The sequence below is a fragment of the Mustela nivalis genome (genome assembly GCF_964662115.1).
Source record: "Mustela nivalis genome assembly, chromosome: X".
In the NCBI taxonomy this organism is placed as follows: domain Eukaryota; kingdom Metazoa; phylum Chordata; class Mammalia; order Carnivora; family Mustelidae; genus Mustela; species Mustela nivalis.
The window spans coordinates 92,815,610-92,879,485 of NC_139040.1; the positions used below are offsets into that span (position 1 = coordinate 92,815,610).

A 63,876-nucleotide genomic window follows, 5' to 3' on the forward strand; every position below is an offset into this window, starting at 1 on the left:
AGACGCTTAACCATCTGAGCCACCCAGGCGCCCCTCATCCATTGGTTTCTTAAATTTTGTTATTACCTATCTCGGCCTATCTTTTCTACTTGGCTCTTTTTCAACTCATTTTCATCTTTTTAAGTTTTATACTTCTTTTTCACTTCCTGTCACCTTTAGTTCCAGCACTAGAGTCAGCACAGCTGTTTTACATTGTTGTCTAAGAATTCTGTGAGGCACCTCTGTGAGTCTGATTCTTATGATTCTGATTCTTATGCATGTTGTCATTTTTTAAAAAAAGACTTGGAGAGAGAGACACGGAGAATGGGTGGTGGGGAGGGGCAGAGGGAGAGAGACAGAGAATGAGAGGGAGAAGCAGACTTCTCACTGAGCAGGGAGCCCGATGCGGGGCTCGATCCCAGGACCCAGAGATCATGACCTGAGCCACAAGCAGACGCTTAACCCACTGAGCCACCCAGGCACCCCGCATGTTGTCATTTCCAGACATTTTTGGTTAAATCAAGTTATCTTAAATGGGTTCACTTCAGGAGGTCTTTGTTCAGGACTGACTGATGCACAGGTAATGAAATGAGGTCTTTCTGCACTTAAAGCCCATTCTGAGCCAGTTCTTTGGGCGGGCCTCATCTGCAGAATGGGGTAACAGTGTTCAAATCATATGGTCCTTGTGAGGATTAAATGACTGCTTTTTTGAGTTCCTGGATCTAGCCCTACCTACGTCAGTTTGAGCTGGGCTCCTCGCGTCAACTACCTCCCTTCTTGCCGGGGTCAGCCGTGTGACTGGGGCCGTTTGCAGGTGGTAACACTGGGCCGAGTGACCCTAAGAGGGGCTTGCCAGGGGGACGTGGAGGCCCTCCCTGTGGGAATGTCCATTAACCCCCACGGCGCAAGATTCCCTTCCTCAGAGTGAGGGGCTGGGGGCTTGTTTACACCCACGTACTGTACATCTGTCCACATCGCTCCATCCCACAGTGGGTCCCATGGGAGCCGGTTCTTAAACGAAGCGGTTGATGCCTATAGGAGGGGTCAGGTGTGAGATGCTCTGTGTTTAAATGGTGTCCTATACCCATACATGCTATGCTGTTCCTGTTCCGTGGTAGGTGTTCCAGCTCCCTCTTCTCTGGTATGAGGTTGGAGGGACCCTATCTGGTGGGGGAGCACCAGGGGCTAAGTACAGGAATGACAAAGACACAGCACCCTTGTCCTATAGGGCTGGCTGGTTTGGGTCAGGTACCACCTCCACAGTTCTCCTGGGAGGACACTGCTAGGAGTCTGCAAGGTGGTCTGGCTAGTATCTTTGCATGTGTCCAGAAACCACACATTTGTCCACAGGGATGCCTGTCTGTTCCAGGGGTCCGATATCTGTTTCCCATATCTGCTATACGGGGCTGGCCATGTCCCCAGAAAGATTGCTGTCTTGGGTCCAGGGAGGTCAAACACACCCCCTCCGGAAACCAACACCAGGGTAACGAACGAGATGAGATCTCCTGACAGAATCTGAGCAATTAATTCATCTCTGTACCTCAGTTTACCCATCTTGAACTGGAGATGACAACTCCCACATGAGACCATGGTGAGGATTTTAAGTCGGCATGTAAAATTCTCTGGAAAACCTTGGGCACGTGGTTAGTGCTGAGAACCGTGTCTGGCGTCCAGGGATGCAGAAACCACGCCCCCCACCCCACACACGGCACTCAGCAAGCCCTTGGCAAGCACCCGGCGCAGCACCCCTCACACACAGGGATGGCGTGGGGAAGAAACCACACCGCCAAGGAACACACTGGCACTTTATATATACACAGCAGGTACAGGGTCTCGATAAGAAAATACACTCTGTGTTCAGGTGCACCCCACCACCACCCCCACAGAACACCCCAGGATGAGGACAGAGGGAAGGGGACAACCATAAATAGAGAAGAGAAGGGGAGGGTAATGCTCTAAGGGGCAAACACAGGCGGGGAACACACTGCCGGGAGGAGACACGACCTCTTCTTCTCCGGGAGAGAGCAATAGAGCGGCACGAGAGAACAGTAGCCACGACTAAGCCTGTGATGCCTGGCACGGGGAGCCTAACACGGGTAAGGGGGCGGGGAGGGGGGAAGGGGGCCGGTACAGGAAGGAAGAGAGCAGAGATGGCTTCCTTCCCTGAGGCAGGGCCGAGTCGGGGGGAGCTCCTCAGTTTACATCCATGAACTCAGAGTTGGGCGGGGAACCGCAGGCAGGGGACGCTGGGGGGTCAGATGAGCCGGGCTGGGGTTGCAGACGACGCGCCACATCCTGGCGTTGGTAGAAGAGGACGTAGGCCGCCTTGGACTGCAGGGAGGGGACAGGAGTCAGCATGGAGCTGCGCGCTGCCGGGTGGGGGGTCGGGAGAAGGGGAGGATGGAGGGAGATCCCACCTCGATCTGGTTCTCAGTTACAGGGGAGACGCTGTTGTCATCGAAGTAGTGCCACTGGCCACTGTCCTTGTTGCAGGCAAATGTCGTGTCTACAAGAGAAGGGGGCTGTCCACACCGGCTCCCTTGACCCCCGAGAGCTTCCCATGTTCCCTCCCCACTCTGCGCGCCAGGACAACCTCGCCACCCGCTCACTTATCTTAGTCACACATGGGATATCCTAACCCCCTGAGCCAGGCCAGCCCTGCCACAGCCCGGTACATACAGTGTCCGTCACGCAGGCCCCCGTAATGGTTGGAAACCGCAATGAGATCGTATTTGTACAGCTCTGGCGCCGACTCGTTCTGCGGCTTGATGACAAACTCGGAGAAGTCCAGGTCCCTGTGGGGGAGGTCAGGGTCACTCCCAGCGCACCCCTTCCCCGCTCCCTGCCCCTCCCCCAACCACCCTGCTCTGGGCCCTGCCCAGACCGGATAGGAAACTCCACAAGGGTGTCCAGCTTCTCCCGGGAGAATTTGGTGTAGGAAAAGCGCTTCAGGTGGATGATGAGTGTCTCAGGGAGCATCCACAGGTCCAGCTTCTTGGTGGCCAGCTGGTGCTGCTTGCAAGTAGGGCAGTACCTGCGAACACGAGGCCGCGTCAGCACAGGCACTCACTGAGCACCTACTGCCCCTCTCTGTGTTGGGGGGGGGGGCACAGGCCCCGTCTGGGGTCACAGAGATGCGGCTCTTCCTTCCAGACCGCCTGTTACTCCAGTTGGGCTCTCCTCCCGTGTTAAAACCCTGTCCTTCATCAGGTGCTGTCACGTACTAGCACGTGGTTTGCTTTGGGTTCAGGTCCATGAGACACTCATCTTGTTTAGTGCCTGCCTCTGTCCCTCTACTTCTCCATTTTATCCACTCACTCACTTGCCAAGTACTTACTGACCACTTACTGCCCAGTCCTGTGGCCACCCCTGCTCCATGGAGAAGCCACTCCAATTTTCGTGACTGGTTTCAACTTTTTGGTTGTCCCTTTATATCTTGTTTATCCTGCAAGGAGCTACTGAGCGCCTCCTGTCCCTGCCCTCCCCACCCCCCATTATCATCAGTGAGAAGAGATCACAGCAGAAACTTAGAAGTCTTCACCCTCAAGAGTTTCCTCTGATGGAAAAAGCAAAGAATGATGCAAAGGGGATCCAGGACATGCCAACAAGTGGTATTACTGAGCCAGGAGGAAAGTAATGCTGGGCTAGACAGAGTGAGCCTGGGGAGGGAACGGAAGGAGAGATGGTGTGGGGGGAGTGGCTTCTAACAGGGTAGAAAGAGAGAGCTCTGATAAGCTGACGTTGGGTCAGAGACCTGAGCAAAATGGCGCGTCCAGTCCTGCAGGTAACTGGACTGGAAGGAGGAAGAGAAAGGCCAAGGCTCTCAAGTGGGACCGAGCCTGAGTACTGGTGGTCAGAGTGGCAGGAAGGGTCCGAGTGAGGGGCAAAGGAGGGATATTTACAGGTAAGAGGGATCTGGCCAGGTCGTCCCGCCCAGTTATCCCCCCAAGAGACCCCATTCCAGTCCCTCACCAGGGATTTTCCTTCTCCAGAGTCTCCACAGTGGTGAAGAGCTCAATGCACTCCTGCAGCCGCACGGGAGCCTTCTTCAGCACATACCCGACACAGTCATGTTTCACGTAGCCCTAGGCCGGGGGCGGGGGGTGGGAAATGGCCAGGAGTGAGGATGGCACGTGAAAGGGAGTGGGGGCAGGAGACCTGTGCCCCGCAGTGAAGGTCATGGCCTCTGAAGCTGGGAATCTGAGTCCCTGGGAGCTCTGTGGTCACAGCTTGGAGGAGGTGGGGGGGCAGGGGTGTGAAGGGTGGCGGGTGGGGGGCTGGGGGCTCGTTTACCTCAGCCTCCACCTCGTCATAGTAACGCTTCTTCATCTCCGGCTCCCAGTCAATGGCAATATACGGCTGGGCTGGGGGCGAGGGAGGTGGTCATGGGCCCTGCTGCCAAGGAACCCCCCCACCCGCCTCCCAACCCTGGCTCACAGCTGAAGGAGACACCATGGGTATCCTCGTTGAAGGTCGAGCGATCGCTGGTCCCATTGGAGTTCACGGTCTGCAGGGTGAACAGGTGCTTGCGCCGCGCCCTTTGGGGCCAGTGAGATGGTCCAGGGGAGCTGTCCACAGGGGCCCGGCTCCCGCCTGCGACTCCGGAGCTGGGCCCGGCCTGCTCTGGCCCAGAATCCTGGGAGCTGCCCCCAGCCACGTGTCCAGGCTTGGGGATGTTGTCCTTATCCTCCATGTCTGCGAGGACAGGGGAGGGTGGCAGACGCGGGTCTGGATAAGCCCCCAGGTGGCTGAGCGGCCATGTGAATGTGGGCAGACCTCCCCCAGACCTCCACCCCTCCTTCGGGCCCTAGACTGGCTCGTACAGACCGTCATCCTTGTCAGTTCTCTCTCCTCACCCCTGCTCACCTTTCTCATCTCCGTCGTCTTCATCATCTGAGCTGGGTCTGGTCACATAGCGCCTGCCAAGAGAGCAGAGCAGACTCCTGAGGAGGGCCACGGGGGCCAGGAGGCCAGGGCCCCGGACGGACTCCACTTGGCTTCTGATGGGAAACCACTGACAAAGGCCCCCACAAGCAGCTGTTCATGCTGAGCCCGGAAGGTCTCCGGAGATGACACAGAAGTGCAGGTAGAGGTCGCTCGACCAGGTAGGGTCTCGTGAGCCACGGCTAAGGAGTATGGACCTTAAGCATGGTGAGCCACTTCAAATAAACACCCCATAAACTGTCAACTTTAATCAGGCCTCTGAGCAATGGACTTGTTAGTGCAGCACAAACGAGAAATTAAGCCAGAGAGCCCACCGCTGTTTGCCTCGCTAAAGCCTCCGGATTTTAGGGCACAGTGGAAATCTCTTCATAAAAATCCAAATAACCCTGCCTCACCAAGGAGAGGGTAATCGCGATGCACAGGACAAAGGTATGTGTTTTTTGTCCATTTTGTTGACCCCGGTTATCCCCAACACCCAGGAGAGGCAGCGGCAAAGCCGGAGGTGTAGACCGAGCAAAAAAACCCTCCAAGTTCCTCTCCGGCCACGTTAAGCTTTGCTTTGGAAGCGGAAGAGGGTTGGCAACAAGCAGCTCAACACCCAGGTCTGAATTCGGACTCCACCTTCCCCCCTTTGCACCCCAAAAGGCAGACTCACGACAGGCGGTAGAGCAGGATATGATAGAGGGCATCCCAGGAGAGCCGGTCGCGGGGCACCGACACCAGGAGAGGGTGCCCGAAGAGCATCAGCCCATAGTAGGAGTTGTTGTAGTCCCGGGCTGGAGTGCGCTCCCGCAGGTAGATGGGAAGCACGACATCCTCCCTGGTGTTCTCGCCAATAGCAGACCTGCCTGACACCTCGTATCTGTGCGGGGGTGGGGTGGGGTAGGGCGTGAATATCGTGTCACACCTGATCAGGACACGCCAGAGGGACTTGGGGACTCTGCCCCAGCTCTTCTACTCACTCACCCCTCATGGCCAGAAAATAGTTTTTTAAAGGGTCTGAAGAGCCACCCCATGGTTTGCGCTTTACAGACTGGTAGATGGCCCAACACTCTGCCTGATATTTCACAGAGCGCTCTGGTGGTAAAAAAGCATTGAGGAAAGTGACACAAATTTTTAGCGATGAAGGGATCTAAAACCATTTTGTTTTTGGAAAACCCTCCTTGGTTTAAAAAGATCTTCTCTACTCAAGATGTAGCACTTACTGTTTTATTTTTATTTTCTATTTTTTTAAAGATTTATTTGAGAGCGCGAGCGGGAGAAAAGAGAAAGCACATGCACTCAAGTGCAAGTGGGGTAAGCGGCAGTGCGAAGACTCTCCAGCAGACTCCCTGCTCAGAACAAAGCCCGATGCAGGGCTTGATCCCCTAACCCCGAGTTTGTGACCGGAGCCTGAATCACAGGCCGGATGCTTAACCAACTGAGCTACCCAGGCGTCCCTGCACTTTCTATTTTAACTTCAAATTTGTTCTGAATACTCCGATGTTTGGAAAATATCTTAGTGTTCCCTATTTCAAAAATCCCTTTTGGTTTTCTGAGGACTCCAACAGGAGTAAGGAAGGAGAATCAAGTACCCAGTACACAGGAGATACTCAGCGTGTGCTGACTAAAATGAAGAAACAAGAGCCTCCACCACGTACGAGGAAAAAACACCCAGGAACCCCCTGTGTAAGGATGTCTTGCCCACCTTCCTGACAGCCCCAAGGCTTCTGCCCTACTAAGGCCCATGATCCAAACCCTGCACAAGGCGGGTGGCCTGTGAGTCCAGCCAAAGGTGGGCAGGGAAGCTGACTAAGAGGAGGAGATTCCTGAGGTACCCTTAAATCCCCAGGGCCCTCACTCACATGAAAATATCATCTCGGTCCAAGATGCTGCTCAGAGACTCCTCCAGCTGGTAGATCTTATAGAAGCGGTGACTGAACACATCAGCCACCATCATCTGGGAATGGAATGCAGTGGGGGCTCGTCTGGGCCCTCTGCCTCCCTGCCCCTCAATCCCACCCTCCCTGTACCTGCAGAGCCTCACCCTCTCTGGCGACATGCCAGTGTGTTTGGCAAGAGCCACACACAGATCCGAGATTTTGCCCTTCTTGGGGACCACGAGCCGGTGCTGTAGGGGAAAACAGTATCCACACAAGAGCAGAAGGGCATGTGGTCAGTCGGTGTGGGCCACATCAAGGTACAGCAGAGCCCTCAAACTCAGACTACAGCCCTCATCACGTTCCCACATCTCCATGACCCCATACCTGCTCTGGCTTGCGGCGAGGATCCATGGAGACGAAGAAGACCTCCATGACCCTCTTGTGGCTGACAGGCAGCGGGACACTGAGGTAGCAGAAGGGGTCGAAGGTCACTGACACGTTGCCACAGTCAGGGCAGACCAGCGTGGACTTGAAGAGACCGTGGAAAGTGTCCACAATCACAGAATCATTCCGCCGTTTGTGGTTCTGCCAGGCCTCCTGAGCGACCTCCTGTTGACAATGTCATGGTGGGTGACAAGGTTTGCCCAGGGAAGGGGAAACTGCAGCTTGGGGTGGGTGTGCATGGAGCTGAAGTCAAGGTGAGGGTCATGGCAAAGTGCAGGGACGGAGTTATAGCCAGGGCTCTCTGGAGGTGGTGTTCAGTCAGGCTGGGGTGTATTTGGACAGGATACTGGGTGAGGGGTAACTCTGGGCTGGGAGGTCAGGTAGGGTGTGTGGGAGGCCCCAGGGAGCCCAGAGGATCCCTGAAGCTGAGGCCCTGGTGATTTTAATGGAGCTCTCAGCACAGGAGTCTCTGAGGAATGCCCACCTGATCTGGTCGCCCAGCAGCATCGCACAATTCCACATATTCCTTCTTCTTGACGCGATTGAGGTCCTCATGCAGCCCATCCAGGAGGAACGACAGCAGCTCCTGCGAGTCATGCTGCTGGTAGCCCAGAAACTGGGATGCAAAGTGGCCAACCTTGGTCTGAGAAGACAGGCAGGGTGGTCAGGGTGAGAGGGCAGGAGCAGGGGCGGGGGCAGTGTGTGTGTGGGGGGGGTGCATGGGCAGGGGCAGCCCAAGCCTGAGTCATACCTTGAACACATGAGGCACGATGGACCGGTGGTGGCCGGACCAGGCCTGCTTCACCAGGTCTGCATAGGCCTCGGCGATCTCACCCTTCATGCCCAGCGGGTTGCAGAAGTTGAGCTCCTCCAGGTAGCGGTTTTTGAGGAAGTACTCGGTGAGCTGTGGCACATTGCTGAGGCACTGCAGAAGGCAGGGCCCAGGAAAACGAGGCAGAGGAGAGGAGAGAGGGGTGACCAAGGTGGAGACAGAAAGGAAGAAGCAAAGAGGAAGGGGACAGAAGGGGGGGGGAATGAGGCAGGGGAGAGAAGGCAGCATCTCGAGAAAAGGAAGAACGTGGTGACAAAGGAGAAAAGAACCCAAAACAGAGGGGAGCAGAGCGAGAAGGTACTGATGTTTCAGGGAGGACCGCAGGCACATCAGGTCCGACCTGTGGAACCCCAGCTTCCCACCTAACCCCTTGCCCTACAGTCCCCCAACCCAATCCTCCTCACTTGAGGCCCACCCCCATTGCTGTGCCAGACACAACTCTACTCGCCCAACCTGCAGGGCCGAGTTCATGAAGCATGTGTTGCCCAGGTTGGTGAGACCACAGATGCCTGGCTGGCCCTGGAAGTTCTCATCCTCCTCCAATGCAGTGTTCCTAGGGCAGAGGGAAAATGCTTATCAGCTGAAGGCCAACGGTGTGCACAAGAAATAGGCTCATGAACTCAGTCATCCTGCCTACTAGGGGTACCCCACTCTGACCCAGACACTCTAGGGGCTTACACGGCCTGTGGCTGGGCACTAGGCCAAGTGCCATCCTTGTTTCGGGTCTCCATGATGACCACCTGGGTTGAGGAAGAGAAAGAAAAGCAGGCACTCATGGAGGGCCTATGGGCATCTCACTCTCCCTTCCTCCAACCTGAGAGCACTGGTGGTGAGCAGGAAGGCCCTCCCCACCCTCACCTGCCCAGTCTTGAGGGCAGCGTCGAGCACTGTGACTCGTGTGTTACACAATCTCTCAAAAGAGCCCTCGGCGTTCTTGATCCACAGCCGTGTTTCTTCCTGGGGGCTCACCAGAAACTGCTCTCGGGCGGTGCGCAGAACGAGGTCTGTGGAAGGTGGCAGAGGATCCTCCTGAGACCCTGAATGATCGACCCATCTCGGCATCAGCCCCTGACCCATCCTCAGACTTTGCACGCCTGGTCAATACCTTGTGTGCCCGAGTGACACATCTCCGAGTGACAGATGCTGGCTGGGGACCCGAGACCACCCCCAGCAAGGAGCCTCTGGCGTACCATCTTAGCCATGGGAGAGCAGCTCATACCCCCTCAGGACTCTAGGGCATGCCCTCAGGGCCTCTGCCCAACTAAATCAATACCTTCCTGGTCCTCCAAAGCCCAACTGCTGCTTTCCACAGACAAGGCCCCAGCTGTCTTGGGTCACCGAGCAGCAGGAAGGCCGACTCACTCTGTGGCCCTCCGACTTACCAACAGAATCCGTACGGCTGAATTGAGCAGTGTGGGTTGTGTCCATATCACTGTGCCGGGCCAGCAGCAGCTCTACTGGATACACTTCGACCTTTTGGACGCTGGGCAGCTCCACAACCTGGGAGGAGGAGGGGCGCGCAAACGGGTGTACCCACACAACAGACACACAGACACTCAGACACAGGCACAGGCACGACAACTTCTGAGGTCAGAGGAGCATGCACACAGACGTACACACACCAAGATACTTGAGGGGAGAGGAGTGCAGACAGGATGTGGCTACACAGCGTATGCGGGCACCCACGTACACGAGTCTAGACCCATCCCGGGCCTCCAAGGCCTTTCTCCTGCCCCAAGCACCCGCCTCATCCACTGTACCTTGCGCTCAATGGGTGGCTGGCCATGCTCTACACCGTACCAGTCGACCAGGTAATGCCAAGCCGCCGCTGGGAGCAGCACATAATCCTCACCTTCCACTAGACCCTTCCTGAGGTGCCAGTTTACCTGGTCTGCCGGGGGTAGAGGAAGAATCAGGGAGGGAAAGTGGTAAGTCACTCTGGCCTTCACCCCGACGACATAGGTCAGTGAAGACGCTTATGATCGTTGGCTCTAAGGACAGAGGGGACAAGAGCTCTAGGGCTTGACTGAGGTGGGGAGGGAGAGGTCTGGTACCTTCAAAGAGGTCAGCATTATTGATGCAGCCTGGGAAGGTGCCAGAGTCCTTGTCTCCTCCCTGCACATACGCTTCCCACTGTTTGTACCAGTGCCGCACCACGAGGAACCTGGACCAGACGGGGAACAAGGGCGGCACATGGTCACCTGGAATTAGTGGTACCACTTCCTATGGTTAGTAGACTAAAAAGATCAACACACTGCCATTCGACATGACAAATTTCACATACACCTAAAATAATACCAGGATATGTGTCAATTATAGCTCAATAAAAAAGGGAAATCTCTCCCAGAACTTAACATGAAAATTTTAAAAAAGCTTCACCATCATATAAAAATAATCAGAAGCAAAATGCATTCAACGAAACTCAGGTTTAAACAGATTACCTAATTTCTGAGGACACTAAAAGAGATTTGATTAAAAATAGAAAACGGGGGCTCCTGGGTGGCTCAGTGGTTTAAAGCCTCTGCCTTCGGCTCAGGTCATGACCCCAGTGTCCTGGGATCGAGCCCCGCATCGGGCTCTCTACATAGCAGGGAGGCTGCTTCCTCCTCTCTTTCTCGGCCTGCCTCTCTGCCTACTTGTGATCTCTGTGTCAAATAAGTAAATAAAATCTTTAAAAAAATAAAAATAAAAACAAATAAAAACAGAAAATGGCAAAACCCCAAACAAAACAAGACAAAACAAACCACAAACCCACATCCAGAATGCCAGGAAATATGAGGTTTTATTATAGAACAAAGAATTAGGCTGAAAATTACCCGTTATTTACAGCTAATGTTGTAGAGCTTTTAGCCACTCATTAAGTGTGCAATGTTTAGAAAGGATATATAAAGGGAGAGTAAGAAATCAATTATTAAATTCTGGAAACCTGTTCAGAAACTGAGAAGATTTTAAGATGCTAAAAGAACTCCTTCAAAGACTGTATCCCACCTTTTTTGGTCACTTTTGTGTTGAGGATTTATTTCGGCTTTATAATAGATCTCCAAGCTTATGGTGACTAGCTCGTTCTTTTTTTTTTTCTTAAGATTTTATTTATTTGAGAGAGAGACAGAGATAATAAGAGAGAGCAGGAGCGGGGAGCAGAGCGAGGAAGAGCAGGTTCTCCACTGAATGGGGTGTCTGACCCGGGGCTCGATCCCAGGACCCCAGGATCATGACCTGAGCAGAAGGCAGACACATAACCGACTGGGTCACCCAGGCGTCCCTCTCTCTCTCTCTTTTTTTAATTGTGGCAAAAAGCAGCACATACTGTAAAATTTACCATCTGAACCATTTTAAAGTGTACAGCTTGACCTGCCCTCTTTTAAAAGAGGAACTCTGATATGCACGACACCTAGGATGAACATTTAGGACGGCTGAACACTGCCTCTGTAAAATGTCAAGGGCAATTCTCAAGACCAGAGAGACCTGACATAGAGTAAAAAATGCTAAATGGGGGCACCGGGGTGGTTCAGTGGGTTAAACCTCTGCCTTCAGCTCTGGTCATGATCCCAGGGTCCTGGGATCGAGCCCCACATCAGGCTCTCTGCTCCGCAGGGAGCCTGCTTCCTCCTCTCTCCTCTGCCTGCCTCTCAGCCTACTTGTGATCTCTATCTGTCATATAAATAAATAAAATCTTTAAAAAAATGCTAAATGAATGTTAGCCGTTACTGATTCAGTCCCAGGGCTTGGACCTCAAAGCTCGCAGACACACAACCCCTGTCCACACTCAGTCACACACCTGCTCTGCTATGGGATTTGTGACATATAAGAGGCTGTCCCAAAGTTAACCGCCTCAAATAAACAATTTTTAAAAATATTACTCTCAAGCTGTAGTGATTAGTGTTCTAGCAATTTAACCCTTTCAGTGGGATTCTTTAAAATGGCAACTTTTCCTGTGTTCATAAAAGGATGAGGGAGGTGGAGGGATGGAGGGCTAGAAAACCTTGCAACAGTCATGCGTCACCCACACAGGCACACATTTTGTTGTTTGTTTTTGCTGCACTGAACCCCCTGCACATCACTCATACCAGGAACACACGCCCTCCCTGCCCCAGTGGCGCATGCCACAAACCTCCCATCACTCTTCTGGAACACCCCATCACTGACCCCCCACCCCTCCCTGCTGTGGCTTTCAATGCCTCCGCTGGCAGGTCTATGACCTTAACATCTTCCCTAAAGTTTTTCCTTGCAAGGGGAGGCACTGCTCATCCTTGAATGAAGAGCAGATTTTTAAGGAAAATTAACATTAAAACCACTCTGTAGCATACACCTGGAACTAATGTAACATTGTGTATCAACTATACAGCAATTAAAAAAAAATCACACTGCAGAGGTGAGCAAAATCCCTCGTACCTGAATTTCTAAAGTCTTCACAGGAGCCTGACGTTTATACCAATTTTCACAGAATAAGACTACCAGATTTCTTCGGGTTCAAGGACACTTTAAAAATGTTTAACATCTCTGAAATTGGGAGGTCTCATGATCCGTCAGCCCAGATGGCAGTCATGACAGAACTGCCATCGTCTGATAGGGAAGCACATACATTGTTAGATTTACCCCTAGGTATCTGATCGAGAGGAAGCAATCATAAATGGTATCTTTTAAATTTTCATTTTTCAATTTCTTCCTGCCAGTATATAGAAATAAAACAGATCATGCTAAAGTCCCTTATGTTTCTATTTCCTCAAATTCCCTGAAGTGCTTACGAAATATGTGCTTATGGGGGAAAAAAACCCACTCAACAAAGTTCTTTGTCCTCTGGTTTTCTCTCATGTCTGAAAAAATTGGTTATATTGCTTAAGGTAACAATATACATATCAGGTCAACTATACTAGATACAAAAATCAGAGAAAAACAGAAATACGGATTTTAAAGAAGAGGTAGGGTTTCCTATTTGTTTATTAAAAGCTTTGTCAGCCTATTCAGACAGTAAACATAGTACTATGCTGTTCTAAGTTTATCACTTATATATCCGTTTAGGCCTAAACAGATGTACACAGAGGCATGTAAATGAATCCTTTACTGTAAATTGCTACATCTATAACACACCAAAGGAGGAAAATTAGAATTTGGGCCTTTTCTGTAAAACGTCATTATTCTATGCCCAGATTATAAGGTCCTTTTTTAACACCAAATTATTAACTCTAGGTGTTTTCTGACATCAAAAAAGTTACGCTTCTAATCATCTTTGTTATTTATCACTGCATTTTTACAAAGTTGACTATAAGTATTTTTTGTCTTTACTTCAATGTATATCTTTTTTTCCCCCAACAACTATTTTTGATTTGTCTTTCCCCAATCCAGAGTAATACTATTAAAATGTTCTTTTATGGCGAAACCACCTCTGGGAGATAACACAAAGATTTGCTCTGTTCCCCTATAAAAGGAAAGAATGGCAATAGGCATAACTAGGTTTAATTAAAATTCTCCAAATTTCAAAGAACTTAAAATTTTTATAAAAGCTCGTCCATGTTCCAAACTTAACATTTTCTTTAAATTTTATTGGGTTTTTAATTTTAATTCCAGTAAAGTTAACACAGTTTCAGGTGTGTAATATAGTGACTCAACAATTCTATATATTACACCCAGTGCTCATGGCGGTAAGTGTACACTTGGTATTTTTGAAAAATGACAAATCAAAAAGCAAGTTTATCTTCCTACCTTAATTATATTAATCATAATTAGAATTTCAAGTATCTTTCAGTAATTGTGTATTTTCAAGCTAAAAAGCATACTCATGTTCAAGCAACAAAGACTGGTGCAATTATGATCTACCAAAAGATGCCCCAGTCCAGGACTCTAAACACCCAAAACCCCCCTCTTCATGAAAACTCTGAACAAGCACTAGGGGGACCAACTCAGTGACAACGGAATTGCCAGAGGCTTATTGTTTATTTCAGTATTTTCATTAGTTCCAGAAGTCAAGGCATATCCACCTTGTTTAAGAGCTACTACAGAAGTCACCAAGCAAATGGTGAAAATTGCTGGTTGAGTTCTAGGGTCTTCATTACACTCTATGGTCCCTGGTGCTGTGCAGACTTCTCCACTGACAGAAAACCCTCAGCCTTTCTAGGGTAGCCCTTAACCTCGAATGGAACACTGTCACTTTCCCTTCACACATCACTATCCACTCTGCCACACTACTTCCTTTACCTGAACAAAGAACTCCTTGCCTGCTTACCTGTTAGGAAACTACACACACCCTGCACAAACCTTCTAGAAACTCCCTCCACTCTCCCTGATTTAATTATGTTTGTAGATAGTTCATTCTTAAAAAGCAAAACTGGTATTTGCCAAGGAAGTTTTACTATCATAGATTTCAATTTACTCTTAAAATACAAGTTTTTCCTAGAAATTAAATCAGTTCAGATGGCCAGATTACTTGTCCTTGCCCAGATCTGCCAGCTGACAAAAGAAGGTGCAAAATATTAATACTGGTGACTTCGAAATGCTTTGTAAACACAAATTTCGTGACCACTGCAGCAAACTCCTATAAAATGAAAAGCAAATTAAAGAACCTTGAGATGCTTTGCTATCACCTAAGTAGATAAGCATTTTTAAAATAGAGTTAAGGAAAAAGGCTTCATGTTATCTATCAGCCACAACTGCAGAGATGAACTGGCTTCAATACTGAACCAACATTGGTGGGGTAATTTTTTTTTTTTTATTGACAAAACATACTTTTAAAAATTCACAAAAAATTAACCATTTTCAAATGAACAGTTCAGTGGCATTTAGTACATTCACAGTGTTGTGCAACCGCGACCTCTATCTAGTTCCAAAACATTTTCAACACCCCGAAAGGAAACCCATACCCATGAGGTAATTTTAAAGGGTATTGTCACCAGGCGGCTGTAAAGGCAGGATGCGGCAGGAACGGGAGCCCCCAACCCCATGAACACATCCAAATGAACTATTAAAAAACGTTCCAGCAATTGTTGTTTATTCTCAGGATGGAATGAGGCTTTTCCTTGCTGAACAGTTACAGTGCAACACTCAAAAAAAAAAAAAAAAGATTTCGTATTCCCTATTTGGACAACCTCAGCTTGGCCTAGTCCCCAATAACAGGGACACATATATCTCACTAGCACTGTGACTAGAGAACTCTAAAATGAGCAAACCTCACTCAGAAAAGCCCTCAGGTGAGTGCATGCCCACAGTGTTACAGGAACAGCAAGGGTCTAATATGGCGGGATGGAGAGAGCTTGCGGGGGGGGGGGGGGGGGGGGGAGGTGTGCTGGAAATCAGAGGCGAGATCAGAGAAGCAATCGGAGCCTGAGACCAGCCTTGCCAGTCATTGTAAGAATCATAGCATTTACACTACACGAGATGGGAAGCTGTTAAACGTTTTGAGGAATGGATGGAAAGAAATATGTTTTTAAAAGAATTACCGTGTAAGAAAAGAAAAAAAAGTACCTTTATAGTGGAGAAACAGGGCAGAGATACCACCTTCACCAAATGATCAAGGCTAACGTCACCAATGACGTCATGTGGATACCATGTACCGCCTGATATGATGCGGAGGGCACACGGTACGCACCTAGTATGATTTCACATGTATCCTCCATAAAATGAAAGCTTAGACCACAAATACTACTTATGGATGCATACAGAAATGGAAAAACGTTAACAAATTGAAAAATTCAGGCTAACAGTGGCGCACGGAGAGGGATTTTCACCCAAGAGGGGCACAGGATTTCTTAAGCTAACGGTCTGAATTTCAAGCTGAATGGTGAATTCACAAATTTGTTTTATTATTCTTTGATTTTTTTTACTTTGATATAGACTGAAAAATATTGCAAAAGTAATATAAAGAATTCCCGTATACCCTTCATCCAGATTCCCCAAATTTAACATTTATCCATTCGCCCCATCATTGTTTTTTTTACATACATTTTTATGTACGCTATTTTTTCCAACCATTTGCGAGTAAGCGGCTTACAAGACGGTTCTTTATCCGTAAAAATTTCGTTATGTATTCCCTTAAAAAAAAGATACTCTTTCATAATTGCAGTACAATTAACTAAATCAAGAAATTATCACTGCTGATATCTAATCTACAAGTCTCAGTCAAATTTCACCAATTTCCCCATTAACATCTTTAACAGTAAAAAAAAAAAAAAGAAAATTAATTTTATGAGAAAAAACCTGATTTTTAAAAATAATTTATTTTTCTCTGCTCCAGGATCCAATCCAGGACCACACATTGCATTTTAGTTATGACTCTTTAAATTCCATTAATTCCTTTAATCTGGAACAGTTCTTCATCCTTTGTCTTTCACGACCTTGAAATTTTTGAAGAGCACAGGCCGTGTATTTTTTACAGAATGTCCATCAACCTGGGCTATGTAAACGTTTTATGCGATCTTGTTAGGTCTTACGTATATCACAATTTTTAAAATGAGATGCAACTCGGCGAGAAATAAAATAAACCCAGAAACAGTACATTTCAAGCACTGGTTAGCCAAGAAATCAGTAAAACAAGCGGATTTATCAAGATACGCATTGACATTTTTTTTTAAATAGCTATTTCTCCTGATTACAAAAACAAAACAGTACTAAAACAGAAAACAGACGTAACATCGAAGGCCCCTCCCGTGCCAATCACCTGCACTTTCTCCCGTCCTGGGAAGAAGGCCTCGGCCAGAGGCAAAAACCTCGCCGCGTCACAAACTTTGCTCATTCGCAGGCGCCATTTTCTGCTTCACAGGCACCACCTCCCCTCTGCAGTCTTTCCTTGGCCTCAGGACACGCCCCTCGGCCCACGTCACAAGCCTCGTTCCCAGGCGCCAGCTCCCTCCACCACGCAGGCTCCGATTCCCTCTCGCCCGCCCACAGCCCTAAGGCTCGGATTCCGCTTTTCTGCCTGACGTCATCCGCTTTCCCCAGCTCTCAGGCGCCAGGCAACCGCAGGCGGCCCCTGCCGCCAGAAGCTACTTAAACGCCGCGCAGACCACGCCCCCCGGCCTCGGCCGCCGAGCCCGCCCTTTCCCAGGTTCCGAGTTCCACCACGCAGGCCCGGCCCCACCCCCGTGACCGTTTTCTCCCCGGCCCCGCCCCCGCCGCCTCTCCCAAACAAACCCTCTCCTGTTCTCAGGCCTCGGGCGCCACCATACAGTCCCCGCCCCTTTCCCAGACAAGGCGATCCACTAGCAGGCACTTCCCCGCCCTTCCCGCCCGCAGTCCCACAGGCCACTCCCCCACCCCCGCGGTAGTTCTGCGGACCTCGGCCGCCACGTCCCCCGCAGCTGCCTACGCCCCCGCTTGTCCCCCTCTGCCGAGGATCCGCTCGCAGCCCTGCCTCACCAGCTTTCGCCGGCCCGCAGTGGACGCCCTCGTCCACTCTCGCCGTTTTCGATCTGGAGCCGCTGGCTCTCGAGGCTCGGCACAGCTTCGCGCTGCGGCTCTTGGTCCTCGGCCGCAGCCGCCACATTCGCTGCGACCGCCGCCATCACCGTTCGCCCTCCTCTTGCAGCTACCGCATCTGGAGATGGGAAGAGGCCCCTCAACGGCCACTTCCGGATTCTGATCCCGGAAACGGAAACAGAGCCCCCCAAATGGCCAGGGGTCTACTGCCATCTTGGAAAGGGACCCCACGGTCGGACGCGTGGAGGGGCTAGGCAGGCATCGGACTGTGGGCGGTGATCTCTGCGGCTAATGGGCGGGGTAAAACCTCCAGTTGGGAACCAAGAAAGACAAAGGTGCCTTGTAGGATTTTAACGCCATGTTGAGTCTGGGTAAAAGGTTGTGTGGAAAGGTACAGGCGGAGGTCCCCGATATGGACGAAGACATTTTGGGGAATGCTCAGGACACAAAGGTTCCGGGCTTTCTCGGTCCAGTGCTTTGCTGGGGAACAGGGGCCCCTGCCCTGAGAGTTTTTGTTAAGCTGACCAGAACGCCCTGCCTTTATTGCACTGCTCTTCTCATCCATCAAAACCTGGTACAAGAAAGATCACCACCCAGGCCTGCGGGCTTTCCCTGCCTGAATTAGATTTATTTTCTTGACAAACGTGTTGAAGGCAAGTCGGCCTCGAGCCCAGTGTATTTGTTGGCATTATAGCAATGATAACTTGTAATAGTTGGCCCTGTTTAAGTGCTTTATTGCATGTAAATAGTAGCCTTAGGCAGCAGATAAATATCCCTGTCACCTTTGGACTTCAATGGGGCAAGGTGAAGACCAGAAACGTTAATTCATTTTGTCCCAGCTAGTAAATGGCTGAGCTGTGGTTCGAACTCAGAGCTGTGACCTTAAGCACCAGGCCATTGATCTCAAACTGTGGTTCTGGTCTTCTTACTGGTTCAGGAGACCTTCTCAGGAGGGTTCACAAAGTCAAAACTATCTTCACAATACTTTTTTTCATTGTCATTCTTTCTTGCATGTGTGGTGTAATATTCTGAGGCTACATAAGCAAAAGTTACTTAGATGTCCTCAATTTTTAACACTATAAGGGGATTGTGACCAAAAAGTTTTGAACCATTGCACCAGGCCAGGGGTTCTCAACCTAGGCGCCATTGACATTTCTCTGTTGTGGGAAGCACTGTAGGATATTTAGCGGCATCCCTGCCCTTTCCCCACTGAATAGCAAGTTATCATCCCCCGTTTGATTCCCCAAAGTGTCTCCAGACATTGCCATTGGGTATGGAGATCACTGGTTGAGAACCACTGCACTAGGCTCTGCCATCCTCATCTGCTGGGGCTTCCAGCCCTTCTTGTTGGTAATTTGAATATTTCATGCACTGGCTTCCAGTATCTACCTGCCTATTGGCTGCCCCCACCTGATTGTCCTATATACTCCCTAAGACAGGCTGATGATTGTGGCTCTGGTTCAGTGACTTCCTTATCACCACCCATCTCCACAAGCAAGACCACCGGTTGCCTTCCCACACCTGTGCACCTGGAATGTCCAGAACACCCTCTCTCCCTGCACAATTTCAAGCCCCACCCATCCACTGGATATCGTAGTTTACCTCAATTTTCAGTTAACCTCTATAGAGCAGGGGTTATGTCTCTACTACTGTGATTCCAGCCCCTAGCCCAGACGTGACACAGCTGAGGGGTTACAGCTCAGTTGTGTAAACTCTGAGGGAGATGAGACTAGCCCTTTCACCCTGGGGTCTCTATAAAGGCACAGAGTCTGGCACATGGCAAGTAGCTGGTCTGCATGCCCAGCTGAATCTTCTGATTCTCTGAATTGCCTCATTGCCCCTCTGCAGACTTCTCCTCCCAACTTACTGGGTAGCCTGTCCTTCCTACAGTTCAGCAAGGTCTCCCATCCCCAGGCCTAGACTGTTTGGTTTCCTCACCTTCCAAAGGCCCACCTCTGCACACACCAATTAGCCTACCACTTCCCAGAGCAGTTGTGTGAATTCTAGTCCTTTTAAGTCTGGCCTGGCAATCCTGCCTCCCTTTACAAGGTCCTCATCTTCCCAGCCTCCCTTGCTGCCAGAGGTGGCCATATCATCTTATTCTAGCCACAGAACGGCACCGGAAGTCTGTTGAGCTTGTGGACTGTTCAGCCCTGTTATAAGGTAATAAGACAGGACAGATGTCCTATTTTCCTCACTTGCTTTCCCATCTCTGGGAACATGGCAGCCATCATGGAACCAGAAGGCTGTAGGTGGAGATATCGCCAAAATGCTTACAGGGGCACAGTGGAACGGTTAGTGGTCCTCGGGCTCCACCACTGGACTACAGTAAGCAGCCTTAGCTTATTACCTGGAGTAGGCATCACGTCCTTCTCAGGGTTATCTCACCCATGCCCATGGTTTCTGTTACCTCCTGGACACCAATAATCGAAACTTCTAGTTCCATCCATTGGTAGCCCCATCTCTGAATTTAACCCATTTAAAGGATTCCCCTACCTACTCAGTGGTCCAAAATTTACCCTCCTCTCCCACCTCCCTCTCCAACTGGCCTGCCTCATGGTGTCCAGTTCCGACATGTGGTCATACTGGGCCTCTCCTCCCTACCTCCTGGTTTTATTGGGCCTTCCCAAGTGTCTTGCAAACAAACAGCCCCTCTACATACACCAGTCTCCACCATCTAGCTTCCTCATACACTTGGGTGAATCTCTTTTCTCTCTGCTTGATTTTTAGTAGTTCATCCTCTATTCAGCCTGCCCCACCTGCTTCAACACAATGTTCTACTGTTGTGTGGACATAGTCATGCCATGTCCCTGACCCACCTCACTGCTCTCCTAGATGATGGAGACCAGTTACAAATTCTCCAAGGTCCCAGAACTCACCATGGATTGAGCCCACCCCCACCCCTGCAGGGACTTGCAATCAGGTTTTTCACTTTAGACTTTTTAATATTTCATACAGCGATTATGGTGCATTCGGGAACCCAACCCCCCAAACCCCACTAGGAGGGCCCCCACCCCAGCCCTCCCACCCCATTTGAGGGACCCAGGTTTAGAGTGGAGGATGGGGAAGTAACCACCCATCTGGGACCGACCTGTCCCTGCCCTGCCTCACCCTCCCCAGGGGTTCAGGGATAACACCTGGGCCCGGACCCCATGCACCCCTCTGCCCCTGCTTGTGCACATATACACACTATGGCTCCTTGAAGAGTTGGTCAGTTCCTGGCAGGGCCCTACTCAACAGCACCGAGTGGGACAGGGGAGGGAGGGTTGGGTTAAGGAGACCCTGAGAAGGAAGGAGGCCCCAGCTATGGGACAGCAGGAGGGAAAGAGTGGGGGCCCCCCACCTCGTCCACCTCCCAGAGAGTCTCCGGTAGTCCACAGGTCCCCCTGTGGCCAAGGATGGCGGGCCGGGGGGGTAGGAAGGCGAATGGTCAAGGCATGCTTTCCCTTAGCCGACCCCAGGGTCTGGTGATGGTCAGGGTTCCAAATAGGGGCTGTGTCCCTGCCTTGGAAAGGCTGGGAGCGGGGCTTCATTGCACAAAATACTGTGGGAGGGCCACACGCAAGGGGTGGGGCCCAGCCAGTCTGTATACAGAGATATTGCATTTAAAAAATGAAAACCTCATTTAAAATAATTAAAAACAACAATGAATGAAACAAATAAAAAAAGGCCCACACAACATGAGGCAGGTGGGGCAGGCAAGAAAGCAGGCAGGGGAAGCCTCAGACCCAAGGCATTGCCACATCCTGAGTCGAGATCCCCCAGCCCAGGCTAGCTCCGGACCCCTGGCTGGCCATGGGGTAGTGGTCCTGGGGGAAGGTATGATGGGGAGGGGGGGAAAGGCCTGGCCTCAGCGTGGGAGGCTGGCAGGGCCATGCTGTCCGCCGGCAACTACCGAGACAGAGAGAGACAGACAGACAGACAAGACAGACAAACCAGGCGAAGGAGCGATGAGAGCTTTGTTAGCACCCAGCAGACAGGCCAATGGGTGGGCTGACAGGCCAATGGTCGGGTGTTCGGACAGGCAGCGGGAACATGTGGGCAGGCGAGCATGAGTCAGGCAGGTAGGCAGGCAGCAAGCGAGGAGGATGCGGCTGGGGGCTGCCCTGTGAGGGGAGTGGCATCCCTCCAGCTGCTGCCTGCTGGGGCCTCGGTCTGTGGCTTAGAACTCAGCTTAGAACTCGGTGTCCACCACGCGGAAAGCTGGCCTGCCTGGAGGGGGAAGCAGAGCGGATGGCTGTTGGTGGGTAATCAGGATGGTGGCTGGGGCAGGGAAGAGGGCGAGGGCCACACCTACCGGAGTCAGGCATTGATGAAGACCGAAGGCTGGCCTCCTTTTGTAGCTGGATCTCCTTTAGTGCAAATATGGAAGTAGCTGTGGATGAAGAGAGACACTGGGAAATGACCCACAGGGCCATCCAGGATCACCTCCCACATGGCCCCCTTGGGGGAATTAGAAAAAACTGCCTTTTCTTTGAGAGGCTTGACTTTCGCCTATCAAACAATCCTTACACAAAAACCAGCTACAGCTAGGGAATATGGAATATGGACTATTACATAATGCCAGAAAATCAGTAATTCTGTCAAGTGTGATAATAGTACTGCAATTACCACCTGCTGAGTCTAGATGATGGTGCTTGGGATTTTAGTTTAATCTAGTGGGGAGATGCAGGAAGTGGGCCAATTTTTAAGGTATATAATATTGTTATGAAAAATATTTTAGAGACACATGCTGAAATTTATAGATGAATGACATATCTGGGATCTGATTCAAAATAATCAGAGGGAATAGAGATAAAACCGTATTGGCCACAAGTTGATGACCTGTTGGGAATACTTGGGGACTCATATTATTTGGTCTAATAGATAAATATATATAATTCTACTTATTTTTTTTTTCTTAAAAAGATCTTATTGGGGCAGGCTCCTGGGATTGAGCCTCATGTCGGGCTCTCTGCTCAGCTGGGAGCCTGCTTCTCCCTCTCTCCTTCTGCCTGCCGCTCCCCCTGCTTGTGGTCGCTTTCTGTGTCAAATAAAATCTTTAAAAATCTTATTTGAAAAAGAGAGGGAGATAGAAAGAGGAGTATGGGGAGGGACAGAGGGGAGGGAGAGGGACAAGCAGACTCCACAGAGCCCAATGTGGGGCTTGAACTCACTACCCTGAGATCATGACCTGAGCCAAAAGCAAGAGTCAAATGCTTAACCAACAGAGCCACCTAGGTGCCCCTATGCATTTATTTATTTATTTATTTAAAGATTTTATTTATTTATTTGACAGAGAGAGATCACAAGTAGGCAGAGAGACAGGCAGAGAGAGAGAGAGGAGGAAGCAGGCTCCCTGCTGAGCAGAGAGCCCGATGCGGCACTCGATCCCAGGACCCTGAGATCATGACCTGAGCCGAAGGCAGCGGCTTAACCCAGCGCCCCCTATTTATTTTTTTTAAAGTAACCTCTATACCTAATTTTGGACTCCAACTCACAACCCTAAGATCAAGAGTCATATCTCCACTAACTGAACTAGGCTGGTGCCCCCAAATATATAAAGGGGCGCCTGAGTGGTGCAGTCAGTTGAGCGTCGGGACTCCTGGTTTTGGCTCAGGTCATCTCAGGGTCCTGAAACTGAGTCCCATGTCGGGCTCTGCTGCTTTAACTCTACTCTCTCTCCCTTTCCTTCAACCCCTCCCCACCACACACTCCCTCCAAAACAAATAAATCTTTGGGGTGCCTGGACGGCTCAGTCAGTTAAGTGTCCAACTCTTGGTTTTGGCTCAGGTCATGATCTGAGGGTCCTGGGATTGAAACCCGTGTCGGGGTCCATGCTCTGCTGGGAATCTGCTTGAGGACTTCTCTTCCTACCCCTCTGAGCCCCTCACTCACACTTTCTATTGGAAATAAATCAATCTTAAAAATAAAAAAGAGAACACCCTGTGTGATTACATTTCTGCATAGTTCCAAGAATGGGGAAAACCAATGTTAGAAGTCCAACTAGTGGTAATCCTTGGGAAGGGGTTAGAGATAACTAAACGAAATAAGAGGGCACCTTCAGGGAAGCTCCTCATATCTTATTTCTTCTTTCTTTTTTTTAAGGTTAGAAAGAGAGAGAGAGAGAGAGCGAGCACACACAAGCACAAGCAGGGGGAGTGGCAGGCAGAGGAAGTGGGAGAAGTAGACTCCCTGCTGAGCAGGGAGCCTGATGCAGGACTTGATCCCAGGACCCTGGGATCATGACCTGAGACAAAGGCAGACGCCTAACAAACTAAGCCATCCAGGCATCCCTCATATCCTATTTTTTGGCCCATATGCCAGTTACACAGGTGTGTTAGTTTGTGAAAATTCATTGTGATGTATACTTATGATCTGTGCATTTCATATATATTTTATAAGAAAATGTTTACTAGAATAAGGGAAAGTGATGTTGCATCTATCTTTATGTATGTTTGAAAATTCCCAGGAAAGGTAAAAAAGGAACCGAAAACCAAGTTAATTTTTGTAATAAATACATCACGTGTCTGAACAAGGATGTGCTACCCCAGAGGTGACACAACCCGAGCCCTGCATAACCTGCCCAGCCTCTTGTCCCCCCCAGCCCCCCCCAGCTTCACTCACTGTCAGGAAGTTTGTGGATCCGCTCCCCCAGACTGAGGAAGAATGGATGTTTCATGGCGTCCTCTGCGGAGATCCGATTGCGACCTTCAAACTGAGTGGGGGGACAGGTGTGGGGAGGGCAAGGGGCAGTGAGGGCGGCGGCAGTGTACTGAACACCTTCAACAAGCAGGACTCTCTTCCTCCCCACCCCTGGAGCTCCCCCGTTTCCCCACCCCTAGAATCCCCTAACCCCCAAGGCTGGCCCAGGAAGGTGGACTCACCTGCAGCAGCTTGTTGAGGAGGTCAGCCCCATCGCTGTCAAGTCTACAGCAAGGACAAGGGGACCTCCTTTAAATTGAGTTTGGGCACTCTGGCCCCTAACACTTGCCCACCCACCCACCAGTCTCACCGGGGTGCATGGCTCAAAAGGGCCTCGGCTCGATACTTGGGGTAGTTGTATGTCTTGAACTCTTCGTTGGATAGAATGCCTGGCCACGTCTCCTCAGTTGGGGTTCCTGGTGGGGAAGAATTACTCTAAGCATCCACAGGGCATCACTAAATGTCCCCACAGCCCCTAGGGCCCATTCCTCCTCACCCAAGATGCGGAAGATGAAGTGCAGCTGTTCCTCCACGGTGGAGCCTGGGAAGAGGGGCCGGCCTGTGGCCATCTCATAGAAGATGCAGCCCACACCCCTAGGCAGGGAGGGCACAGTGAAAAGGGAGGCAGTCGGCTGACTGGCCATTGTGACCAAGCCACCACCTTCACTACACAGCTCCTGCCACACTTCCACCTGTCCTCACCACATGTCAATCTGGGTAGAGTAGTCCGTGGACCCAAGCAGAATGTCAGGGGGTCGGTACCACAGTGTCACCACCTCATTGGAGTAGGTCTTCGTTGGAATCGACTTAGCTCGGGCCAGGCCTGGGAGGTTGAGAGAAGGGGCAGCTGGAATTGAGGAGGTCCCGGGCAGTCTGGGGGAGAGGACAGCTGGGATGGAGAGCATCTTAAGCAAAGCCTGGAGAAGCTGAAGTGGACTGAGATTAGGTAGTCATGAAGAAGGAGGGTCTGAGAGGATAAGGCTGGGGTGTCACGGGGAAGCGGGGGGGGGCAGGGTACCAAAATCTGCCAGCTTCAGTTCTCCTCTCTCGTTGATGAGCAGGTTTTGGGGCTTGAGGTCTCGGTGTAGCACCTTCTGCCGGTGGCAGTAGGCCAGGCCACGAAGCAGCTGGAACAGGAACAGCTAGGGACCCAGGAAAGGCAGGTGGAGGTCAAAGTATATCCAGCAGCCCGACCCCCAGCAGACACTGCTCCCCCTCCCAAACACAGACACTGAGCCCAGAGCCTTATCTCACGGAAGAGGACAGGGTCCCAATGCCCTCCAAGGGCTCCCAGCAAAAAAGCCAATCGGGAAAAGTCTGTTTCTGGGAGATTTGTGGGGTGGAGTGGGTGAGTGGGGGCCCCCGTGTGCCCCCGCTTCCTGCCCCACACCCACTTTCACGTTGTGCATGTTGATGACGTTCCCACAGTCATCCAGGTACTGCTTCAGGTCCTTGTCCTGAGAGGAGAGGAGATACAGGAGAAAAGAGGGGACAGTGGCTATCTCCCCACCTCCCTCCAGGACCAACCACCACTCAACCTTACCAGGTACTCAAAGACAAGGGTGAGGGACTTCTCCGTGTGGATAATGTCATGTAGCGTGACAATATTGGCATGTTTGAGGTCCTTGAGCAGGGACACTGCAGGAAGCATGGGAATGAGATGGGGGAAGAGTTAGGACCCCACCCTCAGGATAGAGGCGAGGATGAGGACCAGACAGGGATGAGCCTAAGGTTCCTTTCTTTCCCCGTGCACTCTGGGGTGGTGGCTCATAACCACTGGCTCTATCCCACCCGGTGCTAGGGAGGGGTGTTCCTATGTTCCAGATGTGGAAACTAAGATTCAGAGAAGTTTGCAGCAAGAAGCAAGAACCTGGGCTTACAGCCCCAGGCTTATGTGACATTAGATATTCACAACCTGTCTTTGCTTTCTGCAAAGGGGTTTTGCTTCAACCCTCAGTACAAAGGCTCTCAGCTTCTATGAAATTGAGTTTGCACATGTAACCTCTACGCAATTCAAGCTCATTCCGTGGGACAGTCAGACTAGAAACTGTCATGTCAAGGAAACGTTAGCACTTCCATGGGTGCTCTCAGAAGCGGACAAAGCAAGCACCTGGCTTTCTAATTCCTTGGTCTCTTCTCCGAACAGGAACAGATCCCCAGTTACCTCGATTATGACCTAGATATCTGCACGATGGGCACTTTCTACTGAAGGCCAGAGTGTCAGAAGCGAAGTCCCAAAACCCCCAGTCTCTGTGCTCACCATGGGGTGTGTACGGATGAGACATGGGGAGAGCCCGGGAAGCCTGGGACGGCCTTCCTGGGTGTCTGTACCTTCCCGGATGGCGGTGCAGGGAGCCCCTTCTTCGTGTTCCAGTCTGATCTCCTTGAGTGCCACAAGGTTGTCTGTGAGCTTGCTTTTGCCTTTGTAGACGGTGGCATAGGTACCCTGGAGTGTGAGGAAGAGTGACAGGAAAGGAGCTGGAAGCTGCAGGAAGCTCTCGCGGCCCCCTATCCCCACCACAGGCCTCCCGATTGTCTCTCACCTCACCCAGCTTGTCCAGCTTGATGTACGTCTCCAGTTTCCCAAAGCCAATCTCAGACTGTGGGGTAAAAGGGCAGATTGAAGCAGGCTCACGGGAGGGGCCGGGAAAGAGAGAAGTGGGCAGAGGTGAGGCGAGGCCAGAAGCAGGAGACGCTCACCAGGCTGACGCGGCGGAGGCGGCGGCTGAGGGGCTTGTCGAAGATGGGGCTGTTGAGGGTCAACTTCTCAAGGTAGCCCTCAGGCAGCCGGATGTCGGCTGGGAGTGACAGGCGCTTGTTGATGTCCTAGAAGGCAAGACAGGTGGGAAGACCATGAGTGCCACCTTCCCGGGTTCCACCCTCTTCTCTCGTCCCACCACCAGCCAGACAGGGTTAAGCACCTCGGTGGAGATCTTGCGTGGGGGATGGTTGCGCATGCGCACCCTCACTGGCGACTGCACCTCATCCGAGGACGTGGCTGAAGCCTGGTCACTCTCCCCATCAGACCCCATCTTCAAGTCCTCATGTACAATCTCTGGTAGTGAGGACAGGGGGAGGAGGGCAGACCAGTTGAGGTCCAGAGCCCCAGGAACCCCCTCCCCTGCGGAACACACTGCTTCATCACACAAATACACACAAGCCCCCACGCCACCTGGAGTCCCTCAGGCGAGGGTGGCAAGGCCCAGGAAGGTTCAGACAGGTCGCGGTGGGCTGAGTAGGGGTAGAGGGGCAATAGTCACCTAGTGGAGCACCCCCATTCCAGGGGTGAGCTGAGACTGGTGCTGGCCCAGGGCAGGCAGGCACCCGTAGGCCTGAGGGGGCCATAGCGGAGTGCAGGGGAAGGGCAAAGGGAAGGCTGGGGCAGCTGCAGCAGGCAGGGCACGCTTCCTCCCCCTGAGGCCTGGGCACAAAGCCAAGGAGAGGGACACAGATGGACAGATAGAGGGTGCTGAGAGAATGGCAGGGAGGGGAAGAGAATAGAGAAAGGAAAATGGAAATAATACAAGTCTAAGGAGAACTAGGCTGGGAGGCAGCTCCTGGGGACCAGTGCTGGGGGCAGGAGTGATCAGTGGACCTACCTGGTGCAGAGCTGAGTGGGCCCCGTCCGGAGCGAGGTTCCCCAGGAGCGGCACGAGTGGGTACCTCTCCAAGGTCACTGCCACCGCCACCCCCACTCTCATCCAGGCCTATCTGTTCAGGGGCACCATTGGTCTTGTCCACACCTCGGCCCCCTCGGAGTGTCATCGACAGCTGCCGCTTGATCTTCTTCATCCGATCCATGGCGACCTGAGCAGGAGGGATAGATGGGAATGGATCCCACGTTAGCACTTGCCTGACCATCACGGGCCCCCTAAAGCCCAAGACAACTTAGTGAGGTACATGGACACGAACCTGTGTCAGTGCCCACCCAACCACTGTGGAGGCCTTGAAACACTTGGGATTCCCAGAAACCTGGCACAGATGGGGACCCTTGTCAGTGCCCACCCACCTACAGCCAGCCCCTGGGGACCGCACTCCTGAGTAGCACACCTGGGTGTTGAGGCCTGGGTGGCTGGCTGAGGGCAAGGGCCCAACTGGTGGACTGTTGGCCTCTATGGGGGCAGCCTCACTGTGGGAACAAAGGCCCCCACAGCAGGCATTCTCAGGTGCAGTGGCGGTGATGGGCCCAGCTGTGGGTGGGGCGAGGCGCTCTCCCAGGACTGAGGGGCCACCAATACGGCCCTGGACTCGCCCATAGAATGGCATGTTCCGCCGGCACCAGCCCCACATCACCCCCCAACTGCCAAGGCAGAATGTTCCCCACAACCATAAGGACCCGCCCGCCTTCCCCAGCAACCATTGTCACGGTGACTAAGTGGACTACCCCACTGGTCTACTCAAGTGAGGGGTGTACGGAGAGGGGAGTCCTGCCCAGACCCAACCACTGGGTAGGTTGTGGGGAGTGCTGAATCTCAATGGACACCAGCTGTCCTGAGGGCTCCTGGAAAGTTTCAACCAGGTTGGGACCCTATGGGTCCCACTCAAGATTTTTATAAGCCGGGCCTTATTAAAATTTTTTCTACTTGAGAGTGCACATCTCCCTTATCACCCCAAATAAATGTCCCAGTCCTCAAGGGTGGCCCACAAGGTCTTATCCTATTCACCCCATTAGCTTCCTGGCCTCACCTCCCCCCACAACTACTGCCAGTTGCTGTTCTGCAACCACAACCAGCCGTCCCACCTCAGGCCCTTTGCACTGGCTGCTCCTGGTGCATGGAATACCCTTCCCCCAGATTTCAAAATAGCTCACTCCCTCACCCTCTTCAGACCCTTGCTCAAATACCACCTTTTCCATGGATAATCCTCCACAAATAACCCTACTTAAAATCTCAACCATACTGAGCTCCCCCTTACTTTGCCAAATTATCCCCCCAGCACTTATCACCTCCTCAGAAATGATACCACCTACTTATTGGTTTCTATATTCTTAACTGTCTGTCTCCTCACCGCCATAACTAGAAGATCAGCTCCGCCAGGGTAGATTTCTGTCTGTTTAGGTCACGGCTATATCCTGAGGACCTGGAACAGTGACTGACACAGAGTAGACGCTCAAAAAGTGCTTATGGCAGAAATTAATGAATCAGAGGGCTGAGGGCCTAAGACCAATCCCCACCCGGATGGGCAGGGTAGGTCTGCTACTTGTGAACAACTCCAGAAAATGTGGCCCAGGGACATTGGCATCGCAGGAAGATGACCTAGATGGGGCCGCTGGAGGGAACAGGGCCACCAAAAGGCTTAGGCTGGCCTTCTGCTTCCTCCTGGGCTCCAGGCCAGCAAGGTGGGGGAAAGACCTGGCCTAGGAACCATCTGGACTCACAGCGGGCCTAAGATGGCCCTGGGCCCAAGGGAAGTAGAGCTAGAGAGGAGGTAGGAGGATGAGGTGGGGCTGGATTCGAGGAGAGAAGTGGGTCATCTGTTACCTTGAAATCAGGCGCTTACCCCACTGGTCCCTATACCCTGCTTCTGCCTGCCTGGCCTCACCACCCCCAGGAGGAGCAGAGGTGCCAGCCTAGCAGAGAGACCCCAGCAAAGAGGATGAGGTCCATTCAGAGAACCCAGGAGAACCACAAAAATCCTGATCCAGCAGGCCGAACACTGGACCTGAAGCTGAAGAAGGAGAAGCATGGCCAGCCCCAAAGGCAGTCTTGCATCCATGGGACAAATACTCAGTCGGCTTTGCCTGTAGTGGCAGGGAATGGGGCATCTGTGGGGACGTTAAGTAGGGCTGGATGGAAGATGAGGAGGGAGCCAGAAGGAGCCAGGGTCCATGACCTTTAACTGGAAACTCCAAGAGCTGAACATGTTCCAGAATTCAGTTTTGGGGGGATTTTAGGAAGACAGGATACAAAATCTGTGTATCACGTAACATTCCCAGCAGGGGTGCCCTGGGCAGACCTTTGTGAACAGAGACACTTGAACATTAATATACAACAAGACTTTTAAATATTATTATTTCCATTTTCTGAGCTTTTTAAGGGTTCAGAATAGTAAAGGAAGGAACAAGAAACTGGATACACAACTCCACTCAAAAAAAGGGCATATGTCCTTCCTGACCCTCCGAGGACATACACCCATCCTCAGAATACTCTCACCCTCAAAGGCACTCATCACCTCACACCACACTGTCCACTGAAGACATAGTCATCATACTCTAGTCATCACGGTCACCACACAACTCGCACCGAAAACACAACATCCTCATCCTGTCCAGAAACCTATAAGCATAAACTGGCCCCTCAAAAAGGCCTCCCTGCATTTTAACAGCACCTGCAATTTCCCCATTTATTTCTAACCCCCATCAGCACAGGAAGCCCCAACAGAGCAGAGCACTGTTTGCATAGGCTCGGGCCCCTCTAAGTTAACTCTCACTGCCACATTCTTGGGTGCCTCCTAGGCCAAGTTGCCCGTTAGCTTCTCTAAAGCACTTACCCCCATTAACACGCTGTTCCCTGTGCATGATTCTGACCCCTATTAACATGCACTTGGGACCCTCTACAGCTGACCCAAATTAGCACTCACTGGACCTTCACACTGCCCTGAATCTCATTAACATGAGGTGAAACTTGCCAGTCCCTGACCTGTTTTGCCCACTCAGGCAAAACTATCAGTAAACCCATGTTCTGGTCCTCTCACTACCCTGTCCCCACCACCCCCCATCAGCACAAGCTGGACCTTCACTTCACCCTGACCTCTATTAGCACACACTGGGCCTCACACAGTGCCTCCCCATTAGCACACCCTGAACCCTTCACTCAGCCCCATTCCCCAGGGACATACCAACACAGTGTTCTATAATGGCCTGGCCCTCATTAGCGCACCCAGGTCTTCACTCTGCCTGGAGCACCATTAGCACACACTTCAGCCCTCCATGGTTCTGAATCCACTTTATCACACCTAGACCTTCACATATTCCTGTCCTTTATTTCTCTTTGCTTCAAATCTTTCACACCTATAATGCCTGTTGGTTCACACCTGAACCCCTTCACAATCCCGATTCTCCTTACTGCACCCCCTGGAACCTCAACACACCCCAGCCCCCCATGGACAAAAGCACACTGTCTTCACAACGTTCTGACGCTCACTGGCATTTTCCAGACCTGATACGGCTCTGACTCTTCCCCATGGCACACATTTAAGCACCTCCAAGGCTGGTCACTAGGTTTTCATATGTAACTGTCCCTTATCGCATCCTGGAGTCTCACATCCCGTCCTCATGGATGGTTGGGGACGAATGGACACGGGGACACACACCCCATCTTGATCCTTAATATATTGGACCTCTTACAGTGCTAAGACATTTTCCTCACCACTGTGCCCTCCCACCTCACATATATCCATAACTTCTGGTACTCAGTAGCACAGGCTCGGGTCTTCCACCACTCTGTCCCCGTTAGCATATCCTGGGCCTCATACTACCCAGCCTTTATTAACACACACATGTACCCTTTACAGCTATGACCCCCATTAGCAACACTCAACACTGGAGTTCTTCAACCTCCATGAGCACTCTCTGGACCCCAGCACGCTGCAGTCCCTCACGGACGAATACACAGTATTGACACCATCCTGATGCTCAGTAACACACACAGGACTTCAGAGCCCTGATCCTATTAGCATCCCTTCTGCTATCTCTACCACCTTAACCCCCATTAACACACACGGGGGTCTCTCCACACCTATAACCCTGTTTGCATACCTCAGCATTCCTAACATGCTCTCCCCCAACACACACCGTCGGGGCCCTTCACTGCCCCCCTCCATTAGCACACGCTGGGCCTCAAGCCCTACACAGCGGTTAAGACTTATCACACGCTCCGACCCCTCCACAGCTCAGGCCATTAGCAAAGCTCGAGTCTTTCACCACCCACTTCCACATCCTCTAGTCCTTTGATCACCCTGCTCCCCATTAGCACCCACAGGACTGCCCATCCCCAGTTCCCAGACCGGGCCCAGGGCGGGGCCAAGGTCAGGGAGGCCCCGAATGACCCCCCGCCCCGGTGCACTCTGGGAAATTCGCTGGGGGAGGGGGCACATGCCAGGGGTGCAGCCCAGACCCCTGGGCACCGCCCGGGGTCTGGGTTGGTTCTGCAAGAAGATGGGCAGCCCCCACCCCACGTCTCGGGGACGCGCTCACCGGCGGGGGCGCGCGAGCAACCTCAGCGCCGCGGGGCCGGCGCGGCGGCGCCTGGGGCGGCGGCCCGGGCTGAGGCCGCGCGACCTCCTTCTCCTCCTGTTCGCCGCAGGCGCCCGTCCCAGTAGTCTTCGGCCATGGCTGCTGGGCCCGGGCCGCCGCCGGCTGAGGAGGAGGAGGCGGCGGCGGCGGCGGCGGTTGAGGCGGAGGCGGCGTCCCGCTCAGCCGGCCATGAGCTTGGCCGCTGCGGGCGATGCCCCCGGGCTCGCTGGCGCCCGCTCGAACCCGAGAGCTCACGGCGGCTCGCGGCTCAGTGCCGACTGCTTGCGGAGACGCGGCAGATCCCAGGGCCGAACACCCAACGGCCCAACCGCCGCGCGCGCCGCGCTCCACGCATGCGCACGCACGCGCTGAAAAGGCTGAAGTGGGGAAGGAGGGGACTCACCTCGGACTGCATGTACCAAAAGATCCGTCCGCAGCGGGAGGGGGCCCGGCCATTGCGCGCCCACCGGGGAATGTGGCGCCAGCCCTGGAACGGCGCCAGGGGGAAGTGTAGAGGTTGCTTAGTACTCAGTTCCGATCTTGCTAGAAGTTTGCTAGTGCCAAGGTGGGCAGCAGCCGGTAACCAGCGTGCCGGTCACCACTCGGTCCCCCTACTTGGTCTCACTTGGTACATTCCCATGGTGGCAAACGGGACTTTGGCAAGGAGGAAAAAGACAGATGAGGCAGTCAGTCTGAGTCCCTTGAGGTGCCTCGGAAGGCAGGAATTTCAAAGGTTCGCGAGAAGATGACTTTTCTAGGAGAGGCGGCCTGGAGAATCATTGGCCTTTACCACCTTAGATAGGACAGAGTCTAACCCCGCCCAGCACCCCCCCCACCTCCTCCAGCTCTTTCCCACTGTGAACGTGTGCGGCCCCGCCCTTTGAGGTTGTCGCCCAGCCAATCGGATTTGCCCCCTGGGGTGAGGCAGAGCAAGAATGAAGGGCGTGGCTGAGCTGAAGAGGCGTGATTTCACTGATCCGTGCCACGCCTCCGCCAGGTTTTCATTGGCTTTCAGCGCCGGGGGAGGACACTTCTTTTTGTTCGGAGAGCCTCTCTCGCCACAGGCCGAATATTCTGCAAGATGATTGGTCAAAAGAGCGTTCAATCGTCTTTCGCCCCTCCTCTAAACCCCTCCCATTCCCCCCCACCCCAGCAAGACGCACGGGGTGGAGCCTAGGCTGAGAAAAGAGGGAAGGCGGACCTTAAGAGAGGAAGGTGCGTTACTGCGCATGCTTGGGGCTTTGGGTCGGGAGACCTCTTTTCCGCCTCACGCGAGTATTTGCGTATGCACCCTGAATTGGGTTTCTTGCCTGCCAGCTCTGTTACCTCTTGTCTGCCAGAACCCCGCCCGTGGCTCTCCCCAGGTCTGCGGTTTTCTGTTTTATTTATTGAGCGCCTGTTGTGTGTCAAGCACTGCCAGCACACCTTAAGCCCTCACTCCTCTATGCCTGGAAAACTCCTACACTGTCAACAAGCCTGGCTCAAATGGCGGCAGCTTTTGGCAGGCCTTCTGGGACATCCTTACACTGCATCTCAGTCCAAAGCCAGCTTCCCCGCCTCTTCTGGGCTTCTTTTTATGGCAGCCTTGATCACACCAGTTAGAGTATTCTAGTAAGGTTCATACTAGCGAGGGTTATCAGAGCACGATGGGAGTGGAAATACTTGACAAAGACAGAAGTCCACCGTGGGCTAGACCATCAGGTCCATTACTTCTTTGACCTCATTTTCATTTCCTACTCTTCTTCCTTTCACTCACTTCCTCTCACTCCGCTCCAGACGCATTTGTTCCCTTCAAGCTGTTTTTGAATAAAGAAGGCACAATCCAGCCTCAGGGACTTTGCACTTGCTGTTCCCTTTGCCAGGAAGATTCTTCTAGATACTCACATGCCTCATCCCTTCACTTCTTCCAAGTCCTTGCTTTAATGTCACCTTCATGAAGCCTTCCCTGAATACCCTATTTAAAAATGTCTACCTGCATCCCATTCGAGACCCCCAGACCTAGCCCTACAAACCTTCTGAATGACTTGTCAACTTACTACAATTTACTTGTGTTTGTTCTGGGTCTCACCCTAGCAGAACATGAGGCACCCCCGCCCCCCACACACACCTACGCACACCCTTCAAGGCAGGAATTTTTTTTTTAATTTTTTATCCATTGTTGTCTCCAATGCCTAGAATAGTACCTGTCCCATAGTAAGCACTCAACAAATGTTGGGGCAAATGTTCGATGGCAAATAGCTCTAGGTCAAGAGACAACCATGTAACACCCTTCCCTTTGTGCCTGCCTGGTGCAGGGGGCCCAGTGAAGTGACCCAAACCCTGCCCACTGAACTCTGGTCTTGTCTTGTTGGTGTTACAATGGTAGCCAAACAGGACAGAAAATGGCACATGGGGGAGTACTGAGATATAACCAGGATTCAGGGGTTCCTGCTGAAGCTTTTCTTGATCAAGAAGCGTTTCAGGTACGAATGAGAGAGGAAGGTGATCCAGGAGTTCGGCGGTGAACAAAGGCACAGAAGTGTCTGGAGAATCACGAGTTATAATGGGGGGAGATAGTGGGCGAGGAGCTGGGATAGTATTGAAAGGGGGCAGAAGTTTGTGTTCAAGTGTCAGATGGTAGCGGCAGTGGATCAAGGTGTGGAGTGTTTGGGGAACTCTTAAACGGCAATGGAGAAAGTACCTCTGGCAGGAAAACCTCTCCACTTGACCTAAACAGCATCACCACTTAATAGATGCTAGAGGTAAAGCACTTCAGTCTCAAACATCCTAGAGGGGAATAAAAAGGAAGTATGGAAGGATGAGGTTACCTAAGCAGAGCAGGCCAGGGAAAAAATAATCATGAGGGAGGCAGACAGGGGCATAGGCTGTGCCTGGGGTCTAGAGCTGGCCTGGGAGGTGGCAGATGTGGGGGCAAGCTGTGAGGAGTGTCAGGCCAGGTTCAGGGATAGGTTGTGCTATTCCCAGTACCCTAGGTATGAATGAAGGAATGAGGGGTCTATTTTTTAAGTGGGAGAAATAAGTTGGGCTTCTGGCTGGGTGAGGGAGAGGTATGAGTGGCATCCCCAGGCACCAGGTGGCCAGTCTGATTGGTGCTTTCAACTATCTGGAGCCCTCAGTCAAGACCAAGGACTAGCATGGGCAGCTCTGCAGTCCTGAGGGCAGGGGCGGGGTGGGAGCAGCACTGTGGTGAGCCTGCTCCAACCAATCAACAACCCACAGCTGGCTCTCTTCGCAAAGGTAGGAGGCCTAGGGACAAGCAGACCAGACCTGAGGAGGGAGAAGGGTGGAGTGGGAAAGGGTCTTTTCCTCCACAGATGTTCTCAGCCAAATATTTTCATTAAAAACTGCAAAGTATGCACAGTCATGGACATTCCTCAGTCCAACAGAGTTGTTCAGGCCCCCTGCAGCTGGGAAGCTGAACAAGGGCTCCATAGGCATTCCTGGTGCTGGGAACCAGGATGGTGAAGACTTGTCCAAGGGCTCAGGGGTTTAAGCCAGATGGGAAGGGATCTGTCTCTGCAGGGACATAAGCCATGCTGACCGAGCCCTGGCTGATGGGTCACAGGGGACTTTCTTCTTCGCGGAAAGAACAAGGTTAGAGAAGTTACAGGGTCTGCTCAAACACGACTCCTACTACCTCTCAAAATCAACATGGCAGGGAGTTAGAAGCTGGAGAGCTGGACAAGATGGAATTCGAATCCAGCTCAAATATAGTCACACGGACCCAGGTACCTGTGCTCTATGCCTCAATCTCTTTCCAATGTGGTAATTCCCACATTTTCTCTGCCCAGGCAACTGGCAGTTGGGATACCAACTGTGGGTTACCACCTGAACAGAACCGCTCCAGAAGTCCCTTCCTTCCCTGGAAGCAGCAGGGCATACCCCATCTGGGTTAATAATTCTTTATTAGGATTCAGGTTCCAAACAAGGTAGAAAGCAGCGGCATGAGGGGTGCAGGGAAGGGAATGAGGAGGGAACACCAGGCGTGGCTAGCTGGGCCACTGCCAGAGGCCCGATGGGAGCCCTGGGCTGAGGGTGGGGAGGGGAGCTGGGGCCAGCCTACGGACGCGGACAGGGGTCAGCGGATGGTGTATCGTACATAGGGGACCTCGACGTCCTCGCCGCTCTCGTCGTTGCAGCACAGCTCAAGCACCAGCGCCCGCACATGGCGGCCCAGCTTTCGCTTCGACACACGGCTTACTATCTCTGTCATCCTAGGGGGCAGAGGAGCAGAGGGTCAGGGAGGCAAAAAGCAAGGGAGGAGGGTGGGGAGGCGGGGGCAGAGAGGAAGGGCAGTGAACTGGGGTGGAACAGCTGCAAGTGGAACCGCCCCCCCCAACTCACGGCTGATCCAACCGTTCCTTGAGCTTGGCGGCTGGCATGAAGAAGGAGTAGAGCATGGACACACCCTGGGACAGCATGGTGATCTCCAATTTATGCTCTGTCTGGAGGAGGGGGAAGGGAGACAGCAGTGTCATGTGGGCGGACGGCCCAGCAAGGTGGGATGAGAGTGAGAGAGGGGCCTCACCTTAAAGTAGTCCAGGAACTGTTTGAGCCTACTCTGCCTGCAGGTGGGATGAGAGTGAGAGAGGGGCCTCACCTTAAAGTAGTCCAGGAACTGTTTGAGCGTCATCTCCTCACCGTTAGGCTGCAGCCCCTGGACCTCAAAGCGATCCCACAACGTCCACTCCTGGTTATAGTACTGCGGGACAAGGACTGGGCTGATGGGCTGCGGGCCACCACAGGGTCTGGCCCCATCAGTCCTGTCCTCGCCGTCCCCCCACTCCCCCCAAACCCCCCATCGCTCAGGCTAACATTAGTCAGACTGCAAGCCTCCTTTGTCAAAAACATGCGGCTTCTGTTGCACCCTGAGCACTGATGCCCTTTGGTGACCGACGACCAACATGGCCTAGTCATTGCGAGCCTGCTCTGTTCTCATCTCCTATCTCCCATCATCTCTCTCACTCTGTTCGAACAAGTTATTCTTCCTAAACATGCCAGGCATTCTCCTACCTTGGGACCCCTGGAAAGGCTCATCCCTCTGCCTGGAATGCTCTCCCCTCCAGGAGCCTGTGTGGTCTGCCTCCTCCCCTTCTCCAAGTCTGGGCTCATAGATCATCTTTTCAGCAGGGCCTTTCCTGACCATCCCACGTTTATAAGGCCCCAACCCATCCTCTTGCCACCTGGTACTCAAGTCCTCCTTACCGTGGTCTTTTTTGGAGGTTCTAAGATCATTTATCATGTTATTTATAGAATCTAGTGCACAAATGAACAATCCTAGCCCTTACAAGAATACCTGGCACACAGGTGCTCAGTAAATATTTGAAATGAATTAACAAATGAAGCAAGTGAAAGTATTTATCATAATAAGCACCCAATAAATGTCAGTTGCTATCATTACGTTATTAATAATCTCTTAGGGTACAATTAGAAGATACCATCTTTTCTAAGGGCCTCCACAGGCAGATTCAGTGCTTAGCACAGAATAGGTTAAATGAATAAACGAATAATGTGTGCACAAAGGGAGTAGGTGCACGCTCACAGAAACCCTCACATGGTGACAGGCTATGAAAGCAAACCAAAGCCAGCTCTACAGAGAAACATCGCACTCAAACCCATCAGCCCCGATGCAGGCCCTCACCTGGTGACGGGGTGCCGCAAGGGGTTCGGAGAAGGCAAAGAAGGGCAGGGCCAAGTTGAGGAAACCATTCTTGTAGGAGTCAAGCTGTCGGTGCCCGTGCACCACTTTATACAACTCCAGACACACAAGGCCAACCACAGCTGCTGTGGTCGTGGCAATGGCTGGGATGATCTTCCCTGCAATCAGCTTGCTCTGTGAGGCAGGAAGGATTAAGACATGTGATAGTTAAGATAAAGGAGGCGCAGAGCCTACAAAGAACGAATGGAACGTGGAGTACTCAAGCCTGGGGGAGGGGTAAAGCGTGAGGCTGGGTGTGGGTGTGGAATCGGGTCCAGACTCCCCTCACCTTGTGCCGGTCCGCAGGGGGAATGTCATAGTTCTCTGCCCGGAGATTGGATGCCGCCACAATGAAATCCATATGGAAATTGCTGTCATCATCCTTTTATGAGTAGGGGAGGGAGAAGGGGAAGGGCAGGGAGATGGCGAGAGAATCAGAGTCGGAGGAGGAAAAGGATTCCTGGCCCCTGGGGACACAAGTATCCTCCACTACAGTTACCTGCTGGGTTCTCTGAGATCACAAAGGCAAGGCTGGGAACGTCTATACATACGTTCAGGGCCATGTGGCAGGCCCATGATGCAATCCCGGTAGAGGCCTGGGGCTGCCTCCAGATCCCCACAAACCCGTTCTGTCTGGGCCATTCCCCTACCCACCCAGGGCCCCCATCCAGCACCTTCTCAAAGTCGATGGGATACATCTTGAATCCAGGGAGCTTTTCTGGACTGGGCAGTGTGGCCTTGAGCTCCTCGAGACGGCTGTCATCTGCAGGAAGAAAGGGACACCACTGACCCTTTAGATCCCAGGCCAGTGTCTGAGATGGAGACAGGAGCTGGGGTGGGGGCGGGGTCTGGGAGGGCAAAAGATGTTCAGGTAGAGAAGACCTGAAAAAGAAAGCTATCCTGGGAGAGAGGAGGTGCAAGATGGAGAGATAGAGCAGGACAAGAGAGCACAAACCTGAAGGAGACAGAATGGGGGCAGGTATATGGAGAGAGCGAGCTCTCCAGAGACACTAAGGAAGACATCACGAGGAAGTGGACATGGACAGATCCACATGGGAGAGCTGTAGATCTTGGGGAGAATGTTATAGAAAGAGGTGGGGAGACACGGAAAATATGGCTTTGGGGGGGGCGACAGGGGTATGAAAAAAATATACAGAGAGGGTATTGGGGGGAACACACAGACACAGAGATAGAGGAAAGATATGGGGAAGGGGGAAAAGGAAGAGAGGAGAATGGGGCATGAGACATGTAGATGTATTTCATACACACTTTATATATATCATTTACACACGTTTCACACATACCTTACGTACATTACACAGATCTCACATATGGTTAGGCAGCTATATGCATGTATATACCTTTGTATGCGAGGAGAAAAATGGAAATAAAGGGATGAAGTGAAGAAAAACGTGGAAAGAAAGATGGGAAGAAACATACGGAGAGGAACATGAGGGGGTAGAGACTTGGGAAGGGAGATGGGGAGATAACAGGAGAAGGGAGAAGATCGATGGAGAGGAAATGGGGAGCATGGGAGGGGCAGGGGGAGCCACAGAGCTGCAGATGTGGTATCTAGGCCATGGACAGGGAGAGGTAGGAAGGGCAAGACAGATCAAACGGCCCTGAGCCAAAGTCAGCCCACCACCTGCTCTATCAATAAAATTTTTCTGGAAAACAGCCACACACGTTCATTTATTTACACATTGTATATGGCTGCTTTTGTACTTCAACCGTGACAGGTGATTGACCGCAGACACTCTGGCCTGAAAAGCCTGAGGGTCACTATTTGGGCCCTCACCTAATATGCATCATGAGCTGAAAGAGATGGAGAGAAATGGGAAGTCGAAGAGGAGAGACGTGAAGAGGGAGATGGGTAGGGAATGCCAAGGAAAGATAACATGGAGAGCAGTATTAGGGTGAAGAGGCATACAGGGACCAGATGTCAAGGGAGAGAGACCACTGGTGGAGATCACAGCTCCCAGAGAAACATAAACAAAAGAAATAGAGAGAAAATCTTTTTGCAAGGCAAATACACACAAAAGACCAAAGAGTGGGGGAGAAGGAGTGAGGGAGACAATTTGTCCCAACCGACCAAACTTCTCCACACTTTGGAAGAAGGGAGGCTCAAAGGAAGGTGTGGGGAAGTCTCAGGCCTGGGGTGGCAGAGCAGAGCCAGGGGCAGAGAACTGGTGGGGAAGCTGGCCTGGGCAGCCGACTGGCCAAACACCCTCACCAACTGAGGCATTGGCGCTCTGCAGCTCCTGGTCAGAGACGTGGATCTTGACGCCAGACTTGGGGGTAAACTCGGGGACCTGCACAGACCGTAGGAGTGTGGCCACAGCAGCTCGGTCCTGAGAGCCCGTCAGCCCATAGGTCTGGGCAAACAGGTTGGCGGCAGCCATCACGTAGTCCAGATGCAGGGGCTGGGGGAAGGCAGGGCCCAGAAGGGTGAGGACATCGGCTCTCTCCTGACGCGTCTCGGCCTCCTTCCCTCTCACCCACCCTCCGCCTGACCCAAAGACATCCCAGGGAAGAGACTTACATTGTTGACATCAAAGGTGAGTGGGTGTGGACAGCGTTTGGGCCCGGACCAGAATGGAGCTCCCGAGCTTGTGAGCTGAAGGAAAAGAGCAAAGAGATTTCTGAGGGGCAGGACTTGAGAGCAGAGGCCCCTCTAACAAGCCGAACTCCTAGCTGGGTACATGCAGGATCCTGGAGTCAGTCATGAAAGACCCAGACTGTAGGGTCCTGTAGATGGATGTTCCAACACCAGGCTGAACCAGGGGCCCTCACTGAGCAGACAACTACCAATTCCTGGGCCCTTGCTTCGTGCAAGACATGCAGCCACCTCACGAACTCTGACGGACTGCCAGGCACTGTACTAACTTCCTATCAGTAAGTACCAGTAAATCCTCACAAAAACCCGTGAGGTAGACTGCTATTCTGTCTACTTTGCATGTGGAAGACCAAACTGCAGAGGAAGCTATGTGACTTGCCCCAGTGCAAATGGAGCCGGGAGGCGAACCCATGCACATTCCTGTGTCCACGACTACCGAATGACTACCAAATTTCTCCTCTGTAATCAGTATGGCCCTGGGGGTTGAGCTGGACTCAGAGCACGCCACAGGCAAAGGAAACAGGGACACAAGTCTCTTGCTCAAAGGGAAGGCAACGGGAAAAACAGGTCAGACTTAATCCATCTGTGGAGAGCCCTAGGCCCTGAGGTACCTGAGGCACCTGCTGCAGCCAGCCTCCTGACTGCGAAGAGCATGGGGAGAGCCCGCAGCAGGTTCCTGCGTCGGGAAAAGGCCTCACACCCAACGGGGCCAGCAGACGGGCATTACCTGGTCGGGAGGGAAGTTATGCAGCAGCTGCCGGATGTTGTTGGAGTACTGGGTGTGCCAGTGGTGGCAGGCCCAGCTCACGCAGTCGGCCCAGGTCTGCGGCCGCTGCAGCACCAGACTGCGCTGTACAGCCTCTAGCACCTCCAGGGGTTGGGTGCCTGCCAGCCGCAGGGTCCGCTCCACAAACTTGGGGTCTCTATTGGGAATTGGAGGAGGTCAGAGGGGCAGGATTACACCTCGGCCCTAGCAGTGGGCTCCAGCACCACTCTACTTCCTCCACGGAAAGCTAGCCCTGACCCCCAGAGGTACAAGACCCCGAGCCTTCCCCAATTCATCTGCCAAGTAAGCAGGCCTGGTGCCGGGCGTCACTGGTGAGGAAAGCAGGCAGGACGCCTTGGCAGGCAGGCTGGGGACAGGCCGAAGGGGCGCTTGGATACTTACGTGAGGTACTGATTCACGTTTTCTGCCGGCTGCTTGAAGAGGCCTTCAAACTCATCCCGCGCCCACTGGAAGACAGAGCAGATGGACGACATGGAGTGGCGGCTGACAACCGGGGACTTGTCATTAGACAGACCATCAGCGAATGTATCCAACTAGAACACCGCTGCTCAGAGAACAGGGAAGCCCTCTGCCACTGCTCCCTAACCTTCCCCACTCCCCCACCCTCCCGCACCTCAATTTAAAAACCAATTAACTTGATCTGGGCAATGGTTACACTAGCGTATGTGTGAAAAAAATTATTATTTAGGATCTGTGTGCCTTGCTAAAGATATATCTCAATTAAAAATTTTTAGCTAGATTTTACCATAACCGAAAAAAAAATTCAGACCCAAATTGAAACAGCCGCCACCATACAGGCTCTGGGCTGAGCGGGAAATAAGACAGATGTTCTGCACTATGCAAATTCCTAAGGACAGTAAATGCATTCACTAGTGCCTGAGTCTGGGTTCAATACCCAGCTCTGCTACCTAGTATCTAGTTTGAGGACTTCAGAAGCACGCAGCAACACTTACCTTTGCACCCTCCTTTCTTTCTTTTTTTTTTTTTAAAGATTTTATTTATTTATTTGACAGAGAGAAATTACAAGTACACTGAGAGGCAGGCAGAGAGAGAGAGAAGGAAGCAGGCTCCCTGCTGAGCAGAGAGCCCGATGCGGGATTCGATCCCAGGACCCTGAGATCACGACCTGAGCTGAAGGCAGCGGCTTAACCCACTGAGCCACCCAGGCGCCCCTGCACCCTCCTTTCTAAAACAGATACTGTAACAGTAATAGCTACTGGGCGAGGTTGAAAAAGAGAAACCAGAAACTACTACATTACGGAGAGTTTCCTAAACCTGCTCCAGATACATAGGAAAGACTAAGTGCTTTCCACACCAAGGGGCTGACATTGCTCTCAGCCTCATTTCAGAGGAGTCAGGCATGGAGAGCTGTCTGTGTCCAGTCACACACGACCCCATGAGATCACAATGGGGACACAAATATCAACATGCCCACTCTTGAACTCCAGGCAGAAGGGAAAGTGGCCAACTAACTAAACATATGGAAATCTGTTCTCAAAGACTACCAGGTCATTCTCATAGCACAAGGGGTACATTCTCTTCAGGTACCCCTCAGGTTCTGGTTCATGGCCCTGGTGCCAGACACCTAGGTGTGTTCACTTTGTAAAAAGTCAGCCTGATGACGGGAGCTCTGGGCTGTGCGCACACGCATCACACAAACAAGATTGTCCTGAGAAACTAGCTGTTGAAGCCACTCTGAGCAATACCTGGGGACACCTGAAGAGGAGCATTAAAGACCTAGGTAACTGCAGGAGGCAGTAAGAAACGACCATTAATTTCGCTCAGCACAAAAGCAGGGTTTTGATTAGACAGCAGCAGTCCTCACCTGGGAGTGATGCTGCTCCCACCCTGGGGAGGGGAGAGGGCTACCTGGCAACATCTGGAGACATTCCCAATTGCTACAACTGTAGGAGAATGCTAGTGGCATCCTGTGGGTGGAAGCCAGGGACGCTGTTAAGCGCTGGCCGGTGCAGAGGACGCCACCCACCACCGACAAAGAAATATCTGGCCCCAAGTGCCAATAATGCCAAGGTCGAGAGACCCTGTTACGCAGAGCACATGTCCCTTGCAGAGCATATTCGATTAAGGACTGAGGTGCCGTGATATCTGTGATACGTTTCAGTAGAAAAGGAAAAATACAGCAATCTAAGAAAATGTGTCAAAAACTTCAACTATTAAATCTGCATGAGGAATGATATTTAAGTATTCATCATACCACTCTCTGTGTATCTCTACATGTTGACAACTTCTCAAAATAAAAGAAAATGAATGTATCACTCTAGAGACCCAGGCTGCTGGATGGGAAGTGAGAGAGGAAGGTTTCAAGAGAAAGCAAGTCTTGAGCTTAGGCTGGTGATACCTGAGGGGGCCTAGTGGCCAAGAAGGAGCCTGCTCCCTCCCCTCTTCCCCCACAGCTGATTACCTGCAGGGTGTGCTCAATGGCGTTGGGGAAGTTCTTCAGGGTGCAGATGGGGATGGACTTCTCAGGCGGATCCTGGCTAGAGCTGTAGGACTCTGTCAGGAAGGGGATCACCACCTGCACGTTGCCCTTGGTGCCCAGTGTGCCAGACTCCAGCAGCGGCTTACGGTAGTACACACAGCGGCGGTCCATGTACATGCCTACGAGGAGGGGTGGGGGATGGGAGACCGTGTGTGTGTGTGTGTGTGTGTGTGTGTGTCTGTCAAAAAAAAGTCAATAGAGGATAGCAAAATGACAGTGGACACACATACACATGCACGCGTGCACGCGCATACCGCCTCTGCCCCGACCTCCTCGCCCGCCTCCAAACTTACGGGCATCCACATTGTCGAGGGCATTGGCCACACCATCCAGGTTTTGGAAGAAATCATCGTCATAGATGCGCTCCGTGTCAGGGCCCACACGGTTCTGGTGGCTTGTCACCCGGATGTGTGGATTCATCTGACGCACAGCTGCAGCAGCTGTGTCAGACTTTAACTTCTAAGGGGACAAGGCCGGGATGGGAACATGGGGCTCAGTTATTCGTGTATTCACCCAACAAACCTGTATACAACTGTCCTCCTAAACATGGACTACTTAGTTTAGAAAGAACTAGGGCTCTAAGTTCAGATGGCTCCTTGATTTAGGAGACAGTTGCCGACAGCACCACATAGCCAAAGCTGTGACAGAGGTGGCAGGGGCTCAGTGGAAAGGGAAGCAGTGAACAAATGCAGATCTGAGGCAAGAGGCCAGTCACTCTTGTTTCTATGCCTACCCAACATGTACTGTTCTTTCAGATAACAGAACTCAGGGGTGGAATCCATCCTCTCAAACAAAACAGGATCCTGCCAAAGCCCAGGTCAGGTCACATCCCTCCTCTGCTCAAAACCCTCCCCCTACCTCCCCACCCCCTCCACAGAGGGGAAAAGGAGTTTGCCCCTATTTCCCCTAGCTCACCTCCTATCTCTCTCCCCACCATCAGGATCCTGGCCTGGAGTGCTCTGGGGGGTGGGGGGTGCTCTACACCCTTCCACGCTCCAGGCCTGCAGAACTGAGCCCTTCCCTAACCCCTACCATCAAACCTGCCAACCCATCCTCCGGGTGTGTCTGACTTCCCTTTGCTTGGGCACTTATCAACGTTAAACCCCAAACCTCACCCTTACAGATTGCTTCCGGTCTGCCCTCACTCCCTTAGCACCTTTATTTCCTTGCTGTATCCCAGGTGCCGAGCACAGTGCCTAGGCCAATGGCTACCTGGTGACAAAGTCTATGAACATAAAAGGAGAACAGATCCTAGGCAGGCACACATGACACCGTCTGCCATGGAAGGCTTCGCAGCTCAAGCAGTGTACAGCCCAGTGTCCATGTGGCAGGGAAGAGTGAACCTAGCACAAGTGTTCTCCTAGGAAGGCCTATTGCCAAGGCTGGCTCTTGGTTGGCATCTGGGAACCTGGATTTGGGGAGGGTTTTCCCCATGCCTTACCTGATAAGGGTGGTTCACTGTGCCTAGACTGCTTATGTAAAGTGTGATTTCTGCTGAACAACTGATTTCCTTCTGGAAGGCTGGAATTTAGGTATGTACATATAGCCCATAGTATAAGCCCTGGGCACTGAGTCGCTAATGAGCGTCCCTGGTTGGCAACATTTCACACGTGATGTCACAACTCGCTACTAGGGGAGTTAAGTGCATCCTGTGCGACTCCACTAGGAGTCTCAGAAGCCTGTGCCTGGTCTCCCCCAGACTTCTCCCAGGGTGCCTTTCCCCTTTGCTGATTTTGCTCTGTATCCTTCTGCTGGAAGAAACCATAGCCATCAATACAGCTAAAAGCTGAGTCCTGAGTCCTCCTAGTCAATCATCGAACCTGGGGGTGGTCTAGGGGACCCCCAACACACTGTCCCAACCAGCACAGATAAGAGATCAAGGAAAAAGAATAAAAAAAAAAGAGATGAAAAATTGCAGATCCAACGCAAGGATAGTCAAGAAATGTTTACTGAATGATGCAGTGATGCAGAGAAGCTGAGAGAAAGAGTTGAAGAAAAAGGCCTCCCTCCTTTCCAGAAAATATGGAAACAAGAGACAGGAGGAAAGCCAGAGGACAAAATCCCACCCCCTCCCATCCCACTCACCGTGACGTCCCAGGGTCGGAATAGAAACTGCCGGTTCAGATTTGATTTCTCAATAGTGTCCATGTCTGTAACGACAATTTCTCCGCCCTCCCCACAGCCCAGCCCAATCATGGCGAAGTTCTTGAGCAGCTCACAGCCAATGGCTCCTGCACCCACCTAGGAAGCAGTAGAGAAGAGAGACAGAGACTGGCTGGGGTAACACAGGTAAGTGTGATGGTACGCATGACTCCTCACTCCCCACCACCCCTGAAGACCACAGGGGAGGTGAAGTGGGGTTAGTGCCACTTCCTCAAGTTCCAGAACTACAAGAAATAACCCAGAGCTATTTGAGGGAAGGCCGTGGCCAAAGGCCCACAACAGAGGTACCAGAACCAGAAGACTCTCCCTTGGGAGGCAGGAGACTCAAGAATAGGTGGCCAGAGGCCTGGGAGGTACAGGTAGAGGGCATCTAAAGGAATCAAAGGGAAACACTCACTAGGAAGTACTTCTGCTTGCCCAACTTCTCCTGCAGGTCAGAGCCGAACACGGCCACCTGCCCATCGTAACGGTTCTGGCGCTGAGGAGTGCAAAGGGAGGAGGGTCAGAGGAACCCGCCAGAAATGCCCCCAATGGCATCTTCCTTGTGGGCCCTACTCGCATACCGGGTGGCACTTGTCCTCTGTGAGGGCCTCTTTGTCCTCAGGGAGACACTCCAGGGCATCGAAGTACAGCCATTGCATGATGGGCATAAACTTCCCAGAGCAGGCCTGGGGATTGCAGAGGAGAGAAGAAGCAGTCAGTGGTTAACTGGGGCAGATGGACAGTAAGTGATGGAGTCAGAGAAGTGCCTGGCCCACACCCCCGACCCTGAGCTTCTCCACCCACGCTGACCTTCATGACCTCCTGGGCAGCCAGGCCCCCAATGAAAGCGTTTACGGGCGCCAGATCCCCAGCAGCCACATAGGCCAGCTTTCGGATGAGATCCTCATCCAGGTTGTCCTGCTGCACCGCTCGCGGGGCTCGTGTATTCACCGCCCGGGCTAAGGTCACCAGCTCTGTTGCATCCTCCTGGTGGGGCAGAAGAAACCAAGAGGGCACCTGTCAGGCCACTGTGGGAAGAGGGATGGGGAGGGGCAAAGAGGAGGGAGAGTAGACAGGCACAGTGGACCTTCGGTGCCAAGGTCACCTGCCCTGGCTGGCCCACCCATTCACCCACCTCGTTGCGGGGCCGAGGGGGCCGGCCATGCTGAGCACAGAACTGGTGTAGGGCCTGGAAGCCAATGTGCAGCTGGGCAGGTCGGGAATACTTGGCAAAGTCCGTCATCACAAAGTCAGGCTCTGCCAGTGAGGCCAGCAAGGATTTCTGTGGGGGACAGGGCATCAGAGCCTAGAAATGCCCAGAACCACCCCCACCCTCTACTACCCACCATACTCACAAAGCTGATCTTCTTAGGTACTTTGACCTGACTGACAATGCCTCCACGGATGTAATCAGAGAAGTTAGAGGTGTCACAGATGCTAAAGGTGTAAGGACCTATGTAGATAGAAAAAGGTCAGGCTACCCACTCTCCCTAAAGCCCACAATATCCTCAAGATAAGGGAAAAAATCCATGGATTTTCAGGGAGCCCAGTCATCAGGAGCCAAGACCCCACGCCAGGTTCTACTCGGACATCAGAAACCATCTCCACTCTGCCCAAGACCCAGGCTCTGAACCCACGCGACCCTCTGCCCTTGGATCCAAGTCTACACTAGAAGACATTCTCTGCTCCCTGTTTACACCAGCTCAGAAAAGAATGGATCCTCTAATCTGCTCTGTTCAAACACCAGAGACCTTTTCCCTATCAGCGCAGACACCAGAGACCTATTCTACAAACAGCTCAAACTCAAGACAGCACCTCTACCCCAGGCCCACCAGCTCTGGCTAGACCTCGACAGGGGGTGAAGGGGGTAGGTCTGTCTCTGGTTCATCTCAGACACGCAGCATGTGTCTGTCTCCCCCCACTCTGAGCCCAGGGTCATATCCTCTCACCCAATTCCTCCACAGCCCTAGCTTACCCAAGACTTTGATCTCCATGGGCTGACTTCCATTGAGTTCAACCATGCCCTGTACTTCTGAAAAGGAGACAAAGTCGCCATTCTCAAACCCATGTCGGGCCTCATCCAGGCAGGTGACCACACCGGGGTTGTCCTGGTTAAAGGAGAAGTGAGCCTCAGAGGCAGGTTCGGGGTACCAGGAGCAGACGGAAGGCCTGCTGCTGCCCATCCACCTGCCCGGAGCCCTGAGGCTAGGCTCCTCACCTTGGTGACCATAGAAACCATAGCACTGAGAGGCTGCTCCCCATTGGAATCTGTGAGGATCATTTCCTCTCCAAAGTCACAAAAGAGCTGCCTGTAAAGGGAGGCAACAGGGCTGATGCCCCAGAGTCCCATGCTCCCGGGGACCCGCGTGTCCCTCGAGATGCAGCGAATACTTGCTGAGCAAATTCTGCCCATCACTGCTGGGAATCACACAGCGCTCATGTCACGTGGGGAGAGAAGGACACACGGAATCCAAACCCCGAGTGGCTGAGGGGCAGGGCCGTGAGAGCTCAGGGGTCTCGGCCCGGGCCCAGCAGGGGTCGGGAAACCAGGGTGGGGGCACTCACCCAAATAGGCCCCGCGTGTCTGCCACCACCAGCTTGATGCCACGGTTGTGACAGAACTCACCGACCCGCAGCTGGTCCTCCAGGGGGGTGTTGGTGAGGACCACCACCTGTGGAGAAGTGGAGGCTCAGGGCACGGGCCCGGCACTGGACCAAAGGGGAGAGAATAACGGAGGAAGGTTCGTGCCAGGAACTCGAACTATCTCCCCTGGCTCAGTAGAGACTTTCACAAAGGACCTACCGTGTAGCAGATTCAGCCAGGGTGAAACCCAGAGGAAAGAGAAAGGCCAATCCCTCCATCAGGGCAGGCAAAGCAGCTGGCTGGGTAATGAGGCAGCCAGGAGCAGAGCGTGGAGCACAGCTGACTCATTTACGCACCAACGCCCACCGCAGCCTGCCTACAACCCTTCCTCGACCAGCGAGACACAGAAGTTACCCTCCCTCAGCAGCCAAAGACTGAGCTCACTCCTACCACACCCACTTGCTCCCAATTCTCCAGACAATGCCTGCTGAAACACGTGCCTTGGGATTTTGCTTTCTGCCTGAACGCCCTCCCTCCCTGCCCTCCCCACCCGGAGGAACACCTACAACTACCTCAGGTTCTGAGGCAGGATGCCCCAGGGCAGAATCTCAGCTCCCACAACTCCTCTTTCCAGCTCAGAATTTTTATTTAACAAATAACCAGATGGCCCTTATCATGTGCCAGCTGCTATTCTAAGCACTTAGCCCTCACAAAAACTCTAAGAAGTAGGTATTACTATGGGTTCCAAGTCCACAAGAAAGAAAAAAAATGAAACAGAGATCGAGTGACCTCTACTGGAGACCCTCACTAGGAAGTGTGACTCCAGCACGTGCTGATGACCACCAGGCTCTGTGGGTCTGCCCATCCACACCCCCGCCCCCAGAATAGGCAGGTCCAGAGCCTGAATCCCACCTGCATCCCCAACATGAAACCTGGCACAGAGGCCAGCCCATTTACCAGAGAACTAATGAGCAAAGACAGATTCAGAGAAAACTGGGCAGGAGGCTGGGTGGTACGCCCCCAGTGTACCTGAAAGCCACTAAGGAAGTCCTCGACCAGAGGCCCGGTGTAGGCACTGACAGGCACATAGCTGTTGAGTTCGGCGAGGCGGGGCTGGGAGACCTCAGCCCGGTTTTTACCGATGTCCTCCTCCCGCAGGTAGAACTGCAAAGGGGAGCCAGAGAGAAAGGGAGTGGCGGCAGAGCCCGGGGGACTGGCACCTCCACCAGGGAGAAGGGCTGCCAAGAAGTACCTGGGAGGAGAGGTCAGCCCACTGGGCAGTGCCCTGGTCATGCAGGGTGACAGCCTTGACCCCACCAAGGATGATGTTCTTGGCAATCTCCACGCCCAGGCCCCGTAGGCCCGACACCAGGACGCTGGAGGTCTGGAGCCGCTTCATGGCCTCATGGCCCAACACGTACCTGCCAGGTTGGGGGGCGTTCCGGGTCAAGGTCTGGCCCTCCAGACCCTGTCCTCCCAGTACCCCCTCCGCTGCTTGGTCCAACCAAGGCCCCACTTACAGCTGCCGGGAGTAAAGGCCCTCATCTATGTCTGCTTCACTGCCGTTCTTCGCCATTCCCTAGGCACAGAGAAGAGGAACAGGTTTAGGGAGATACAGAGGAGGGTGTGGACAGATGCTCTGTGATACAGAAGACTCTCCCACCCACCACTCCCACCACCCGGCCTGCCAGGGTCTAGGAAGAAGACACTTACGTTGGTTGGCACCGAGGGCACTTCGGACAACACGGAGTGGGCAGGGGAACAGTTAGAACCCGGCTTTGGATCAGGCCCGGACACGCGACGTTTCTTGGACAGCGGCGAGCTGGACATCTGGAAAGGAAAAGGAGGGTCAGAGGTGAGCTTGGGGCATGTGAGTATTGCAGTTGGTTAGTGGTGACCGTGGGGCGGGGGGAAGGGAAGACTTAAGGGCTGGTATCTCCATTTTACAGAAGAGGAGGCAGGTACAGAGAGGTGAGGTGACTTGCCCAGGGTCACACAGCTGTCAGAGCTAAGATCTGAACCCAGGTGGTCTGGCTTGCAATCCATGCTGCTGACCACTAGGCCATTCGCCTTTCTCCCCAGCCCAGCATGAGGGAGAGACTCCAGTCCTGCGGGGTGAGAGGAGTGACATGAAGAATGTCCTTGTGGGAAAGTCAGAGGAGGGTGTAGGCTCAGGTCAGACCCTGCCACTCCTTGACAGACCTCATTTAAGCATTAACCTGTGGGCTCAGTTCCCTCACCTGTGCAATAGGGCTGACAGGGCCACTTACCTACCCCACGGAGTTGCCGAAGTGATGAAAGAGAGCCCAGACCACAGAGCCTGGCACAGAGCAGGCAGGCAACCACAAGCAGCCATTCTCCTCCCCCTTAACCCCAGCGACAGGGGCACAGGAGGGAAACGCAGCTTAGACTTCCATCAGGGTGGCATGATGGCAGAAGACACCTTGCCAGAGACCCAGCCCCAAAGGGGCTCAGGGAGGAGAGTTTCCCAAAGCCCACCCCAGCCCTCCCCCTCCCTCCAATGAAAGAGGTCAGGGGAGAAACCACACACACACACACACACACACGCACGCACACACATCCCGAGCCCTGTCTGCATATGGAACCCAGAAACAGGTTAAAGATGATGGCGGAGGAGTATTGATTAGGAATCCTCCCTGGGCCAGATGTCAGAACAAGCACGTTATGAGCCTTGCTTCACTTTGTCCTCACGGTGTCTCCCTGAGATCTGGACTACTACTGTGTCATCCCACAACTCCCACTGGAGGAAAAAAATTCACTCAGGGACACTTAGTGACTTGACTAAGGTTCCCACAAACACAGTGGCCAGGCCCTGACCAGGATCTGCGGACCCTGAAGCCTAGGCTGCCGCCTGTGTTAGTCCCATTTTATCCCCTCAACCAGGGCTGAGCACCCTTGCCAGACAAATGAGAAAACCTGAGCTCACGAGATCAAGTTAACCTGCCGAGCATCACACACCGGGTCTCAGAGAGAGAACAATAGAGCCTGCTGTGGCAGAGAAAAATGTATGTGTGTGACTGGATCCACATGGCAGAGACAAGAGGACCCACAATCGTTTCCCCTTACCACCAATGATCTCCTAAGCCACTGTCCTCTCACACTGGGCCTTTTCTGGCCTGCCCCCCTCCCCAATCACACTGAGCACACCCAGTGTACCTAAGATTCTATCTCGGCACCGGTCACCCTCTGACGCTAGGCAAGAAAACAGGAGCTCCCTATCATCTACCAAGAGCTCACTGACTGTCAATCACAGGGTAAAAAGCTTTGTCTAATCCCAACAATGCCCACCGAAGGAGATAACCTCATGCCCACATCACAAGTAAGAAAACAAAGGCTCAGGGAACTCAATCACTTGCCCACAGTCATGCAGCTGGTGCGGGCCTGTTTGCCAAATGCCTCCTGGGAGAAGAGAGTCAGGACCAAGGTCAGGACCCAGCCCATGGGGCTAAGGGATGAGGTGTGAGGGAGGAGGAGGACCCAGAAGGCAGGAGGTTGGCTAGGGCCCTGGAGCCAACCAGCCTAAATACTGGGAATGCAAAGCACTAACCTAAACAAGAAAAAGTTGGTGAATTAGTATGGAGGCAAATCATAATTTTTTCATTTACCGGCTTTCTGACCTGGGGAAGGGATCTCATTTACTGAGCCCCATCTTTTCCAAAAGCAGGGACAAACAGAAGCATCCTCAAAGACTTGCTAGGGAGGTTAAAAAAGTCTACTTCTGTGGTCAAAACTCAGAGACTTGAAGACATAAGTAAGCTCCTCCCTGGACACTTGCAGTGGCCTCCATTACTTTTATTTCTTTGCCTTGTCACTGGTTTGATCATCTGGGACACACCACCCCCCTTGCTTCCTAAATCAGTGATGATCCAGGACCAGAGAGATCTTTAGTATCTGCACTTTTATCTCCGGATTCCTGTTGCTGCCAGCAAGGGTCTAAGCAGGTTTTGGGTGACTGTTCCAGAAAAGATTTCAACTGCAGAGAATTTGGAACAGCCCAGTCTCAAGGCAAGAGATTCTGGGGCAGTAACCCCAGAGATGAGCTAATAATTCCCCCACCCCCAGTACAAAATCGATACCCTTTCTCCCTCAACATATGATCAGGCCCCACTTAGGACGCATATCCGATCCATTGTTCAGCAAAGCTGAACTGGGGCTTAGAGAATTTCAGAACTTGCCTGAGGTCTCCAAACTGGTGATTTTGAAGCCTGAGCATTCTCTACCACACAAACCAGAGAAGAGGGTTTGAGGTAGGAGTCTGGGAGCAGGTTTGAAAGGGGGCAGGCACAGGGTCAGGTTATCAAGATGGAGAAGCTAAGGCACAGGATGCTGGGGCCTGTCAAGCCTCCTGGGAGGGATTAACTGAGAAGTCCCTGGGAACACAAAAGAGAGGAGTCACTAGGTAGTTGTTTGAGCCCATGGAGGCTCAGAGGGAGATGGAGAAGGGGACAGAAGTCATGGGAGGCATGCCAGGCAGGGCTAGGCCAGATTGTTAAGACTCATACCTGAGTCTTTGGAAAGGATCTTTTAGGGAAAGGCCAGGAAATTGCACTAGAGGTCCCCTGAGGCTGCAAGGAGAAAGGAGGGCAGTGGCTGGGCCCCATGGAAGCTACACGAGGAACAGGTGGGGGGATTCTGAGACCCAAGGAGGCTGCGGAAAGATGCTGGGATCCAGGGGGAGGTGTGTTGTCCATCAGAAGGATGCTGGGGCCTTAGGGGTTTCTGCAGATGGATGCTACGGCACAGAAAAACCTTTGATCAAAAATAACAGGGACTTGTAGGGAGAGAGGTGTCTCTGACATTGATGTCAGAGTCCCAGGAGGCTATAAGGTGAATGGTGAGTCCTAGGGTAGGGCTGGGGAGGGATTTCTAATGGAGCACAAAGGCCTGGTGTTGATCTCTGGTACATGCTAGGTACAGCAGCTGCTCTAACAGAGAGGAAACAGGAGGCTGAGCCCAGATAGTTCTAGTCCTAAAAAGTTCAGCAAGCAGATACTGGCTAGATCTCCAAGTAGGTTTGGGTTTCTCTGACCAATTGTATGGAATCCCACGGACGCTCTGAGTAGATGCTGAGAAGGGGGTTTTCTACTCTGACTGAAGACAACTGGGCCTGTTGGGGGAAGGGACATCTGACAATGATGCTGGGGTCCTATGAACCTAAAATCCTCTAACTGATGCTAGGGACCTTGAAAGACTGAGGGCAGATTCTGAGGCCTGATTTATGTGATGTTAAGGGATCTGGGAGCGAAGGTGCAACCCTGGTTGTCTTTTGAAGGCAGTGGCTGAGTGAAGGGTGGGGTAGGAGAGTCTGATGGGAGGGGGCTGGAAGGCAACGGGGTCTGCAAAGGCAGGTGCTGGCCAGGGGAATCTGTGATGGAACATCCTGCAGTGAGGACTGTGTGACCAGGAGCTGCTGAGGCCCATGAGCGGTAGTCTCCAGAGAGAATACTGAAACTGTGAAAAAGGGCATTCCCTAAAAGTAGAGAACGCCTCTAAAAGCAAATGAGTCTCTAAAGGTAAATGTTGAAGAGAACCTCTGATTAGAAATGCTGGGTCCAGAGGGCTTTTTCATGGAAGATACTAGGGCCAGGTTCGGGTTGGACATGTAGAGAATAGGTCTCTGACATGGAAGCCAGGCCCAAATCGTCTTTCCACAGGGTCTAGTTTCCTTGGAGGCTCTGAGAGCAGATAATGCCTGTGTGAGTTGGGGGAGGAGGGAGAGCTATCTGAAGGAAGCTGCTAGATTAGACTTACAGAAATGAAGGCCCTCCCCGGGGTCTAGCCCCTCTTGGAAGCTGTGAGAGCAAATAGTGAAGGACTAGGAGGGTCTGAAAGAAGATTCTGGGGTAGGGCTTTCAGGGCACACATTCGTGCGGGGCTTCGCCCAGGAATGTCAATCCCATTAAGTCTCTGTTAGCGACTGAAAACACATTCTGACTCGCGATACAAGGTTCAGGTCAGAGTCCCGGTCCCTGACTAGGGATACTGGGCCTGAGTCTCTAAGACCAGATTCTGGGGGGGGTGGGGGGGTGGTCTGACCCCAAGGTCAGATTTCCGAGCCCGAGGGCTGGTCCAGGATGGGAAATGTGGACCCCGCCCCAAGACCTGTCCCCCTCCCCACAGATCCCTAGCATCCGAGTCACCACCGCCCATCCCGACATCGGCCTGGCCCAGCGCCGACCCAAGCTCCTCCAATGCTTCCCGAAACCCCTGCCCCGGCCAAGGCGCTGAGAAAGGCCGTTTGTTACCAATGCCGGTTCCCCGGGTCGCGCCGCCGCCAACTCCTCTAGGAGCCGAAGCCAAGCCCGGCCGCCACCCTCCTCCTTCTCCTCCTCCTCCTCCTCCCCGCCGCCTGGGCCGCCTAGAATCGCCGCCGCCTGGGCCGCCTTCTCCTCCCCCGGCCGTAGTGGTAGTGCTCGACCCTGCCACCTCCTTCACCTCCGCCGCCGACACAAGATGGCGGCCGGAGAGCCCGAGGCCGGAACAAAACCTTGAGCCCCACCCCCCAGGAACCCGGATGCAGGCAGGCCGCGCCCATTCATGAATCATGTATAAATGGTCCCAGCCCGCTGAGACCCATTCGAAGACGAAGAGCTCCACCTGGTGGCGAAAGGGGTAGCAACTAGGAAGACAGGTTAAAAAAAAAAACCAAAACACAAAAACCATAGATGCCACGCCCCATGGAACGTGAATAATGAATACATTGTTGCAGCCAGGTTGCCAAGATAACTAAGAAAGGACCTCAAAAGCCCACATTTCCTAACCATGAATTATGCATGAGGCCGGGTGGTTGGGGGACTAACTCCCTACAACCAAAAGGCCCATGTTAAAACATGGAGCCACGCCCCTTCATGAATAATTAATAATCTCACGGCAGCCCGGAAGCCAAAGAGACCAAGGCCACATCTTTTCATGAATAATGCATGAAGCCCGGTGGGCTGGAACAAAAGGTAGAGGCCCGCCTACTGCCGCATCTATTACCCTATAAGCAGGGAAAAAGGGTAGGGAAAACACACTCCCCCGGCTCATAAATAATGAATGATGATGCTGCGGCAGCTCAACCTGGAAACTCAGAGAGGCCAAGAAAGGTCCCACCTAGTTACTTATGAATTATGTATGAAGCTGGATGGACAGAAACACTCAAGACAACCCTGCCCAGCTAGCAGGGATTATAGTACTCCAGCCAAGGAACACAGCCACGCCTTCCTGTTCATGAATAATGAAAGACGATGCTGCAGGGCCACAGGGGAAACCCAGGGGAAGTGTAGCCGCCTTCTCCCCACCCCTGACTAACATCAGGGCAGCCTTGGCCCAACTGAATTTAGACTAACATGCCTTTGGCAGGTGCTTCAGTTTCCACAACTGTAAAATGGGGGTAGTAATACAAGCCATTTACTTCATAAAAGCAAAGTGTGCTATTATGAAAATCAGAGAATATGGATCGTGATGTGAGCTAGCAGTGCTGACACAGGGCGCTGTTAAATTTAAGTATTCTATATTAATATAAAAGAGCTATGTAGATATATATTTATATTAATATAAAATTAGTTATGGCTGAGGGTATACTCAGGTCACTACAGAAACTCCCAGCTTGGGGCATTATTTAAAAAACAATGTCTTGACCAGGCAATGAAATCTTACACAGCACTAAAGAGAGAAAAAAAAAAAAAAAGAAAGAAAAAAAACAATGTCTTGAGACAACCAACCGTCCAGAAGGACAATGGTAAACAGAATGCTAAGGTCACCAATGTCCACTGAATAGATAGGACAAAAGGACCAGGCCACCAGAGATACAACTGTATCTCTGAGGCCAAAGCTCTGTCAGGTACACAATAAGCACTCAACACACTTCTCTCAAATAACAACAGATCATATTAACAGATCGCATATGATGGTGATGTGTCCTTTCCAGGCATTGTGCCACTGACCTCAGGAATGCAGAGCAGAAAATCTGTTCCTTCCCGGCCTTCAGGTCTTAGCTCAGAAGTGACCTCCTTAGAGAGTTCCTGAACCCTCACAAAAATCATTTCCACCCACCAGTGACTAGCTGTGTGACCTAGGGCCAGACACTTCACTTCTCGGGACCACTGTTTCCCCAACCATAAAATGAGAACAATAGTAACCTACCTTGTGATCAGAGTTTAAATGAGTAAATGGGCAGAAAGGGCTTAGAACAGTGCCAGACACAAGTACTATATGACTAACATTAGTAGTAGTACATGTCATTAAAGTGGTGGCGGCGGAGGGAGATATTGTGGCATTTGATTAAGACTACAGACTCTGGAACTAGATTGACTGGGTATGAATCCTGGCTCAGCCACTCACTGACTGTGACTAACTTTAGGTAAATTACTTAGCCTCCCGGTGTCCCAGTTTCCTCACCTATAAAATGGGATAATAATAACCTACCTCCTAGGATTGTTGTGGGGATTAAATGGGCTAATAAAGTGTGAAATGAATGTAAACTCATCTAATTATCATTATGCCCATACCCATTTTCAGGCTCACAGAAAGATTTGCCAAAGATTACACAGCTGGCAAGGATCGATGGGATTTGAATCTAGAGCCTGTGTTGATAACCTGGAATTACCAGGCCATAAGGAATGAACAGTGTAGAAGGCCTACCTCCCGTCGCTAGAGTTAAGGGTTAGTTACTTAAATCCTGGAACCTGTAGGGGAAAGCTAACAGCAGGTCATGCAGATGAAACCGTAAAAGCTACGCCCCTCATGAATTATGCAAATTACGCCCCTAGAAAAGCCACAGAAAACTCGGGGCTCTACTCACCTTTCCGATTAATCAATGAGATCTAGTTTGCTCGGCGGACTGCAGAACGCCCCCTCAGCACATCCCTCCAGCACGCTGACCCGCCCCCTCGTGAATAATTCACAAGCGGATACTTCCCCGGACCAGGTGCGAAAGAGGCAAAAATGGGCTTCCTCAACAGCCACACCTCCTCATGAATAATGAAAAAAGCCGCGGGCAACGAAGGCCCGGTAGCACGCTGTCCCCTCGGGAAGAGCCTAGCACACTGGGTTCCAGCGTGCCTTCCACAGCCTGGCCTGGAGGGGGTGGGGGGCCCCCTCTCCCTAAAAACGTGTGGGCTCCGACCTGTCCAGTCGCCTCGCCCCGACTACCCAAGGGCGGGGAGGGGGGGACCGCATCATAGAACCAGAGGTCACAAAGGCCATGGATACGTCCACAATGCCACGTCGGTCCCGAACGTTACCACTGTCACAGGACCTGTCCTGAAACAAGCTCTCCCAAAATTTCACCTTGACTTCAGGAACCTCAAACTTCGCCTCTCCCTTTGGGGAGTACCCCCAAATCCTGCCTCATGGACAGAGAACTCATACACGGACCTTAAGTGTCTCCTCAAACACCCCCCAAAACCCTGTCTCCGAGGGGTGTAAAGCCTGCCTCCGAAGGGTATATAAATCCTGCCTCCCAGTGATACTCCCTAAAACAGACTCCAAATCCCGTCCCGGTGTCCCCAAATGCCACTTCCTAAGGGACCCATCAAAAGCAGCCACCCCGGGCCCAGAGCTCCAAATGTGCCCATTAGGGGACCCCCCAAATTGAGCCCCCTCCCCCAAACGCTGTCTAGGGTTTGGGGGCACCGTGCTCCAGCTCACCCCCTGCGCCGGGCGGAAGCCTCGCCTTCCTGCTGGAGATGAGCCGAAGCCACGGGGCAACGGAAGAGCACACCACCTCCGTCGTACCAGAGCCAGAGTTTGCGCGGAGCTCGGAAGCGCGGGGCCTTAGAGGGCCCCCGGTTGGGGATGTACCACAGACGCTTAGCTAGAGGGGCGCCCTCCCCTGCTGCCGCGCCGTCGGCGCCCGTGTCAGACCCAGACACCCCTACAGGTTGTGGTACGTCCCGAGCGCGCAAGGCATGCTGGGGGTAGTAGTCCTGTCTGGCCAGTGCCTGGTGCACGTGGTGGGCTACAGCGCCCAGAGTATGGGAAAATGTGAACCTGTGCTGTGGGATTCCTGGAGCTGTGCTCTGGGGGATGGGAAAAGAGAGTGGAACGTGGGGTACCTCCAGATGTAAAGGCACACCCATCCTACAGATGGGAAGGCTGAGGCTCAGATGGCCAAAGGAGTTCATTCGTTTGACATTTATGCAGTTCAAGCTGTGGGCCAGGCGCGCTAGGGACTCTTTCCTTGTCCTCACGGAGCAGACATTCCAGCGAGAGAGATAGACCATAAATACAGCAAATGAGTAAAAATCATAGTTTTGCATATAAATACTTATTATGATAGATACATGTGACTGTATAATATAAATTATATGTAATAAAATATACATATAAATACATAGTTGACATAACATGATAGCTAGTATCCATATGTAACTAATTTACATCTGTATATAATAAATGTCTTAAATACATTGTGTGTATTCTATATTCGTAGGTGAATATATAATTAAAGATATATGTAAATACGTGTAGTATATATGTATGTAACAATTGTCAGTGCTATGGAGAGAAACAGAACGAGGTAAGGGGAAATCTGTGGGGTCAGATTGCATTTTTTGAGTGATCAAAGAAGGCCTTGCTGAGAAGGTGATGTTCGAGCAAATGCGTCTCACAGAAAATATCTTTATCACCTTATCCCAAATTCTGTACCTCATATCCTGTCAACAACCTCCAGATTTATTCATTTGAAAAGGATTTCTTGGGGCACCTGGGTGGCTCAGTGGGTTAAAGCCTCTGCCTTCGGCTCAGGTCATGATCCCAGGGTCCTGGGATGGGGCTCTCTGCTCAGCGGGGAGCCTGCTTCCTCCTCTCTCTCTGCCTGCCTCTCTGCCTCCCTGTGATCTCTGTCTGTCAAATAAATAAATAAAATCTTTTAAAAAAATAAATAAATAAAAGAAAAACAGAAAAGGATTTCTTGAGTGCCTACTAAGTGCAGAGCACTGGGAAAACAGCAGAGAACCTATGAAGGAGACTGCCCTTGCAATAGTCAAGAACACTCTTCCATCAGGTCTTTTCCTTCTTACTCATCTTTTGCCTCACCTCAGAGAGACCTCCCCAGATACTCCCTGTGAGGTAGTCAGGGACAGCCTCTCTGAGGAAGCAGCATGTGAAAAGTGAGGAAGCAGGCCATGTATCACATGGGGGAAGGAATTCCGAACAGAGGCATCATCAGGTGCACAGCCTTGGGAGTTTGGGAGTGTGAGTCCCAGTCTGAGGAAGAGGGCAGAAGTCTGTGTAGTCAAGAGAGGAGTGAGGACGGACGAGAGAACACTGGTGATGACATCTGAGGCCATGTCAAGGAGGGTGTTATAAGCCAGGCTGAGATGTTTGGGTTTTGTTCTAAGATCCGTGGGGAGACGTGAAAGGATTTTAAGCAGAGGTGCCACCTGATAGAAATTCCATTCTAGCGTAAACAAGCTGGCTGCTCTGTGTGGAGAGAGAACAAACTGTAAGGGGAAAGATGGGAGCCAAGAAACCAGCAGAAGGGCCACTGCAAGAGGCCAGAAGTAACAAGAGAGGATCAGACTGAGATGGTAAAAGTGGAAGAGGCGAGGAGAGATTCGATTTCGGGTTGATTTTGAAGGTAGAGATGCCAGGATTTGCCAAGGGGTCATGATAGAGGACATGAAAAGTAAGGAGGAGTTCTGGCTGACCCCCAGGTTATTAGCCTGAGCAGCCGGAAGGATGGAGTTGTCATCAACGGACAGGGGAAATACTCCATTAGGAACCAGGTGTGGGGCAAGGTCAGGTGTTTGTTTTCAGATGTGTTATATTTGAGATGCACGCTGGACATCCAGGTTGTGGTTTGTGTTGGTTGAGTGAAGAGTTGGGGAGTAGGTGTGAAATTCAGGGGATGGAGGGAGGTCTGCGGCTGGAGATATGGATTTGGGGACCATCAGAGGGGACAGCTGAAGCCATGGGTGTGGCCAAGTTCTCTGAAGAATCGATTACCCTCAAATGGATCAGAGGGAGTCATTGAGTCAGGATTTGGACTTTCCTAAGTGAGAAGGAGAGCATTGCAGTTGGAGGGAACAGCTTGGGCAGAAGCCCGTGGAGGTTAGAAAGCAGGAAAAAGAGAGGGAGGGGGAGGTGAGGGTGAGAGAGAATTGTACCATTTAGCTTTGCCCCCAGCCACGGATGAGAGTGTCCTGTGAACTCTGTGGGAGTGAGCTTGGGCATTTGTTCATTTCTGTCGGGCTGCTGTACTTCTCATGGATTTTTAGGAACTCTTTATATATTAGCCTTTTTTGATTTTGTTTTTGTCTTTTCTTTCTAGCCTTTTTTTGGTGTGTGGAATGTGTTTTTATTTATACTTCCAAGAACTGGTATATGCAAAGCCCTGGTTTAGGCATTTAGGGACATAGTGGTGAGCAAGGCAAGACGAAAGTCTCTTCCCTTATGGAGCTTTGGTTCTGGTGAAGAAGAAAATATAGAAAAGGGAAAAATAGAGAGAGAGGATGTTAGAATCTGAGAAGTGTTTTGGAGAAAAGTAATGCAAGGAGTGGGGCATAGGGAGTATGGTGGGGGAGGGTTTGGAATTTTAAATAGGGTAGGCAGGGCAGGCCTCATTAAGTAGGTGACATTTGAACTTTCAAATGGCCTGTCTCCTTCAGTCTGGAACAGTTCTTCAGTCTTCCCTTGACCTTCATGACCTTGGCGCTTTTGAAGATGAGAAGCCAGGAATTTTGTAGCATGTCCCTTGGTTTGGTCCTGTCTGATGCTTCCTTGTGGTTAGATTCAGGTTCTGTATTTGGGATGGGACTATCACAGAAGTGTCGCTGACTCCTCATTTCATTCTATCCGATGGCTCATGATTTTAATATTGATCATGTTCGCTGTGTTCCCTTCATTAAGCTGATATCTGCAGGTTTTTGTAAAGATACTTTCCCTCCCTTTGGAATTAACTAACATGGATTTCATAGGGAGATACTTTGAATCTATGTGAATATCCTGTTCCTCAACAAAGTGTGACTGACTGCTAGTGTAACAACTAGTTTTAGCATTCATAAATTTTCTAACTCCATCACTGTTGACCATTGTTAGTATTATTTGTTAACATTCTACTGTAAAGAAAATATTTCATTTCTTCTCCAATTATTTACTCTTTCACCCATTTATTTATAGGTATGGATTCATGGTGTCTAGAGCTTATCAACTGCTTTTTCTGTGTTTCAGATTATGTTTCGCTTACTTTGGGTCTTAGGTAGTGAACTACATTTGTAGCCTTTTCTGATGTTGACCCAACTTTACGTTCCTGGGATAAACCCTGTTTGATTCAAACATGTTTGTTAAATATATTACTCGATTCATTTAGCTAAGATTTTGTTAAGGATTTTTACAACTACAGATATAAATGAAATGGGTTTGAAATTTTCTTGTATTATCTCACCTGCTTCAAGGATAGAGATTACACTAGCTTCATAAAACAGACCTCTTCTTCCAGTACCTGGAACAACTTCTATAAGAGAGCAATTAACTATTCCTTGGGAGTTGGGTAAACCACACTTAACAAAAACCATTTAGGCCCTGCCCTTTTTTTGGTGGGGAGAGGAAAGCTTTTGACTACTGTTTCAATTTATTACTTTTTGCTCTATTCGACTAATCTGTTTCTTCATGGCATGGTTTTGGCATTTTATGTTATTCTAGGAATGTATTCATTTCAGCTAGATTTTCAGACATATGTTCGTTATTTTTAAAAGTTCTGTTACATCTGTAGTAAGTTCCCCTTTTTAATTTTGTATTTGGGGTGTTTGCATTTTCGAGTTTCTTTAATTGATCAGTCTTGCCAGGTCTATCTTTGCTCTTAATTTTTGTTTTAAAGATTCTGCCTTTGATTTTACTAATCTGTTGTTTGTTTCCCCTATTTCATCTATTTCTGTTTTGTCTTACTTCCTTGCTTCTTATTGAGGTTTGCTCTGGTAGTCTTTTTCCAACGTTGTGTCTAACTTACATATGATGAAATGTTCAGATTTTAATTGTAGAGCTTGAATTTTTACCTACTATACACCCATGTAGCCAGTACCCCAGTCAAGATCTAGAATATTTTCATTATCCCAAAAATGCTACCTTGCAACCCCCTCTACTGAAAGACACCCTCCCCACCTCCACTCTGCTCTATCACCAATTTTTAAAAAGATTTTATTTATTTCATACAAAGATCACAAGTAGGCAGAGAGACAGGGAGAGAGAGAGGAAGGGAAGCAGGCTCCCCGCTGAGCAGAGAACTAGATGCGGGGCTCGATCCCAGGACCCTGAGATCATGACCTGAGCCAAAGACAGAGGCTTTAACCCACTGAGCCACCCAGGTGCCCCCTCACCAATTTTTTTTAAGACTTTAAGTAATCTCTACAGCCAGCTCGGGCCCAAACTTGTATATACAAGAGTCAGATGCTCTACTGACTGAACCAGCCAGGTACCCCAACAGCACGTTTTGATTAAGAACTTTACATAAACAGAATTATATAGTGTGTGCTCTTCTGTGTCTTTTTTCACTCGTTTATGAGATTTATTCACGTTGTTCTATTCCTATTTCCTGTCTCCCTCCCCTCTCCTACAGCCCCCTTCCTCTGTCCCTGGGCAACACCCACCCCAAATCACCACCATATCACCTCTAGGGGGCCCCTTCTTTCTAACTTGCCTCCTTTAGCTGGTGCAGGGAGATGTCACAAAGCAGGCCAGTTAGTGGGGGAGGGGCTCTGAACCGATCCCTTTTCCCTTAGCACCTCCCCTTTCCCCTTCTCACCTCACAATCATCTGTTTGGGGGCAGGGTGGTTCTTGGCCCCATTTCCCACCCAGCCCTTCAAGGCCAGGCTGGGAGAGGGCAGCCTCAGCTTCATGTTCCACTGCACCCAGACCTGTGCTGAGAGCACACACATACTTGGGACTCACAGGGTGCAGACTGGTCCACAGCGACGAGAGGGGTGGGTCCTGTGCTGGCAGTCGCAGAGAGGACGGGAGTAAGTGGGCCCAACCAGTCCTGATGAGGCATCTCCAACCTGGAGCTGGCAGGCTGAGCTTCTCTAGCTCCATCCCTCTGGGGTCATCTGCCCATTGAGGGCACAGGGGTGACTGGTGCTAGAGTGCCCACTGTTGTCCACCTGGAGATGCCCAGGGGCAGTCCCCAGCTCCAGGGAGGGCCAAGTGTGATTCAGGTTTAGCCC

General features: G+C 51.7%; 3 protein-coding genes across 21 annotated transcripts; all 3 read right to left on the bottom strand.

The window, feature by feature from the left end:
- Positions 1 to 1,770: 1,770 nt before the first annotated feature.
- On the bottom strand, positions 1,771 to 17,752 carry USP11 (ubiquitin specific peptidase 11). Of its 4 annotated transcripts, none has more exons than XM_082718149.1 (21): positions 17,407 to 17,752; positions 10,116 to 10,225; positions 9,822 to 9,952; positions 9,444 to 9,561; positions 8,920 to 9,065; positions 8,740 to 8,801; positions 8,515 to 8,614; positions 7,981 to 8,154; positions 7,714 to 7,872; positions 7,170 to 7,394; positions 6,950 to 7,033; positions 6,768 to 6,862; positions 5,579 to 5,785; positions 4,846 to 4,898; positions 4,432 to 4,674; positions 4,273 to 4,343; positions 3,952 to 4,064; positions 2,864 to 3,013; positions 2,659 to 2,774; positions 2,397 to 2,485; positions 1,771 to 2,310 (listed from the first exon to the last, which is right to left on the bottom strand). In XM_082718149.1, the coding sequence occupies exons 1-21, from the start codon at positions 17,550 to 17,552 to the stop codon at positions 2,173 to 2,175; spliced, it is 2,730 nt and encodes a 909-aa protein (XP_082574275.1). In that variant the 5' UTR covers positions 17,553 to 17,752; the 3' UTR covers positions 1,771 to 2,172. The 4 variants fall into 4 exon arrangements, with proteins under 4 accessions (XP_082574275.1, XP_082574274.1, XP_082574277.1 ...); XM_082718148.1 differs by having other exon boundaries at positions 4,417 to 4,674; XM_082718151.1 differs by lacking the exon at positions 17,407 to 17,752 and adding an exon at positions 16,709 to 16,902.
- Positions 17,753 to 20,390: 2,638 nt separating this feature from the next.
- Positions 20,391 to 33,240, bottom strand: CDK16 (cyclin dependent kinase 16). Of its 13 annotated transcripts, none has more exons than XM_082718154.1 (17): positions 32,345 to 32,470; positions 29,158 to 29,241; positions 27,750 to 27,957; positions 27,072 to 27,205; positions 26,851 to 26,976; positions 26,694 to 26,750; positions 26,482 to 26,596; positions 25,694 to 25,788; positions 25,545 to 25,607; positions 25,169 to 25,292; positions 24,853 to 24,973; positions 24,647 to 24,744; positions 24,461 to 24,566; positions 24,333 to 24,375; positions 24,073 to 24,163; positions 21,764 to 21,841; positions 20,391 to 21,678 (listed from the first exon to the last, which is right to left on the bottom strand). In XM_082718154.1, the coding sequence occupies exons 2-17, from the start codon at positions 29,161 to 29,163 to the stop codon at positions 21,641 to 21,643; spliced, it is 1,503 nt and encodes a 500-aa protein (XP_082574280.1). In that variant the 5' UTR covers positions 29,164 to 29,241; positions 32,345 to 32,470; the 3' UTR covers positions 20,391 to 21,640. The 13 variants fall into 13 exon arrangements, with proteins under 13 accessions (XP_082574280.1, XP_082574279.1, XP_082574288.1 ...); XM_082718161.1 differs by having other exon boundaries at positions 21,408 to 21,703; positions 24,333 to 24,396; positions 32,345 to 32,473; XM_082718153.1 differs by lacking the exons at positions 29,158 to 29,241; positions 32,345 to 32,470 and adding an exon at positions 32,787 to 33,240.
- Positions 33,241 to 36,271: 3,031 nt separating this feature from the next.
- On the bottom strand, positions 36,272 to 58,620 carry UBA1 (ubiquitin like modifier activating enzyme 1). 4 transcript variants are annotated; one of them, XM_082718167.1, is made up of 27 exons: positions 54,981 to 55,237; positions 50,700 to 50,822; positions 50,428 to 50,544; positions 50,235 to 50,293; positions 49,967 to 50,135; positions 49,744 to 49,878; positions 48,696 to 48,802; positions 48,349 to 48,439; positions 48,106 to 48,238; positions 47,486 to 47,583; positions 47,266 to 47,412; positions 46,941 to 47,117; positions 46,712 to 46,816; positions 46,546 to 46,626; positions 46,071 to 46,226; positions 44,279 to 44,444; positions 43,908 to 44,104; positions 41,867 to 41,931; positions 41,426 to 41,621; positions 40,624 to 40,698; positions 40,315 to 40,504; positions 38,756 to 38,844; positions 38,371 to 38,463; positions 38,025 to 38,216; positions 36,984 to 37,085; positions 36,728 to 36,828; positions 36,272 to 36,597 (listed from the first exon to the last, which is right to left on the bottom strand). In XM_082718167.1, the coding sequence occupies exons 3-27, from the start codon at positions 50,542 to 50,544 to the stop codon at positions 36,462 to 36,464; spliced, it is 3,177 nt and encodes a 1,058-aa protein (XP_082574293.1). In that variant the 5' UTR covers positions 50,700 to 50,822; positions 54,981 to 55,237; the 3' UTR covers positions 36,272 to 36,461. The 4 variants fall into 4 exon arrangements, with proteins under 4 accessions (XP_082574293.1, XP_082574294.1, XP_082574295.1 ...); XM_082718168.1 differs by lacking the exons at positions 50,700 to 50,822; positions 54,981 to 55,237 and adding an exon at positions 58,366 to 58,620; XM_082718169.1 differs by lacking the exons at positions 50,700 to 50,822; positions 54,981 to 55,237 and adding an exon at positions 57,518 to 58,468.
- Between the last annotated feature and the right edge of the window lie 5,256 nt (positions 58,621 to 63,876).

Coding starts and splice junctions, on each gene's coding strand:
- UBA1 (XM_082718168.1), bottom strand. CDS start 50,544: ATGTCCAGCTCGCCGCTGTCCAAGAAACGTCGCGTGTCCGGGCCTGAT. Junction 49,879..49,966: donor GGGCTGACCTCTCCTCCCAG/GTACTTCTTGGC, acceptor TCCCCTTTGCAG/TTCTACCTGCGGGAGGAGGA. Junction 47,584..48,105: donor CATGGAGATCAAAGTCTTGG/GTAAGCTAGGGC, acceptor CTATCTACATAG/GTCCTTACACCTTTAGCATC.
- CDK16 (XM_082718152.1), bottom strand. CDS start 28,416: ATGCCATTCTATGGGCGAGTCCAGGGCCGTATTGGTGGCCCCTCAGTC. Junction 26,597..26,693: donor AGCTGGACAAGCTGGGTGAG/GTGAGAGACAAT, acceptor CTCACACTCCAG/GGTACCTATGCCACCGTCTA. Junction 25,608..25,693: donor CCCTTGTCTTTGAGTACCTG/GTAAGGTTGAGT, acceptor CTCTCCTCTCAG/GACAAGGACCTGAAGCAGTA.
- USP11 (XM_082718148.1), bottom strand. CDS start 17,552: ATGGCGGCGGTCGCAGCGAATGTGGCGGCTGCGGCCGAGGACCAAGAG. Junction 9,953..10,115: donor TAATGCTGACCTCTTTGAAG/GTACCAGACCTC, acceptor TACCCCCGGCAG/ACCAGGTAAACTGGCACCTC. Junction 4,065..4,272: donor ATGACGAGGTGGAGGCTGAG/GTAAACGAGCCC, acceptor CCCCCGGCCTAG/GGCTACGTGAAACATGACTG.